Raw genomic sequence first — 72089 nt, forward strand, 5'->3', positions numbered from 1 at the left:
GGGCTGACTCTGTCTGATGCAAGGAGTATGCAGTCAGTACATGGGGAGGTGTAGGTTGTGTGAGTTGCTTGGCATCAATTTTGCTATGTGTATAAGTAGGAGAAATTTATTAGGCAGTGAATGTGCTATGCCAAAGCAAGGGCATACTGAGCATGCCTACATCTGTCTACAGGCACAACAGCTGATGGTTCCTCCTCTGAGCCCTCTTCTGAATGTGGCTTTGGTGACCTAGGCATTGGTAGGGAGAAGTGTGTCCTTTCACCTAACTGATCCTACTGCAGCTGTTTCAGCAAGATTCTGTAGTATAGCACATACTGTGAAGACTTGTGCACATGTCTCTGGATTATACTGAAAGGCTCCACCAGATGTATCTAAGCACTGGAACCATGTCTTAAACAGCCCAAACACATGCTCTATGATGCTAATGGTTTGAATGTGTGGCTCATTATGGCATTCTTCCATGGGTGTGTGTGCACTTTTGATGGGTGTCATGATCCATGGTTCCAGTGCATAGCCAGCATCCCCAGTAAATGGCTCTGTGGGATGTCCCCCCTAAAAACATCTGATACAGCTATGATATATGCCAGATATGGGACTCATGATAATTGCAAGGGTTTCCAGCACACATATTCAAGATTATTCCCTGGGCATTGCACATGACCTGGCAGTTGATGGATTGGTATCCCTTGTGGTTAATGTAGATTCTGCCCTGCTCATCAGGTGGTGCCTTGATGTGTACATGAGTGCAATCTATGGCAGCCATTAATTTGGGTAGTGTGGTACAGGGTAGAACTCTTCCGTATTGTTAGCCTTATCCTCAGAACTATGGGAAAAACATATGTACTCACTGGCATGTAGGAGCATAGCATCCAGGAGATGGTGGAGGATCCTGGATGCTGATGCCTGTGACGCACCCATACTGTCCCCAGTCAGTCTTTGAAAAGTACCTGTAGGTAATATTCTAAGGGATATACATACCTTATTTTTCACTGGAATAGGTTCCCTCAATTTGTTCTGGCTCTGAGTTTAGGGTGGCAGAGCTCACAGAGTTCTTGTAAGGTATCCCTGTCCAGCCTGTAGTGCTCTACACAGAGCTCACAGAGTTCTTGTAAGGTGTCCCTATCCAGCCTGTAGTGCTCTACAATCTCCATGTCATGTAGCATCTGATAAGTTACCCTTGGTCTGAACACTCTTCAGCACCAGCAGCATTGACTTCTAGTGCATGCAGACATAGAATAGCTGCAACAACCCCTAGAATTCTGCTAGATAAAATTTGCTTGTCTGTACTCCAGTGGTATAGAAGTATTTAGGTAAATAAGAATGGAGATTACATGGATACTTTATAGCATGTAGAATAGCTGCACTTTGTTTGATTGGTTAATGAAAATGGAATTCACCTGCTTATAGTGTAATTATCATCTATTACACATACCTGCTACTCGCTCATCATTGTGCTAGGTGCACCTCCACACAACCCCATGCAACACCACACAGTTTTTCATAAATAAAGCAAGCATGGCAAAATTTTAATTATTTTCCTCCATTCCTGTGATATCGCACAAACATTCAGCATAAAATGGAAAGCTTGCCCACCCTGTATTCAAACCCAGGACATTCTGCACTTTAGCCCTACACATACGCACAGTGCCAAAAGATTACTGGTAAGATCGGCAGAGCAAAAGTTACTATTGAGTCATTCCTCCATTGCGCAGTGGTGCGGTACTCACACCATTGCACAAATGGGGACATTAAAAAAATGTAAGAAAATTATTTGAAACGGACAGAGAATGTACATTTTACAATGAAATTCCATGGATAACATATGACCAGTGATTTGTAGATAGCTTAGAGGCATCTTCACCATCCACAAACTGACCTGTACAACTTTAAAAGTGTAACCTGACACACACACCCGATGTCATCACTAACTGTTGACATCCTTTGAAAACATAAACACCGTGGAAGTGCCTAAACAGAGTGAACATCCCTACAGGGTTACTATTTTTTGGGATTCAGCAATACCAATGAGTTTTTACCTAATTTGCATATTGACCATTCTGACAACCTGGAATCTACATGGTTAATAGCTGTGTCTATGGAGAAACTGCATGTGAACACAATGTTGTAAACGCAAGGGAGCCTATTCCTTTGCCCATACGTCTGCTACATACTACATTTGCTTACAGTACAGTATAATATTCTAGTTCAGGGTGTTCAAACATTGTAGCAGTTTGCATTACGTACAATTACATTTTCTTTTGGGGACGGGAGAGCAAAGGTGCATTTATGACATGGCCCTTGCAAATGTATTTTTTATTTTGTAAATGTGATATTCTAGCATCCACATTGTGTAATTAGGTCATAATATTGGTAGGGTTACATGTTGAGGTCAGTTCTGTACAAAATTGAAGACCTTCTACTAGCTTTTGCTTCCGTTTAGACTCCTTTCCGTGGCTGTATTTGGAAAGTTTCTGAATACATGGCCGACATGAACACAGAGTCTACACAGTTACTTTAATGGTTGTTGAATCACTCAACCATGTTGATTTGCTTCATTAGCATAAAATTCAGCTACTTATGCTGTAATTTGCATGCCACAAATGTTTCCGTATTTGTGCATGAGTGTGCACTGCTGTGGGCAGTTTACTGAATCTAAAACTTGTTACGCCAATGAGTGCATCATGCCACAAAGTGCACATGGTAAAAATGATCTTGTAGGCTTTCATGAATCCCCTCCCATGTCTTCAAAACAGTTCAACATTTATACATGAAATTATACATTAAACATGCATTTATTATTTATTTATTTATTGCATTTGTTTACGGGAAAGTCCACTGGGCCAGAAATGAACCCATTTTCAGTGGAGGCCCGGGAAGAAAAGCTCCACATGTAATTACATAGAAATGAACATATAATACAGAATAGATCAGGTAGAGGCAGTACATTAGATAAGTAAACAACAGCATCCAATAATATGGTAAGAACTACATACAGTAGTATGATAATAATATTATATAACTTGGTAATATCAGTAAAGAATTGTTAAAATCATGGTAGAAGCATATAAATAGATGGTTTAGATGGTAGGTAAGACTGTGGAAAAAACAGGCGGTAGAAGGCTTAGAGTATGGATGGCACTGAATAAGTGTCAGCAGAAGGAGTTGATGTGATAGAGAGAAGGGAAAAAAGCCTAGGTGTAGAGATAGGATGAGTAGGATTTAGGGACAGGGTCAGGTAATGGGATTGTGATCAGGGGTGGAGGTGGACAGACAGACAGATAGATATGGATCTATTCTGTTTGATCAAATGACAGAAGATCAACCCCCTTCCAATGCTGATGCCAAAACATTGACAGACAGAAAATCAACACAGAATGTTCATGTTCCAAGGATTAACCCTTGAAAAGGCTAAACCAAATACAGGTGTTTTTTTCCAGTGAGTAAGCCCCCTTTCACCCCCCATATCGGGGCTATTCCTCCACGCCCCTTGTCATTTATATGTGTTAACTCCAAGATCACACAATCCCTGGGAAAAGGGAATATTCTCCTACCCAGGGATTGTCAATCTCACTCACACTTTGATCATCTGTTTCTGCCAAACAAATGGTGTCAACCAAATAGATGTCGATCTGTCCATTCAACAAACGATAAGCATGCCATATATATATATATAGATAGATAGATAGACAGATAGACAGATAGTGAGACATATAGCTAGATATATCATTTGTGAGATAAATGGCAAAGCATGAACATTCAAATGGACAAATAACTGCTGCTAGTACTTATCAATCTGTAACTTTTCATAGTACCACAACAAATTCCTCAGAATGATATACCATGACCCTTAAATAAGACACGTACTCAACTGTGTGTTCCACCTATACTCAACTGTGTGTTCTACCTATAAAGACACATACACAGCTTTATGTTCTTGTAATGCATTTTCTTTTATACAGGTCAAAACTGGGTACGGGGTGTAGGTACAATGACAAGAAATCTGTATTCAGGAGAAATAAATAGGATTTTTACTTTTGATATAATGACAACTTAGTAATGAAGTAATATAGGCCACTGATGGAGTTAGCACAGTGAGAAATGTTTACCAGAAAACCCACAGTAAAAAATAAATACATGCATACAAATAAATATTTCAAGGACAGGCATTAATGCCCATCTAGTCTGCATTATACCAAACAAATTGTTCCCATAATAAGTGCCCAGGCTGTTATTAAAATATTTAAACTAGTACTTGCTTTAATGTAATTTGGTAGTATGTTCCATGCATCAGCTGTTCTCTCAAAAAAGCAATTAGTACACTTTTCATTACTGTACAATCTTCTGCATAAGTAGTGTGAGGTAGTTGTCCCTAAATGCCCTGATACAGCTGAATAAGATCTCCTCTTAATTATCTATATGAAACACTGTACAACTTCAGATATTTTAGTCTTTGATAATAACTTACATTTTTTATCATCTATATATGGCCTTGGTGTATTTCCACTGTACTCTTTGCAGTTTATCCATGCTTGTTTTCTTATAAGGTTTCCATATTGTTATTCCATCCAGTTTGAGTCTAATGTAACTAACAAACATTGACTTAGTCATTTTTGATTTCCTAGACTTTAAAAATCTTTGTTTGCAACCTTTAGTTTTATAACTATTATTAACCAATTGGTTGATATGATTAGAAAAACTCAAAGCTGGAACTACCCAAATACCCATGCCCCTAAATGATTCTATAGTCTCAATCACTGTGGGCTGTATTATAGCAATAACCCACGCCTGGGTGTGGGTAATGCAGGATTTATCCACGGTTGGCATAGTTTGGTCCCGAGGGTGAAGCCCGAGGGACCAAACAAAGACAACCGTGGGTAAATCCCGCATTACCCACACCCAGAAGTGGGTTATTGCTATTATACTATGACATTATTTAAGAAAATAAATAATTACTTTTCTTAAATAATGGCATTGTATAATGCCTCTTTGCTGCCCTTCTGCTGTCTGGTATCCGCAGCAGTTCTGATGTACTGCGCATGCCTACGCAGTACATCAGAGCTGTGGCTAAAAGCAACTGGGAAAGCAAGATCTCCATTGCTTTTTACTGTTTTGCTATGTTAAATGGGTTTAACATAGCGAGACAGCTTTAAAATAAGCAACGGAGATGTCCGTTGCTTATTTTAAAGCTGTCTCGCTATGTTAAACCCATTTAACATAGCAAGACAGGTTTAAAAAAAAGCAATGGAGAAAGCAAGATCTCCGTTGCTTTTTACGCACTGTGTCGCTATGTTAAAGGAGTTTAACATAGCGAGACAGCTTTAACAAAAGCAACGGAGATCTCCGTTGCTTTTTTTAAACCTGTGTCGCTATGTTAAACTCTTTTAACATAGCGAGACAGTGTTTTAAAAGAGACTTATACTAATGGAAAAGGTCCGGGTGACCGGACCTTTTTCCATTAGTATAAGTCGATTTACAACGTGCACGCTGGCCAATCAGCATGCACGTTTTGGAATATTAATGGGGGGTCATGGTATAATAAATATTTACCTTTCAGTTTATGTTTCCCAAATCCCATAAGCATATTATTTTCCTGTGCCCAAATGGTCAATTTAGTCAAGTTCTTTTTCAGACATGCCCTACATGTAACACGTGTAATCAGATTACCCAATTTCAGGTCATCTGCATACAGACTGTAGAATAACTCAGATGAAAAGGATAAATCTGAAATTGCAATCCAAACAAGTATGGACCAAGGACAGAGTGCTGTGGGACACCCTGGTTGTACCCTCAAATTTCACCAGTCCAATTGGTGTATGATGCTTGGCAAGGCCTTATTTTTAAGCCATGCATCTATCTTATAAGCAGTACATCAATGTCTAGTTGTTCTAATTTATTGACCAGTGTTTTATATATGACTCTGTCAAATTCTGAAGTTAAATCTGTATAAATTAGAACACAACACAATTTTTCATTCACAGCTGTTATTACATTGTTATAGAACATCCTGTCACAAGTGGTAATAGATCTATTTTCAACATATGCATGCTGATATATGGTTTCAAGTTCCAACCTTTCCAATTCTGGCAATAACTTATCCAATATTAAATTCTCAATCATTTTTCCACAACATGAAAGTAAGTGCAATGGTCTATATGACTGAGTTTATCATACTTTCCCTTAAAGACAGGTTTAACAATGCATGTCTCCAATCTTAAGGAATCTCCCCATATTTATGTTATGTATTAAATTATAGATATAATGGTACTGTAAGTTCTTGCCAAAGTGTTATCCCTTCATTATTACTTATTCCGTCTCCTCCCTATGCTTTGTTTGGATGCAGTTTACATAGCTCTTTTTCAATACAGTCTAATCTGATTTCAGCATCGGAGGTTACCTGGAAGTCACTAGGACAATTTATCACCGCATTTCTGGAGCCAAATTGCTTTGCATAAAATTTTGTGAACACATCTATAATCTGTTGTGTCTGAGAATTAATTAGAATTTGCACACAGTTTATCAGTTTGTATATCTTTACTCCTTCCACATCTTATGTATCTAAAATGTTTTCCTATTATACTCAATATCTTTATATAAATTTTGCTCAAATTTCTCTTGATATTGTATCACACTGTTTAATTTGTCTCTCCAGCTTGTTTACTTCAGTTTTCAAAGTTGTAGCTCGACATCTTTTCCTTTTCCTAATAATTTTTGTCTCTCACCTTAATCAAGAATCTTGTTGTTATAGAAATATACCAACCTAATGTTGTGTGCCTAGACCCTAGACATATTTTGATTTATTTATTTATTTTTTTGCATACAAACTATTTTTCTTTCAAAATTGTCCACATTTCTTCTGCAGTTTTAAAAATGTAATGCAATGCGTCAGACTGGCTGTAAAGGCACATGAAAAACAAAGGGTCATGTCTTTGCAAGACTATGTCTCTGTCACACTGTGACTTCCTCACATATCTTTGATTTTATAACAACAGGGCATTTAGCTACAAGTCATACCTAATATTGCAACTCATACCTTACTGTTTCCAGTGCAGCAACCTCTGAATTTTACTCTACAACTATAGCTGTGTGTAAGCATGACATTATAGCCATGGAATATTACAACTGAAAAAAATGTATACATTTTTTTCATGTTGAAATATATGTGTCTTCTTCTGAAAAAATAAAAACTTAATATTAAATATTTTAGGAATTATGTTTACCCGGCCTTGTTTGCATCAGTTAAAAAAGTACTTAGGTTGAAATCTAGCACAGGGCATGTTTGCAATAACAAAAGCCCTATGAAAAGCTACATTTACTAGCTGCATATAAAACCTGGTTACAACTAATGCATGTGAACGTTTAAGTACAAGCTCTAATCCTCAGCTGTTGGGCCATCCTCAGCTGTTTTGCCAGACCAACAGGAATCCATTACAGTGCGAGTCGGACCGCCAAAGCATGGTGCAAGTAGCCGGACTTGAAGGTAATAACTCTCATTCTTCCTTCACAGTCTGGCTAAATAACGGATTTCAATTTTCCAATGGAAACAGTGCTGTTGTTCATAGTAACTTAGGTGATTTGAACAACGACACTAACACTGACTTTATCACCAACAAGCTTAAATTATTTGATGCTTGCCTTGTAAAGTTAAAAAAGTTACAGCTTGAAATTTCCTACTTTCATGAGTGCCTCACTCAGAAGGTGGTACCTAAAGGCTTGAGGTGAGCCTCATACCCTACTGGGTTGGAGGCTGGGTCTGCATTCCATACTGACTTGGTTAACTTGTTTGACCGACAGGGGTTCGAACTTATTGAAACTATAATTAAACATTATGGTTTATGGGTTGAAGACTTACTATGTTATGTAACAGAACTTGACAAAATTATAAAAACTCACTGTGAATTCAGGAGATACAAATACGACTATAAACGAGTCTTCACTAGTATCGACCATTACATGTCTAAATTGAAAACAAATAAGGTTAAAAAACTGGAAAGAGACTGTCAGGCTTACAATTCTGGATTGGCCTACCCTATTCCTCCATCAGCACAGGTTTGGAATAAAAGGCCTGTCCATTCTAATTTATTAAATATATTTAATGACTGTCAGAATGAGAATATAATTCAAAATGGGGATGATATACTTGAAGGGGATATTTTACATGACAATACGGTCAATCTTAAGCACAGGCCATCAGTTCCCTAAATGAATGCAGACAAACTGAGGGGGATCCCATGGAGGGAGAGGTTACGTAGTGCCCAATTTGGCAACAATTCAATTCAACAACACCAGAATTTTCAGGAAGGCCCCTATATGGGGGCCAGGCCAAAACAGAAGACCTTCCAGCAACCGCAATACAAGAGCAACCGGAGGTACAACAAATACAAGAACTAATTTTTCAACCACGATCTACATATCCATCTCACACTAGTCCTGACAGTTGTAGTGACAAGCCTATTTTGACTCTATTTCCCCAGAGCCCTTTTGATGTTGACAACACAAGTCTATCCCATGATGAAGACTGCCTTGACTTATTACAACCAGTGATCATTACTAATAGAGCAGGGGACTTCAAGCTCTAAAATTTCAGTACTATTCAGTTTAGTACTGATATGGTCGACCTTTTGGCAAAGGGTTTGACATTTGTGCCATCTAAACCATGGAACATAGTTGACACAATAGTGGACATTAAGACCTATACTGGGAAATTAAATTTCAATTTGATAATGTGTAATGTCTTCAGCTCTAGTTATGAGGACAAATTGTATATTCCTAGTACTTATAATCCCCCTTTGCACCCAGTTTTAGAATTATTTGAAAAATGTTATGAACTGGATGTTAGACATATTGATATGCTTAGACCTGTGAAAAAACCCACTACAAATATTAATAAGGACGAGCGTGATTGTTTACAATTTTTTAGATCTCATTATTTACAATTTTGTAAACCAGACAAAGGGGGTGGGTTGGTGGTCTTCAGTATTTCTGACTACCAGTACCGTATGAACAGATTGCTCAACACTGAAGCATACATTAATAGTTCACGGTCTGAAGTAAACAAAGCTTATAGCACTATAAAGGGATGTATAGAAGACCTTTTCATTGAAGGGTGTATTGACCAGAAGACTTACAATTATATGACTGTCTTCCCTAGATATCCATGCATTTTTGGTATTCCTAAAATCCATAAGTGCATTGAGAACCCCCCGTTGAGAACTTTAGTGGACAGTAGAGGGTCACCAACCTACTCCTGTGCTAAAGTTGTAGATGCTATCCTACAAAAATACTTAGTAAATGAGTCTCAAATATGTAAAGATTTGTGGTCATTTTTGGACAGGATGGGAATGTTAGACTTCAATGTGAATTACAATTTTCTCACTATAGATGTGAAAGACTTGTATACGTGTATACCTCATGAAATAGCACAGGAATGGGTGGTCCTCATGTTGAAAAAACACAAAGCATCTAGTAGAGAAATCAATCTGTTTTCGGTACTAATAGACTTAGTACTAACTATTTCTTTATGTTTCAAAAAGACTTCTTCTTACAAAACGTCGGGGTTGCAATGGGGTCTCCCTGTGGGGGTAGTATAGCCAATCTAGTCATGGCTTATTGGGAAGGAGAGTACATTTTCAAGGGTAATAGGTTTGCTGACACCTTCGTTTTCTACACTAGATTTTTGGACAATATTTTTATATTGTTCAGTGGTGTCGAGGGTTACAGCAAACTGGTTATGGATTACCTTAACAGTACTACTGACTTCTTGCAATTCACGTCAACATTTAACAAAGATACTATTGCATATTTGGACATTTGTCTGGACAAGAACTATGCCTTGAATAGCTTTACAGCAAAGATCTTCAGGAAAAACACATACTCTAATACGTTTTTGCACTACACTAGTAATCACCCTTTCCATCAAAAGAAATCTGTTATAAAGGGTTAATTGGTGAGAGCTTCCAGAATGGTTACCCTGGATGAAGAATTTGCAGATGAGTGTAGTGTAATAAAGAGTATGTTCCTCCACAGGGGGCTATCCTGAACCCCTTCTTGACAAGCTTATACAAGAAGTAAAGGATAAGAGATGTGATAAAGTTTATGTCCCACTACTAGGTATAAAACCTAATGTAGTACACATTGATACATGAACTATACCTGAAGAAATTAAGGATAGGACTACTGTTATTACTCAACATGAGGATGTTAGCATCCCTACGTAGTTTATTACTACATTCAGCACACATAGTAATGTATGTCTAACTATCCTAAAGAAAAACTGGGAACTATTTAAAATGTACCAAATGTCTAACAAAAAGTGGGTGATGGCCCAAAAGTGACCTATAGGAGGGGTAAAAACACTTTTAGAACAGTCTGATAACACTGTGGTTAGGAATCCTGGTATGCACAAATGTTTAAACTGTAATTTTTGTAAATTTGTGGAAGAAACAAACTTTTTTCAAATAAATGGCCTATTGTACAAGCTTAAGGGTAAATACAACTGTAATTCCACCTTTGTTACATATTTGGCAGGGTGTTCATTCTGTGCAGCCTTCTACATTGGGAAAACAGAGAGAAGACTACATGACAGAATTTACAAACACCAATATGCCATAAAGAAATGTAAACCAGAAAATGCCCTAGCAAAACACATTGCCTGTTACAAAGACCATTCTTTTAAATTTTTAGTAATTGACCAAGTAAAAATAGACAGCAGGGGAGGTCCAAGACCCCTCAAATTAGAGAAATTAGAATTAGCATGGCAGGTCAGGCTAAATGCTTACAGTGTTCCGGGACTTAATGACTCCTGCTCTATTAGTAGTGTCTTGAAACTAAATAGCCTCAAGAGATAAACAAAGAACAATATGTCTTGTTTACAATAGTAGGTATACATTTTATGTATATATTTTAACTTTTATAGGTGTATACACTTTTATTAAATAGTGTTAGCTACTTGTTATTAATATTTGTTATACTATTTTTCTATCTTATTATTCACTTTTTGCTGTTTTAAAATGTGGGTGTCTTAGGTTAACTTTGTAATGTGTGCTTTTGCTTACTACTTTTATTCACTCAACATGTTACAAAGAGTTAATGTTTTTAAATGGATGATTTAATTGGTGATTATCAATTAATGCAGGTGTATATATAAGTAATTGTTTTAATGACTGGATTTGTTTCTGAAGAAATCAGCTACTGAGGCTGATGAAAAGCGCTTAAAACACTTGGATTAAACCTTTGTTCAGACCTTTTTTCGACGGTCATTTGCTCTAGTTCCTGGTTTTATCTGTTTTAGTTATTTTTCCAGTTTGTTGTGCATATAAAAGAGTCGATATGTCAGTTCTTTGAAGGCAATTCACAATAAAATATCCAGGAACTTCTAATATGATGCTTTAATACAAAGCACACACAGTCACCCAGTGGAATGTACTCCTTCTGTGATATTAAATTAACTTTGACACTGAAGGAATCACATAAATATAATTGTTGTACTGCTCTTTGACAGATACTTCCCCAAACTGTAGGAATCCTGTAACTGCTATTTGCTTTCATGCATCACCTGCCACCAAAAAGCAATAATTGCATTGTCTATACCCCTGATGTCTAAACAAAAATAAATAAATAGCAACCACAGTAATGTCTCTCCATTTGGTCCCATGGAGCATTCTACCCACAAGTTCCTTGCCATAAAAATTTAATAAAAAAAAAAAAAAAAAAAAAGAAAGGTATTGTTCTGTGAACAGTGTTTATTGTTATCACTGCACACAAAGCTGGTTTTCTGCTAGCAAATCTGAAAGAAAATCAAATTGTAGCAATAAACATCAGGTTTGAGCTTTCAGATGCTCAGTTCTGCTGCCACCACCCATGAGAACGCATCAATGATCAATGAAATGTGATCAGCCACAGCCAAACATTTGCTTTCTCACACAGACTGCCTCCCATAACTCCCTTCCCTCTCCAATATGTGGAATGCTACCTCTCACACAGTGGAACAATGAACAAAATGTGAAAAAACAGGAACATTTAAAACCGCTAAGAAAACTCACTTGACTGGCAAAGAACAACGATTTGTTTGAAGTGCTTTTCATCACTCTTAATTGAGAGATTTCTTCAGATAAAAAAAACAACAATTAATTCCACAATTTAAATAGTCTGCTAATAAAATCATGTGATTCAAAAAAAAAAACATAGGACTAGTAAACCCACACAGGTCAAATGACCAAAACCTTCTCATAAATATCCAAAACCTAAAGTCTTTCCACACATTTCATAAAAAAACCTTCTTTCCTTAGCCTCAAGTGCCACATTCCAATAAATTCTACTTTATAATTTCATAAAAATTTTTGTCTACAACTCTATAAAACAATAAAAAGAAAGATAAACATAACAGATGTAAAAAACTAAGTATTGTTGCAAGCAACGGTACAAATGTAACCATACAGTACATACACCTTGTATTAAACTGATGTTTAAAACTATTGAAAAATAATAATAATAAATTACTTATAATACATAACACTCTTAACACTCCAAACTTTTCAGTTTCAATACACATAGTATAGAAAAAACTTCATTTGGACCAGGGAACTGGCAATCATTTGTTCGCAATTGCCACCTAAGCTCCAATCTTTCTATAAGAAGTGATTGGGGGCCTCCTCTCTCATATGAGGTAATGCAATCAATAGCTCTAAATTTAAAACTATGATCAGGGTAAATTCCAATGTGACAGGCTAAAGCACTTTCTTTTTTTAATCTACTGATGTAATAAATGTGCTCATAAATTTGTTATCTTAACCTACGCTTGGTCTTCCCTATATAAAAGGCCGGGCACTGTTGGCACTGTGCCACATATACTACTGCCTTACTCTGACAATTTAGCTTATATTGAGTCAAGCATTTTTGCCCTCTTAGTGTAAAACATTGAACAATGTCCATATACTTGCAATAATTACACAAATTACATTTAGACATACTCTTTTGCATACTAGAGCCAGTGGGTTTCTTTTGTAATAAGCTTTTTAAATTCTGCTCTCATTGGAAAACTATTCTCGATGGTTCCAGAAATTTTTGTCTTAACAGTGTATCATTCACAATCAATGTCCAGCTCTTATTAATGATGGAATAAATGACTGGTGCATTGATACTACATCTAGTGATTTCTGCACATGTACTGTACACCTTCGTCTGAACCACATTGATACGTTCCAGTTCATTATCAGCAACAGACATGTCCTTAATGTGCAAAATTGGTTTAAAAATTCTAATAAATCTTTTATTTTGGACTTCTCTGATTAAATCATTTATCAGTGTTTCTGGGTAACATCTTTTCTTGAACATCTCTCTGAAGTTGTTACATTGTATCAAAGATTCCTCATCTTTGGTTATTGGAAATTATAAAGTAGAATTTATTGAAATGTGGCACTTGAGGCTAAGGAAAGAAGATTTTTTTATGAAACGTGTGGAAAGACAAGATTTTAGGTTTTGGATATTTATGAGAAAGTTGTGGTCATGTGACCTGTGTAGGTTTACTAGTCATATGTTTTTTTTTGAATCATATGATTTTATTAACAGACTATATAAATTGTGGAATTGATTGTTGTTTTTTATCTGAAGAAGTCTCTCAATTAAGAGTGACGAAAAGCACTTCAAATAAATCATTGTTCTTTGCCAGTTGAGTGAGTTTTTTTCCTATGTTTGTTTGTTCATTTACATTTAAAACTTTATCTAGGAAGTTCACAGTATGATTAATCACAATTTTATCATACTAACTAAAAAATGTTTTTTTGTGGCAATATAATTCAGTATCATTTGCCATGGCTATCTTTGCTGTGTCCCTAATTGTATGGTAAATCAGTCAAGTTTACAAAGTCCTCAATAATGCCAGAGATTAGGGTTTCATATTTATTTATTATTATTCAGAAAATGTAAGATGATATCATAGTTGTTGATCTAGTAAAAATTAATTGAATTAGCATAATATTTAAAATATATAAGATTTTGGCTCTCTTTCAACCATCAGTTTTGCTTATGTCTGGTATTCCAGAGTAGAGATTGGAGTGAACCATACCTGTCAACAGCCTTTGACTTTGCCACTTTTTTTTTGTTTTGGCCTTGTCCCTAATTTGATACTCTGAATGGTACTGCAGAACACACATTTCTAGATTATTTTGGGATACTGTGTCAGCTACATACGTAGTTTAAAGATAGCTTTGTACTTATCTGATGCACATGTTAGAGGTATGCATAGTATTCACAGCTTGATCCCTGCATCTTATTCAGCTTTCATGTTTCTTGCCTATTATCTAAAGCATTCCTCATCTTTCCACTCATACTATATTGCTGCAGATGTCAAGTTAGACATTACCATGTCAAGGCAATTACAGCAGCATCTATGAGCATAAACCACCTCAGCTCAGTGTTGTTACACAGCATTACAGCAAGAGTCTCTACCAGTAAAATGGTATTAGTCATATAAAAGACTAGCAAAAGCAAAGGCAGGGGCAGTCCATTTGGCATGCTCTTTTATTGGCTCTTAAGTTAAATAGGTTACTAATCCGCCTATTGTCCTTAGAGGGCAGTGTAATACTCAGTAGGCAGCGGTGATTGCATGTTTTTTTCACTAGTTTTCACACTGCAGTTAACTGCCATTTAAATGCCTCACTGGAGTTCATCCAGAAATAAAACTTTGAAGCTGGGAGTGAGGAAAACACAAAGTAGCAGTGGAGTTTTAAACCAACCTTGGTATGATCTTTTACTTATTTCACTGAATATTTCTTTTGGTTCTTCTGTGGCTCTGCGATATATTCTAAAAGGGTCTGCTGACAGGCATTTCCCGAATAGCTCATTTACTTTTAGAATAAAGTCTTTTACAATATGGTATTTTCAAGTTATGTCTGGGAAAAGCTCTAGGGGTGGTTGGTATTGCTAACAACCTGAGTGGTAGCTAAGTTTTTTAGTACTTTGTATACCTTATAGTTGTTAATATGTATGTGTAGTGTTTTCTATTTTCTCTCTGTCCATTTGATTGGAATCTCAGGCCTTTATCAGGAGTTATGTATGCATTTATTTTTCTGCGCTAGTCAAGCCTACTAGCAGATGACAAACTAAGCAAAGTTTAGAAAATACTACAAATTTGATGGCAATTTGTATAAATATATGGATTCCTCTAAGATGATTGACAATTTCATTTGTGACAGTTGTTTTGGGGGTGGATTAGTATAATGGTCGAAGTGTTTGCCTCACATTCATAGAGTACATAGTTTGATTCTCCCCTTTGGAAAGAAAATTGACTAGAATTAAAATAGCAGTCAAGGGCAGCTGATCTAGTACTTCCCTATTTTCAGATAAATCACTGAGAATTACAAAATCGATAACGCCAGACTTTAGAGTTTTCAACTTTGCTATTTCTCAGAAAATGGATGCTGGTCCAAAATCCATTGCTCTACTAATTTTTTTTAGTGAATTAGAATAATATTTAAAAAAAAGTGTCTACTATTTTGTTCCTTGACTATTTTTGGATATGTCCAGAATTCCTGACCACAGTGGTTGAGAAATAAGCAAGGTACCGTATCTCTCAAATGGTACTAGTTGTACAGAACATCTTTGATTTCAACTTACATTTTTTGCCCTGTATGCACATCAGGGAGGAGGCTGCCTTTCTCTTAAGCCCAGTACCCATACCAAATCAGAGAACATTTGCTTGTTTTGATTTCTGCAGAACAGAATTGTGAACTGTTTAAATTTTCAGCAGTAAATATGCCATGGTCTGAGTCTGCAAGCTTATGCAATCGCACTTATGTGTACAATTTTGGCTGACCCTGGTGTTCTCAGCTCTTGCTGAGATTGAGAGTAAAATTAGAAAAACAGCTTCACACAAGATTACAACCACCAGCAAACTTAGATGGACTGCTGGTGATTTGTGGTCATATCTGACAACTGAAATTTAATTTGCTTGCAAAAAAGTACTTTACTTTAAACTCCCTAGGTAGTGGGGCACTTACCAGAGCACTGAGTCTCACCGATGTTTTCCTCAGTATAGCACTGCCCCAGTCTGAAGGAATTGCCACATAATTGTTTTAAAAGAAATGCTATACATTTTTACAACTATCTTACAGCTAGGATACAGTATTTATATGTTCATTGACTCATACAGTCATGCTGTTTAAACATTCTCCTGGATTCAGCAAGCCCTGCATGGTGTGCAGTACTAGTGCAGGAGCTCCAGCAGGCAATATGTCTTCCATGCGATGCAGGAATAAGCTGTAGGGATGTGCATGAGTGCTCCTGCACTAGTCTTGCACGGACTCAGCCCCTGTATGCAAATTAGCCCATTTGCAGGTGAAATCCATGCAAATGAGGTGAATTTGTGATCCAGGAAGCTGGAAGCTAGCCATGCAGGACTAGTGTAATCTGCAGAAATGTACTCGGCCAGTAACTGAGAACATTTCTGCAAACTACAAAACTGAGCCATGACAGCTGTAAATATAGGGTGACTATTAAGTAGAAAGCATGTCAATGGCCAAATATATGGCCATTGGCATGTAAAACAGTTGCAAAAATAAAAAAAATCAACTTTTAATTTTTTTAGCTGATCTCGGCTGTTTAAGTGCAGGGTAGCGGTGCGCAAACGGGATTGAGCGAAAAATTAAAAAAAAGCCTAAAATAAGCTTTCTAACCAAAATCACTATTTTGCCATTGCACTCAATGACAGGCAGAAGACAACATGGCCAGTGAATAGTGGTACTAATGGGGGAGGCTCAGTGTGGGACCTGTAACTATGCATCAGCAGGCAATCCTATGCAAAAGAGGGGAATGATACTGAATCCCAGATTTCACATGCATGCTAGTCAGCACCCAAAAGTGTAAGAACAGGAATAGCTTGGTGCAAGCCTAAAAGTTAGCTGACATCATAGGGGAGTGTGTCAGGCATACTGTAAGCAGATTGGAGCCCTGTTGCTCGGGTTTGCCCTTAGTTTACCAGAGCTAACAAGGGGGTGAGTCTGAGGCTGCCTAGCACTATTTACATTGCCTAAGCAGGTGTGCGCACCACGTATTAAAGGAAAAAAAAAGTAAATCAGGAAATAGCAGCTCTGTGCACATTTGAGCACTGTGTTTGCATGGCGTGCCCCCAGGCTTAAACACGAAGGCAATGGGAAGAGAAAACAGCATTAGGAAGGTAATCAAGGAGAACTAACAGGCAGGTGAAATGTATCAGAATCAGCCAATTACACAGGTAGCAGACCAGTCCAGCTCAGAGCACTACTATATACTATGCCAACACCTTTCCCTCTGGTTTTTTCCACATACTCTACACCACCAGTGTATACAAGCAGGGAATTTTTAACAAACAAAAGTAACAAAATGATAGATAGCTATCATACAACAACATGTGGAAGAGACTGAGGGTGGTGAGGATGAGAATGCTGTCGACCAACCCACAGTGAGGAGACAGAGAAGAGTGTACAGACTCAAGGTATCGTACAAGGGGGCTACATAAGCTGGAGATAGTGGAGCACTATACGGTGGACAGGGACCTCCTACAGCAAATTGTTGATCTGTGTCGGCCACGCCTCACACACAGAACTAACAGAGCGGAACCCATCCCAGTGGATACCAAGGTATGTGTAGGCCTAAGAATACTAGCTACAGGTACCTTCCAAAGGCCAACTGGGGATATCATGGGGATCTCACAGGCATCAGCATCCAGGGTACTCCACCAGTTCTTGGATGCCATGTCAGCACATGCTGGCGAGCACGTATATTTTCGCAAAACCTATGAGGCATTGGCCAGCAATATGCATCTCTTTGCCCAAATAGCAGAATACCATGAGGTAGTGGGTGCTATAGACTGCACACACATATGCATCAAAGCACCACCTGGGGAGTAGGGTAGGGTCTACATCAACCTCAAGGGCTTTCCCTCCATCAACTGCCAGGTCATGTGCGATGCCCAGGGCATTATAATGAATGTGTGTGCTGGCTGCCCTGGAAGCTATCACAAATCCCACATCTGGCATCTGACACAGCTGTACCAGAGATCTGAGAGTGGGGACATCCCGTATGGTCACCTAGTGGGGGATGATGGTTACGCACTGGAGCCAGGTCTGATGACACCCATTAGAAATGCACAAACACCTGAGCAGGATCTCCATAATGAGGCACATGCACAGACCAGATTTGTAATAGAGTATGTGTTTGGGATGCTCAAGTCATGGTTCTGGTGCCTAGACACATCTGGTGGAGCCTTGCAGTACTCCCCAGCTACATGTACTCAAATTGTCATCATATGTACCATGTTACACAGTATGATCCTGTTGAAACAGCTACAGCAGGAACAGCATGGTGAAGGGCCACATAGCCCCCCACCATTGCCAACGCCTACACAGGCACAAAGTGACTCAGAGGAGGAACAACCTCAGCCTGCGCCAGTACCCAGTAGGCAGAAGGAGGTGTTCCCAGTATACCCTTGCCTTGGCAAAGAGGCAATGCATAGCATATACACTGACACAGGAGGGTCCCAGGGAATGACACCTCTCTCTGACTTGCACATACAATAAAATGGATGCCAAACATGATACTACCTGTGCTCAACCATGTATAGGGAGTGTACTATGTGCATCTGGCATAGGCAGCCCTCCCGCACCATCCTCAATACTGGCACACCCACAAGCTAAGTCACTCTCCTCACCAACTGCTGAATGGAGTAGAATGTGTTGTTACCTGTATCTATGATATGGATGCGAGAATGCAAGAGAATCGGGTGTCTGAATGGGATGCCAGCAGATAGTAGACACCAATAGTGGCAGCATGAGATCTGTAATGAATATTGGTGTCACCATAGTAGCCAGTACTACACATGGTGACAACACCCACTGCAGGAAATGTACTGGGCCACATGTGTGTCTATATGACACACACATGCCAGTCAGGGAGGTTCACATACCCAACAACAGTCTCAGCCAGCAGGACAGGTGTAGACAAACACAAACAAAGGCTGTTCTAAGGCCTCTGAATGATGCCTATGTGTAACCTCTCCTCGGCCTACACAAACAGACTACATCAGGTCAGGCAGTGGGATGTTAGTTCTGAAGGGAAGGAAGTCAGAAACTAATATGTAAGTCAATCAAACCTAAGACCTGTAGTACACTGACATGCCTCTAGTCAGCAATATAGGTTAGAAAACAAAATTATATGGAGTACCTGACATACCAGTACAGTCATAGCAAATGTGTACAAGTATCAGGTGTGCCCCCCAATCCTATGTAGAAATGTAGAAACAGTCAGGTGTGCACCCCAATCCTGTGTAGACATGTAGAAACAGTCAGGTGTGCCCCTTATTCCTATGCAGAAATGTAGAAACAGTCAGGTGTGCCCCACCCAATCCTATGTAGAACTGTAGTAACAGTCAGATGTGCCCCCCAGTCTGAGTAGCAATGTAGTAACAGTCAGGTTTGCCCCCCCCAAAATCCTATGTAGACATGTAATAACAGTCAGGAGTACCCCCCCCAAATCCTATGCAGAAATGTAGTAACAGTCAGGTGTGCCCCCCAATCCGATGTAGACATGTCGTAACATATATGTGTAGGTATAATGCCAGTGGAGCACAGATGACCAGATGTGGCCAAGGTAGCAGGATAGATTGCAGCATTTGTACAATATGCAGGTATGTGTGTGTTAGGCTGGTATGTGTTTCATATTTTGTGAGAGTGGTCAATATGTATGCATGTGAAGTTTGACCTGGTGGCCATTGCCCATTACTGCCGATGACAGGGCCAAGTCCTCACAACTGCAGTGCCAAAGACAATTCCCCCCAGTACAACACATGCTAGCAGTAAGCCATTGTACATGTATGGTGGTAATATGTGTCAACATCTGAAAGATGGACATGGCATGACAGTTGGGCTAGATATACAAGCAGTACATAGGGAAAAGTACCCCAGACAAAAAGTATATAATGTGTAACTGTGTAATGGACATACCCTTGGAATTGTACATACAGGTATGCATCACATTATCTGGGCTTGTAGTAGGGAATACCAATGTCATCTGGCCGAACACTTGCAGATCACAAAGGTGATAGGACTGATGTATTGGGAAACAGCTGATGTTCCTGCACAAGCCAGCATAACTGGAATGCCCCATGCATGTCTGTGAGTCAGATGCAAGTAGTGTCCATAGCACACATGAATCCAGCTCACCAAAACACAACCCACAGGTACCTCTCTGGTCGTATCCCTACTTGTGGGAATGGGTACAATATGATCCCCACCTGTGTATGGCAACAGTAAAAGAATGCAGCATGCAATGCAGGTGTCCAGTGCAGGTGTGGCCCTAGCTGTAAGCAGCACCCTACCAGCATCCACACTATCTGATCAATACTGATAGAAAGTATTGGCATGAACACCTAGCACACCTAACCTGTCATCACAGGGGAATATACTGTATGGCAGTCTGGGACTGTAGGACTGATAGAATGGAATGGCCTGCTACAGCTGGCCAGCTTCACCACCAAATGACCAACAGGCCTCTGCCAAAGGCCTGTGTCTCACCCATTCTGCCAATGTATGTTATGTCACGGACACCCAAATATCAACATAACACACTTCACATAAGCCACATGCAAGCCCATGTGGACAAACCACAGTAACATGTCCACCATGTCACACTGCATGAACTGTGGACCAACACCAAAACACAGCTGTGATGAGGTGACAACTTTAGGGAAAGTACCAGAGAATATATGCATAATGTATGGAAGAGGATAGAATAATAGAGGGGGGGTTGGGAGCATGGGCAGCATGGAATGTGCAAGGTCCGACACACAGCCCTGTGCACATACTACCCCTGGCTGCAAACACAAAAATGGTTGGCTACAAACCTGCCTGTACACCACAATAGGGGTAATGTCCTGACATATGACCCCTGCCTCTGGGTAACCTGTGTGAATCTATACAGCTGTGAGGTATTGCCACAGTAAGATAAGGCCATACTGTCATGGTGATGGATGTACAAGTATGGGATCCTCTGCCAGCACTGTACCAAGGTGCTGGACTGGATACACAGACCCAGCAGCAAGTGTCTCCAGCCCTCCAGAATGACATAACTTTCCATGAATATGTAGGTGTTTGCCCACAATACTGGACACAGCTGCATACACCCTGTGTTCCCCAGGACATCACTGTGAGCAAGAATGTCCACCTGACTGTACTTAGGACATAAAACATCAAAGTGTATAACAGTACACATCTGAATATCTCTGCTAATGCCAGTACCATGTAGCAGAAGCAGCACAGACACAGTCACCTACAGTACACACTATCCCTTGCACATGTTGACCCCATATTGCCAACTGATCTACAGATATCCTGCAGAAACAGTTTGTTACCTGTAGGTGTAGAACACAAAGGTCTGCACTGAAGTGCAAACTACCTGGAATGGATCCAGACATTCAATACAGAAGGGCATACTGGGCATGCTCACACACTTAAACAAATGAAGCCCATGTCTGCCAACAACAGTGGACCATATATATCTGACAGTTGCAGATGTTATTGCATATACTCCTCAGTATGCACCAGTCATGCCTTGCACACACATTGCATAGGAATACAGACATATATTCAAGGACAACACACTATAATATGCCAAAAGTAGACATACAAAGATGTGTGGAAGAGAGTGACAGTGACAAAGACCCTTTCATCATGAGGTCTGTCCCACCCAGCACACAGCCAAATGGCTACAGCCACATGATGTGTAAATGTCACTCACTGTAGAAATTAGCCACTGGTATCTGTCAGCATTACAGACTCTGTGGTGCAAGTGCTAGCTGTGCAACATGACTGTACAAGGCAGTAGTCATCTAGCAGTTGTATACATGTACCTGCGGAATATAAACCTGCATGTGCCTTCGTGTGGTGTGTCAACCTCTAGGTGAATGTGTTATGGCCCATGCACACACACTGCCCTCCCCATAGCCCTACTGTGACAAGCCTGCTGATGTTATCCACTTTGAAATACCCCTTTGGGAAAGAAGTAGCCCACTAATCTATCCGGCGTGTCCTATGAATGTGTAATGCTGTAGTGTGATTAACTAAGTAGGAGTTCTAATCCCAGACATGGCAACTGTGTGTGTGTGTGTGTGTGTGTGTGTGTGTGTGTGTGTGTGTGTGTGTGTGTGTGTGTGTGTGTGTGTGTGTGTCTTTGTCTGTGTTGGGAGCAATGCTTTTTAGGCTAGTCACACTTACTACAATTCAAATGCCCTACATTGGCAAGCCTGCTGATGTCATTCACTGTGAAATACACCTTTGTGAAAGTAGTAACCTGGTAATATCTGTGGCGCATCCTATAACTGTGTAATGCTGTAATGTAATGAACTAGTTAGTTAGGAGTTCTAATCCCAAAGATAGCAACTGTGTGTCTGTGTAGAAAGCAATGCTTTTTAGGCTAGTCAGACTCACTACAATTCAAATGCCTTACTTTGGCAAGGCTGCTGATGTAATTCACTGTGAAATACACCTTTGGGAAAGGTGCAACCCAGTAATCAATGTGGTGCATCCTATAATTGTGTGATGAAGGAGTTCAATAGGAGTTCAAATCCCAGACATGCCAAGTGTGTCTGTGTAGGAAGTATTTTTTTTTAGGCTTGTCACACTCACTTCAATTCAAATGCCCTACTTTGGCAAGGCTTCTGATGTCATTCACTGTGAAATACACCTTTGGGAAATAAGTAGCCCAGTAATCTCTGCGGCATATTCTATAACTGCATAATGCTGTTGTGTGATAAACTACTTAGGTAGGAGTTCTAATCCCAGATATGGCAACTGTGTGTTTGTCTTTGTCTGTGTAGGGGGCAGTGTTTTTAGGCTAGTCACACTCGCTACAATTCAAATGCCCTACTTTGGCAAGGCTACTGATGTTATTCACTGTGAAATACACCTTTGGGAAAGAAGTAGCCCAGTAATCTCTGTGGCATGTCCTATAACTGCATAATGCTGTTGTGTGATAAACTACTTAGTTAGGAGTTCTAATCCCAGACATGGCAACTGTGTGTGTCTTTGTCTGTATAGGGGGCAATGCTTTTTAGGCTAGTCACACTCACTACAATTCAAATGCCCTACTTTGACAAGCCAGATGCTGTCATTCACTGTGAAATACACCTTTGGGAAAAAAGTAGCCCAGTAATCTCCATGGTGCATCCTATAACAGTGTAATGCTGTAGGTGTTATAGTACTTTGTTAGGGGTTCTATTCCCACACATGGCAGGTGTGGATGTTTGTGTGTGTGTTTCTTTGTCTGTGTAAGGAGCAATGTTTTTTAGGCTTGTCACACTCACTAAAATTCAAATGCCCTACTTTGGCAATCTGCTGATGTCATTCACTGTGAAATACACCTTTGGGAAAAGAGCAGCCCAATAATTTCCATGGTGCATCCTGTAACTGCTAATGCTGTAGTGTGATAAGTTAGTTAGGTTCTAATCCCTGACATAGCAACTGTGTGTGTGTCTCTGTCTGTGTAGGATGCAATGCTTTATAGCCTAGTCACACTCACTACAATTTAAATGCCCTACTTTGGCAAGCCTGCTGATGTCATTCACTGTGAAATACACCTTTGGGAAAGGAGTAGCCCAATAATCTCTGTGGCGTGGCCTATAACAGCATAATGCTATAGTGTGATTTAGTACTTTAGTAGGGGCTCTATTCCCACACATGGCAAGTGTGGATGTTTGTCTGTGTAGGGAAAAATGCTTTTTAGTTTAGTCACACTCACTACAATTCAAATGCCCTACTTTGGCAACCCTGTTGATGTTATTCACTGTGAAATAGATCTTTGGGAAAGGAATAGCCCAGTAATCTCTGTGGTGCATCGTATAACAGTGTAACGCTGAGGTATGATGTAGTACTTTGGTAGGGGTTCTATTACCACACATGGCAAGTGTGGACATTTGTGTGTGTGTTTCTTTGTCTGTGTAGGATGCAATGTTTTTGAGGCCATGCACAGCCACTACAACCTCCAATGACCTTCTTTGGAAAGCCTGCTGATGTCATACCCAATGAAATATACCTTTGGGGAAAGAGAACTCTTGAAATCTCCGTGGCACGTCCTATAACTGCATAATGCTGTAATGTAAAAAACTAGTTAGGTAGAAGTACTAATTCCCAACATGGCAAGTGTGTGTGTCTGTGTTTGTCATTTGTATCCTGTGTGGAGGTGGCTGAAAGTGTGCAACAACTGGACTCATTGAGGAGTGTGTTCTGCAAATTTCTTATATGGTGGCCCTATTATATGTCACAATGTCCACCTTACAAATAGCCAAGAGGCTGGGGTGGCAATCTATACCCCTAAATGTGACATCAAGGCCTGGCAAACAAAGTTAGCAACCCTTGTATTACACACAGAACACTCTCAACTCATATCTCATATGCAAACACACTTGCCTAAGCACCAACTGCTATGTTGGTAGTACCCTGCATATTGCCCACAGATAGTAACCATGGTGTGATTGCAGTGGACTATAGAGGGCATAGCACCCTGTCCATAAGTACAATAGGCATGTACATGCAGACCGTCTGCCCTCACTATGTTCTCCACTGGATGCCTGCAACATGTGTGGTGCTATCAAATGTGACCCACAAAGGACATACCATGCCTTAAACACATGCTCTGTATGGGCAGATGCCACTGATACCATTGAATATCTGTATCATGCTATCAGTGTAGGTGCAGGGGCAATATGCTGTCCATTACCAGTTCCCAGCATATGAAGCCAGGACAGGCACATCTGATGATAACAATGTATACACATCCCAGACAGCATCCATGTCATGGACTAAAGAACACATACATGACAAGCATTGCACAGCAATGGCCACACACAATAGTTACCCAGGCGACTGGATGGTGAATACAATACCCACCTGTATGGGCCAATCCAGACACTACACCCCTGATCCACACTGCAGACCATTGTCATGTGGCCTGATGTCAAGGTATACCCTTCACCTAACCTTGTATAGCCTTCTGCCACAGTCAACTGCTACACACCAGTGAAGCAATGCACGCATGCATGTTAGTACTGGCACCCTGTGTCTGTGTGTGTGGTGTATGATTCTTTTGACCAAATTTACACTCACTACAACCCCCATTGGCATACTGAAGCATGCTGTCTGATGTCAGACACCTTCACATACCCTTTGCCTATATAACCTCTGGATAACCCCTGTGGTGCATGTGATACCTGCACAGTACTGTATTGTGGCAAACTAACTAGTTAGGAAGTGTATTCCTGACCCTGCCAAGTGTGTCAATGTGTGTGAGTCCCTGTGAGAGTGTGGCTGTTCATGTGGACAGGCACATGTACTACACCTACCATATCGCTACCATATCACTGTTGCAGATGTCATTCACCATCACATATACATTTGGACAGCTCCTCAACATGTAAGCAATGTGGCGCATGCAATAACTGAATAGACATGTGATAGCAATACATAGACAGTCAGGGATTTGAAACCCTCTACTGGTTGGTGTGTGACACAAACATGCTTAGATTTTACTCTCCCACCCCCTCCCTGACTTACTTTGTCTCTGTCTGTCTCTCTCACTCCCTCTCTGGTGGATTTGGAGAACTACACTTGCTTTGCTTAGGCAGCAGCATGTGTTTTGTAAGTGATGCTCATGATCAGCTGATGGCATCTGCACAAATTGCAGCTCTCCTCTAGCCGATTGCATGTGGAACACCTGTGGTAACATTCCTATAGCCAATTGCATGGAAACACACTCCAGTATTTAGGAACATCATGTTGGTTTTGGGCCTTTTCATTCATGGTGAGCAGGACCTAGCTCTGGTATTTGGCAAACAGCATTACAGATGGATTTGGGATTTACCTCTAACAACATACACTGTGGCCAACACACAGGAGGGGGGTGTGTCTGACATGACTACAGAATGTAAGTGTTGCTATTCTGCATTTGGAGTAATGTTGGTTTAACAGGGTGTGTGTGGATATAGTTGGTCTACATGTTTTAATATCTGTCATGACAGTGCTATGTTTTTGAGGAAACCCCCACCTGTAGGGTCATCTGCAGACTGGGCAGTGTGTGGTGCCTTTTGTTTCTTGTGTTACTCACAGAGCACCTATCTGAGAACTGCAGAAGCATAGTGTGAGGATTGCAGTCAGTACGTGGTGACAGCCATGAGAGTTACTGACTTCATATCCCTCATAGGACATATGTCACAACAAACCCTGTTACAACAGTAAATGTATGAGGTTATCACAGCAAGATGTCAATATTGGCCCTGTGTTTGTGCCTCCAGTCACAACTATGTCAACCTTTGTACATATGTCATGCAGTAAGAAGTGCATATGTTCTGTATACCATTATTTATTGACATCATATCTGATAACAAGCCAGTGAGATATCAGACTGCTACACATGTTATGTATAGTAGGGGTTATATTTGAGGACATAACCTTGACATTCTGCGGTTGTGTTAACAATACTGAGGTCTGTGTACTTATGGTGATTGTCGACAGTGTGTGTACTGAGAATATGTAGCTTGGCCTGCATACAGACTGTGGTAGATGTCATTGTTCTTGGTCCTGTTCTATCTGATGTTACATGCTGCTCCAGTGTATGGTACCTTATTGGCTTACATGTTTGTAGGGCTAAACACACACATATCCCATACCACAGAAAGGCATGACAATGCAACACCCTACTATGCCTGTGGCATGTACATTAAATGCATATCCCTGTAGTACCACTGTTGGGATATACAATGGGTTGTATCGCAGACGTGGGCAATGTATGATGGTGGGTATGTCAGAGTGTCATCATGGGTTTCAGGGAGTACAATATCCACTGGGGGATGTGGGTGCTGTGTACACTGTCATTACACCAAGATACACCCGATATGGTTACCACTGTCACCATCAACCATACAGGCAACAGATACCACAATCCAGCCCAGTTATGCATTTGCTGTGTGCAGCCTACCTGTAACACATTGGACACATGGTCACGTTAGTTAGCAGCGATAGGCCCAGGTCTCTTGGATGTGTGTCTGCCTGCTATATGTCTGTTTATGTGTATATGAAGGTATGTCACACTATGTATTGTCCATATTTTTTATTTATTTTTATTTATTTTACATTTGTTGATTGGGCTAGTCTAGCTGGTTACATGTCCCTTTTCAGTAGAGGCCCAGGGAGATAAGCTCTAAGCAAAGTAAAATTACAGAAATAATAGTTAAAAAATACAATACTTCAGATAAAATTACAATACTTAAAAAATACAATACTTAAACAATTTCTAAATTGCTATACACAGGAGAATTAACAATATTTGGAAAGAAAAAAATAAAAATTATGTTTAAGAATAGTAGTATAGAGTCAATGCATAGTTTAAGATACACACAAGTACAGGTAAACTCAAGGGTTTAATGTTATCATTTATAGGACAAAAAGGAGAAAAAGAAGGTTGTAGAGGAAATAAAAAGTACTGGCTAGTATACAGGTGGTTCTATAGAATCTTGTTGCAGAAAGGCCATAGCACAGAAGGAAGGGGTATAGTAAGAAGAGAAAAATAGGATGAATAAGTAAGGTTCAGTCTGTTTTAGAACAGGGACAAAGCCAGAGGAATTTCTGATGTTCTTTGAGGTGTTTCTTGAAAAGAGACGTAGATGAGAGAGATGTGAGTGTCATAGGAAGCTTGATCCAGATTTTGCCCACAACGTTAGTAAAAAGTGAGTCCTCAGCTTTATTATTAGATTTAATGTTTAAAATTAGTAACTTATTTGCAGAGCGAAGTGTTGCAAGATTTTTATATGGGGAGATTAGGTTAGTGAGGATTGGGGTATTATTTGGGTGATGAAGAATTTTTTGTATGATCACCAGTTGATTATACAGTAGATGGTTTTGTAGTTCTGACCATCCGAGTTGTTTAAAGTTGTGACAGTGGTGGGTTCTAAAAGGGTTGCCTGTTGCAAATCTGGCTATGTTGTTATAGCTAGATTCAAGTTTGTTTAGATTGTGTTTTGATAGATTGATGTATATAGCAGAAGCATAGAATAGGGTAGAAATGAGGTGAGTCTGGGCAATAGAGATTCTAGCTAGTGGTGTGAGGTAGGGTTTGATTCTATACAGGGAGCTTAGTTTTTTTTAACAGTTTGGATGGTATTATTGATATGGTCATCATAGCTGAGTTTATTATCTATGGTAATGCCCAGGAGACATGTGGTAGCTTCAGGGGAAATAGTAGTTCCATTGTTAGAGGTAATTGTAAAGTGGATTTCTGGTGACTTTTGGGTGGGAGTGAAAAGCAGCAATTTTGTTTTTTGGGATTTAGGAGGAGGCAATGGTGGGTAAACCACTTTTCAACAGTGTTAAATACTGTTTGACTCATGGTCTGAAGAGAGGTTGATGACTTAGCAGTACAGATTAAAGTAGAGTCATCAGCGTATTGTATGCAGGTGGCTTTAGGAAAAACAGTGTTGAGATCATTAATAAAAATGGAGAATAGAAGAGGGCCTAGGATAGAGCCTTGAGGGACTCCAATGTTTACGGGTACAGGTGTGGAGAGATTATTGTCCCAGACTACTGCTTGTTGTCTATTTTCTAGATAGGATGTAAACCAACGTATTGCTAGTGTATTGCTAGTGGGTCAAGAGATTGGGCTTTCAGTACACTGATCAGTAAGTCGTGGTTTACCATATCAAAGGCTTTTGATAAGTCAATGAATAGTGCCGAAGATAGGGAGTTATGATTTCGATTCCTGTTTATACAGTCAGTAAAAGTTAGCAGGGTGGTAGTTGTGCTATGAAAGGGCCTAAAGCCATGCTGGCAGTTGGCTAGTAAATTATTATGGAGCAGATGTCGAAGTAGTTGGTGGTGAATACATTTTTCCATTATTTTGGCCAGTGGGGAGAGTAATGCAATTGGTCAGAAATTAGAGATGTCAGTGGATTTGCCTCCTTTATGTAAGGGAGTAATGTGGGAGACTTTCCATATGGATTGGGATGTTACCTTCTATGATTGTTCGGTTTATAAGGATGGATATGGGGTATGCAATGACTCTGGCTGCTATTTGGAGGTATTCAGCTGGCAGGTGGTCAGCAGAAGGGGTAAAAGGTTTGAGTTTTTGAAAGAATTTGCAGATAAAGGATGTTGGTACGGGTTGTATATGGAAGGAGGGCACTGAGCTGTTTGTATTTTGGAAAGTACTGGGGGAAATGGGAGGTAGTGTCTTTGCAAGAGTTTGAATTGTTTCCATGAAGTAATTGTTGAAGGCATCAGCTATTTGCAACAGATTATTGTGGGGAATTGAAGATGGGGCTGGAGTGTTGGTATGTCCTGGATGGAGAAGTTTATTAATGCCTGACCAGAACTTTTGAGGGTTTTTTGGGTGAGATTGTTGAAGGTGAAAATAAAAGTTTTTTTTGACTAGGAAAATGTCTTTTTTGGTAGCATTTCTTAGCTGTTTAAAGAATAGGTGGTCTGCAGAGCTCTTAGTGGCTCTCCATTTGGCCCATATTTTGTTCCTTAGGAATATTTTTTCCCTGGTTTGTTTTGTGAGCCATGGGGCTGCGTTGGTCCTAACTCGAGAAGAGCGAGGGGGGGGGGCATGGAGATCTAGAATTTGTAGGAATTTAGTACTAAAGTAGGAAACAGCTTCATCTAGTTTGAGTTGTTTCAGTAGTGACCAGTTGCAGGCCTTTAGTTCACTTTGAAAGCTCTCTGCTTGAAAGTGTTTCTTTGAGCAATAGGATATAAAAGTGTTATTTTTAGGACTATGAGCTTTTTGCTTTGTTGTATAGGTTAGAACATGGTCGCTAATGTCATCTGGAAGCGTTCCTGTTGTATAGGTTTCAGAATGACTATTTATAAGGATCCAGTCAAGGATGGTTTCTTTATTATTAGGTTTGTGGATTCTTGTGGGGATGTTTATTATTTGAGAGAAGCCATAAAGATTAATATGGGTGTTAGGATTGGGGGAGCTACAAGTAGTTCAGTCGACGTTAAAATCACCAAGTACAATTGTTTCTTGAGGTAGAAGGGTGGAAAAGCTACTAAGAATGTTTTCCAGAGTGTTAATATTGTTTCCTGGAGGAATGTAGGTACAAATGATATAAATAGATTTAGATTTATTAAGCTGGAGTTTGATGGTAAGGGTTTTTGCATTGTTATTAGAGGGTGGTAACACATTATAGGATGAGACTAGAAGTTCAGATTTATACAAGATAGCTACACCCCCACCCTTCTTGGAAGTGCAGTCACATCTAAGGATGTTATATCCAGGTGGGATTATTTATAGGTCATGAGTAGAGGGTTTCAACCAAGTTTCTGTAAGGCATAGGATATCAAATGCATGCACTTGTAAAAGAGCGTGCAATTGACGAGTTTGTTGTCAATGCTACGGATATTAAGTTGAGCTATTCTGAGAGAGTTATCTAATTGTAAAGAGGTAGAAACACCATAAGATGTTTGTTTTTGTGGGTTATTGTAGATATGTGGAATTGGGCCAGGATTAGGATGGATATCTCCATCTAATAGAAGCTAAGTGGGATGTTTTAGTAAAGTCTTTATGCTTTTAAAGTCCTTGGGTAAGCTTGTCTTACTATAGAAGTAAGTGACATGGGAAGATCTAGGAAATCTGGCGAGTAGGTAAACTGAAGTAGAGGTTATGTTGCTATGAAAGAGAGAGCGTGGGTGTGTGATTGATAGAGTTTGTTGGTGGGGAGGTACATTATTAATTAGAGAGAAATGTTTGTAGAAGGTTAGAACATAGGATAATGCTAGGAAAATTAATGAAGAAGTAATAAGAAGATATTTTTTCAGGTTAGAGTTCTGTAAGAAGATCATTTTAGATAATGGGATTGTGAGGTTATGTAAAATGTTAGATCAAGTAAAAATATGAGATAAGGTATGGTAGAAAAGATAAGGGGTGGCTAAAGGGGGAGGTAGCAGAAAAGAGAGATGTAGAGTAGGGAATAATTGTCTTCTTGAAGTAGTGAGGAGAAGATTAAGGAGAGAGTTGGCAATGGGAGGGGTAAATAATTGGTAGTGTGAGATGATAGGCTAAGTAGAAAAGTGGGTGTGGCTAAAGATGTGTAAGTGTAACAGCACTGGGGGTGGGTGGGTGGGAATTGGGGGTAGGGTAGGGGAGCAGAGTGAGCCCATAGTGTGAACGGAGTGGGTCAGATCAAGTAGTGGAGGATTCAGCAGAGACAATCAGTGAGCACCAGAACCCCAGAGAGAGACATTGGAGCAGGTAAGTAGCTGCTAGCAGAGCAGGTAATGTGTAGGAGAGAGGATAGTAAGGAGGGGAAACTAGAAAGAATCAAGTCTATAGTTGGTAGAGGATGAGAAAAGTACGGACTAGGAACAGAGAAGGAGTAGTAGGGGGATAAGTCAGGCAACAGGGCAAGGGATGAGAGATAGACGAAAAGGAATGCAGTGAGCTGAGACTAGGAAAATAAGGGGAGTGAGTAAGGGCACGAAAGCTAGAGTACACTGCCGCCTAGTGAGCAGAAAAGAAATTACAGCAGGTAACCAGGAAAAGAATATGTAGGTGGGGAAGGATAAGGTAAGTAGCGAGGGAAAAATCTATCAGGAGATTTTAGTCAGGGAGAGGAGTCTGGCTGCTGGTTTTCCTGACTCAGAGGCTAAATTACTTTACAAGCTGAATTACAAGACAAATAAAACGGATTAGCCTACAATATGGGTCAATAGTGAAACATACTTAGTAAGTCTGGTACAGACAGGTGAAAGGACAGGGGCAGCAGAAAAAAGGATGGTCCAATTTGACAAGGCTTGAGGTGTATCAGGGGTCCTTAAAAGCCAGACAGGTCCCTTAATGCAAGGTAGTGGATATATTGCTAGGAAGGTGAAAAAGGTAAGAAGAAAGGGTATTAAAATGTAATAAAGCATCAAAAAGAACCTTTAGTATACAGATAAGATAAGGTAGGTCAACAGTTCTACAAGTATATATAAAATACTAATTATACATTCATATCAGAATTGCTCTAAGAACTAGGCTAGGTTTGAACATTCAGTCTAGCATCAATACAAACAATCTTAAACATGTCAGAATATGCAGGTAAAAGGCTAAATGTGATGTTTAAAGTAGCCCAAAAAGTGAATTGGGGAAAAACTGAGATTAAAAAACAAGTAGCATTCAGATACCTAAAACTGTGCACAGAAACAATAGTATTCTGGTATAAATAGCAGTGTGGTATAGCAAAGTAGAAAAATACTAATTTGTAGTACCCATTAAAAAAGACAATTCCCAACAAGAGGTTGTATTACAAAAGTAAAATAAGCCAGGCAAGTTCACAAAGTAATGAAACAGGTAACAGCTACTTGGTATAATGGTATTAACTCCCACGGAGCATCGGCATTAATCCACCAAAAACACAATATTGGGTAGATAAGGAAGTAGTCCTTTTTCAACTATTGCACCGAGATAAGAAACTGTTCATAGGTTCATAGGTTCATAGGTTCATACTAGGCTATCTGCCCTAGGGCATTTATAAGTCTATCCAGAGTGTGTTTGGCTTTCGCAACCCCTTGGAATGAGGATACTGTGCCCATTTAGGATTTAGTTTACTGCGCCTCTGTCTAGCAGTGACACAGAGATGACCCCCGGGGTAAACCTACGATCTCCCATCCACTTGTCAAGATTTCTCTTGAAGAGAGTCAGTGAGGGGCTCTGCCTAACATGGACTGGGATTCTGTTCCAGAGTGAGGGGAGCCTCTAGGTTATGAATCTGTCCCTCCAGCATGTCCTATTTATTTCTGTGTTGAGGTTCAAATCACTCATTCTCGTGGCCTTGGTGGATATGGATTTTCTGAGGTGGAGCATGTCCATTAATTTCGGATTGGACATGGCCTTGTATGTCAGGCATAGATCACCTCTCAGTAGGTGGTATGCGACTGAATAGAGCTAGAGTTTCTTTAGCCGGGCAGCATATGGCATATGTTTGAGACCCTTGATCCTCTTGGTGAGGTACATTTGGGGTCTTTCTAACTGCTGCAGGTGTCGGGTAAGGTACATCCCAAATGGGGTATTGTACTCAATTATGGGCCTGTTAAGGGAGGAGTAAAGGGGCACAATGACCTCTCTTGATCTAGATGTGAATCCTTTCATGATAAGGTGGACAATGTAGAAGGTCTTTCTAACCATGTTGGCAATGCGAGTGTCAAATGAGAGGTTACTGTCAACTTGGGTCCCTAGGTCCCTGATTACTTCTTCCGTACTTAATGGATTACCACCTATGTGGTAATTTGTGGGTACTTTGTTCTTCCCAAAGTGCATGACTATACATTTTTTGGCATTTAGTTTAAAGCCATGGTTCTGGCACCAGTTATCCATTTCTATGAGACCTTTTTGAAGGATGCTTGTGTCCGCTGGAGAATCAATTATGGCGCCCAGTTTGCAGTCATCTGCGAACTTGGTCAGCCACAATCCTCCTATGTTAGCTTGTATCTCAGAAAAATAAATGCCGAACAAGAGAGGTCCCAGGACCAAGCCCTCTGGGACGCCACTTGTGACTGGTTTAGAGTCTGACATGTCTCCAGCAATTCTGACCTTGTGGGTTCTGTCCTTGAGCCAGTTTGCAACCCATCTTATGACATAGGAGTTTACATTTAAGCTGATGAGCTTGTCTATGATGCCCGAGTGGGGTTTTGTGTCGAAGGCTTTTGCAAGGTCAAGGTAGGCTGTGTGAACTGCCTTACCCTCATCAATGGCCTTAGTGACTGTTTCAAAGAAGTCGACCAGGTTCAAGAGGCAGGATCTGCCCTTAACAAAGCCGAATTGGGTTGGATCCAAAGTCTGTAGGTCCCCAATGTCTTTGTTTATGAGTTCCATAATGATTCTCTCCATAGCTTTGCAGACCAGGCTCATCAAGCTTATGGGGTGCTAATTTCCAGGGTCCATATAGGCACCTCCTTTGTGGAGTGGGACCACTGTTGCTGTGCACCATTCTTAGGGTACATATCCTGTAGTAAGGCTAAGATTAAACAGCAGCCTTATGTGCGGGTTTAGTTCTTCTTGGAGTTCATGTATCATGCAACCCGGGACACCATCTGGTCCCATTGCTACTGTGTTTTTAGCTTTGGAGAGGGCGGCTCTCACCTGGGCATCAGAGATATCAGGGAGGCAACACTCTGCTGGGATAGATATTTGTCCTTTTGGTGGGGAGGGGGGGAGAAATTTGCACTGAACCTGTCTGCCAGTATGTTGGCAATATCTGTGGGTTCAGTGTATTTTTTGTCATTTTGGACTAATTCTGAGCATATCTGGGAGTTTCCACCCAGGTGTCTGATATAACTAAAGAAGGCCTTGTGATTGTCTTTAGTGTCTTGTGCAATTTTTCTCTTAAAGTTGGCCTTGGATGATTTTATGAGTGATCGTAGTTTTTTGCTAGTACTGATCAGAGATGCCTTCCCTTTTAGGGATTTTGCTCTATCATGTAGTAGCTTCCTCCTTCTGTTGTATAGTTTATTAATGGCTGGGGTCCACCAGAAAGGACGCCTGCCTTTGGGGGAATAGGTCTTGGTTTTATTTGGGATTGCATGATCCATGCATTCTTGAATGTGTCCATAGAATGCGTTTATATAGGATTCAGCGGAGTGGGCTGTGGTTTCCACTGGCCTGGGGCCTTGAAGGATACCACTTCAGTCTTAAGAAGTCTGAGGTCAGCTTTTGAGAATTTCTTCACTGTGGTCTTTTGTGCTGGGGGTGGGGGCGGAATGTGGATTTCCATTGAGATTAATTTATGGTCTGATCTCACCAATGAGGGGTATACTTCTGGTGTGGAGCATTGTGTCCCCATGTTTGTGATGATCAGGTCTAATATGTTATCCCCACTTTTGGGAGTGGTGACTAGTTGTTCCATAGCATTTGAGTTAATGAATTCTAGGAACCTTTGGCTATGGTGTTTGGGCTTGAGTAATGCGCCCAGTCTATGTTTGGGTAGTTGAAGTCTCCTAATATGATGGTGTTTGGAGAGACATTCATATTCTCCAGTGTCTTTAGGAAGGCTGAGTGGGGTTCCTGAGTTTGGGAGGGTGGTCTGTAGCATGTTACAAACTGTAGAGCAGTTTTGCCTATGGTTAGTTGCACATGGATGGTCTCTGATGCTTCGTGCATTGCCACTAACCTGGAGGTGTGAGTATCTTTGATGAATATGGATACTCCCTCTCCTTTTGTGGTTCGGTCTAAGTTTTGGGGCCGAAAAGTATGATATGATGTATAACCTGGTAGTGCTGGGGTGCTCTCGGGAGCCTTGAACCAGGTTTCTGTCACTGCACAGACATCGATGTTTTCCATACTGAGGAGGGCTACGAGAGCATGCATCTTGAGGTTTAGACTTCTGGCGTTGAGCAGCATTACCCTTAGTTTTTTTCCACTTGTGTTATCTAGGGAGGTGGGTTTGTCTTTTGAGCCTTGCCTAAAAATGGCACTATGGGGGTGGCAAGAGCCTTTGCCAATATCCAGAAGCCCAGGGGTGACAGGTGCAAGCTGTCCCTTATGAAGCAGTGTGGCTTGTCGAGCATGTCATCCCAAGCAGACAGACATTAGATCCCCCTAGAATGACACCAGTAATTAAGCCAATTGTTAAAACTGATCATTTTGTCTTCGTACTGTGGCATCATTCTTGGTGAGGGTAAGATGCTGCTCAAGGTCAGGGTCATACCTGCCTGGGCTACATAATCAGAGAACTCCTCTATGTCTCTTTTCATGTAGTCCAGGGAGGTATGTCTCAGATCGTTCACACCAGCATGGACAATGACTGAGTCATATTTGTACTTGCTTTGGAGTGACCTGAGTGCTTGTGTTATGTGGCGGATTCTAGCGCCCGACAGGCAGCTTACTGTAACCCTCTCCTTGTTCAGCCTGCTGAGCAGGACGTCAGTGTATCTGACTATAGCGTCACCTATTACAAGTGTATCAGGCATGTTGTTTAGCCTTAAGGGCTGTGACTGTTTGGCACACTGACTTTGTGAATTATGTGTTGGATGTGTTATGTTTTGAGGTAGTGGTTGCTTGGATGCCTGCTTTGGAGGCCTCTGTTGTTTAGGCAGATTTTTATTTAGAGCCTCTGTCTATGTTTTTGTGTGTTTATGTGTTTGGTTTGCAGTTGTGGTAGGTATATGTGAGACTGGGTTTGTGGTGTGTGTGGTTACCTTCACCTCCTGACTGGCTTTGCCAGCACTGAGCCAAGAGAGCTCAGCCTCCAGTTTGGCTATATAGTTGCATCTCTCAAATATATTTGTATCTGTTGGGAGGAGGAGAGGGTTGTCTGTGTACATAAGGCAGTTGTAACATTGCCTCAAGATTCCCAGATTCACCAGCTGAACTGGAGAGGATGCCAGAAAGTGACCCTTCGACATGCTAGAATAGTGTAAAGGATTGCTGTGTAACTGAGTCAGAAAGGACTTATAAGGGAATGGGTACTCAAGGGGATTTTAGGTGGATGTAGTGCTTTCTTTTTTGTTAAAAAGTGCTTTACTCATGTAAAATGCTTTTAGGAGCAAGTGCTGGGCTTTTTAGATAGAGAATATAATGTTTAGATGGAGAGTTAGAGCAGCTCTAAGGGAAAAACTGAAGAGCAGACTTTGCGGAGCCAGGAATAATTTACACTTGATTAACCGGCGCTGCCCGATGCTGCGCTATGCGCAACTTCCCACAAATTTGCGCAAAGGCGTGCAAAAGCGTGCTAAAGTGGGCTTTATAGCAGGGGGTTAGAAAAAGCTAGGAAATGCCCAAAATGGCCAAAAAGCTACAAGTTACAGTGCTGGAACCACTCCTTAAGGGACAGATAGGCTGCTCAGAGCTCCCCACTCCAACTGGTGAACAAAGAAGCTTCCTCCTATCCAAACAAGGATATCGGCAACACAGGAACTAAGACATAGCCCAGAGATCAGCAAAATCTGAAGACTGGACTATTCTAGTTCAGTAAAGGTGGAAAATAAGGATATATATTTTTTTTTTTGTTTCACAGAGAAACAGAAAATAGATGCAGTGGCAACAGTAAATGCTTTAAATTGGCTAGCGCACTTGAGTGTGTAGCCTACCAGTTAAATTAAGCAAAAACAAACTTTCAAAGTGCAAAAAGTACAGAAAACAAACAGTAATGCAATAAATCAACTTTGCAGAGCTTATTTAGTTATAGAAACTCACTTTTAGGTGAAATAAAGCAGTCGGAGATAAAAAGCCAAAAAATACTTATGAATCAATGGAAAGTCACTCTTCCAATCGCTGCTGCTTGTAGAACTCTGCAGGACACCACAAGGAGCTGTGCTGAGTTGAATACAAGTGCAAAAGCACGCTAAAGCGAGCTTTATAGCAGGGGGTTAGAAAGAGCTAGGAAATGGCCCAAAACGGCCAATAAGCTACAAGTTACTGGGCTGGAACCACTCCTTAAGGGACAGATAGGCTGCTCAGAGCTCTCCACTCCAACTGGTGAACAAAGAAGCTTCTTCCTATCCAAACAAGGATATGGACAACACAGGAACTATGACACAGCCCAGAGATTAGCAAAATCTGAAGACTGGACTATTCTAGTTCAGTAAAGGTGGGAAATAAGGATATTTTTTTTTTTTTTTTTTTTTTTTACATTGAAACAGAAAATAGATGCAGTGGCAATAGTAAATGCTTTAAATTGGCTAGCACACTTGAGTGTGTAGCCTGCCAGTTAAATTAAGCAAAAACAAACTTTCAAAGTGCAAAAAGTACAGAAAACAAACAGTAATGCAATAAATCAACTTTGCAGAGCTTATTTAACTATAGAAACTCGCTTTTAGGTGAAATAAAGCAGTCGGAGATAAAAAGCCAAAAAATACTTATGAATCAATGGAAAGTCACTCTTCCACTCGCTGCTGCTTGTAGAATTCTGCAGGACACCACAAGGAGCTGTGCTGAGTCGAATATAAGTGCAAAAGCGCGCTAAACCAGTCTTTATAGCAGGGGGTTAGAAAGAGCTAAGAAATGGCCAAAAACGGCCAATAAGCTACAAGTTACTGGGCTGGAACCACTCTTTAAGGGACAGATAGGCTGCGCAGAGCTCCCCACTCCCACTGGTGAACAAAGAAGCTTCCTCCTATCCAAACAAGGATATGGACAACACAGGAACTATGACACAGCCCAGAGATCAGCAAAATCTGAAGACTGGACTATTCTAGTTCAGTAAAGGCGGGAAATAAGGATATATTTTTTGTTTTTTTTGTTTTTTTTTTTTCACAGAGAAACAGAAAATAGATGCAGTGGCAACAGTAAATGCTTTAAATTGGCTAGCGCACTTGAGTGTGTAGCCTACCAGTTAAATTAAGCAAAAACAAACTTTCAAAGTGCAAAAAGTACAGAAAACAAACAGTAATGCAGTAAATCAACTTTGCAGAGCTTATTTAGTTATAGAAACTCACTTTTAGGTGAAATAAAGCAGTCAGAGATAAAAAGCCAAAAAATACTTATGAATCAATGGAAAGTCACTCTTCCAATCGCTGCTGCTTGTAGAACTCTGCAGGACACCACGAGGAGCTGTGCTGAGTTGGGCTGCTAATAATTGTACCATACTTTACCACATTTAGCGGACCTTATCTAGTGTAAAAAAAAAAAACAGGGACATAAATTCTGCAAACAGTGCAGACAGAGATGAGGTAATATCAAGAAGCAGTAGGGATGCTAAAGAGTAAAATTAAATCAGTTTAAAAGAAATGAGACATAATAAACAACTAAAAGAATGTGCCAGTTAATAACGCTAATCACAACATACTAATGTCACCAGAGAGATTGCAATAGAGATATATTAGCAAGTTAGTAATGTAAGGTACTCTTTTCTTTGCTACACAGGTGGCGCAAAAAAATACAATTAGCTCAGCAAGACAAATAGTTATGATGGCTCAGAAGCAGTACAGGGTAAAAAACACAAATAATCACTATCATTGAGAATAAATGATACTTACAGTTGTTAGCGTACCTCTAGGTTTAAGGACACGCAGCAGCCAGGGAAAAGTGTAGATAGTAAAGGAAGGCGCCACAAAGGCTTTCCCCTTTATATGCCCTCAGGGCAGGAAATGAGGTGAGAAGTGGGAGGAGGCAGCAAAACAGAGGGGGCAGGTAGATAAGGGAGGGACTAAGTGACCCTCCTAAGTAGGATTATTAAGGTCCAGGTAAAAGTGAAGATAGTAAGAGATAGCAGAGCAAGTAGTGGAGGATTCAGCAGAGACAATCAGTGAGCACCAGAACCGCAGAGAGAGACAGTGGAGCAGGTAAATAGCTGCTAGGAGAGCAGGTAAGGTGTAGGAGAGAGGATAGTAAGGAGGGCAAACTAGAAAGAATTAAGTGTATAGTTGGTAGAGGATGAGAAAAGTACGGACTAGGAACAGAGAAGGAGTAGTAGGGGGAGAAGTCAGGCAACAGGGCAAGGGATGAGAGATAGAAGAAAAGGAATGCAGTGAGCTGAGACTAGGAAAATAAGGGGAGTGAGTAAGGGCACGAAGGCTAGAGTACACTGCTACCTAGTGGGCAGAAAAGAAATTACAGCAGGTAACCAGGAAAAGAATAAGTAGGTGGGGAAGGATAAGGTAAGTAGCGAGGGAAAAATCTATCAGGAGATTTTAGTCAGGGAGAGGAGTCTGGCTGCTGGTTTTCCTGACTCAGAGGCTAAATTACTTTACAAGTTGAATTACAAGACAAATAAAATGGATTAGCCTACAATATGGGTCAATAGTGAAACATACTTAGTAAGTCCGGTACAGACAGGTGAAAGCACATGGGCAGCAGAAAAAAAGATGGTCCAATTTGGCAAGGCTTGAGGTGGATCAGGGGTCCTTAGAAGCCAGGCAGGTCCCTTAATGCAAGGTAGTGGATAGATTGCTAGGAAAGTGAAAAAGGTAAGAAGAAAGGGTATTAAAATGTAATAAAGCATCAAAAAGAACCTTTAGTATACAGATAAGATAAGGTAGGTCAACAGTTCTTCAAGTATATATAAAATACTAATTATACATTCGTAACAGAATTGCTCTAAGAACTACGCTAGGTTTGAACATTCATTCTAGCATCAATACAAACAATCTAAAACATGTCAGAGTATGCAGGTAAAAGGCTAAAATGTGATGTTTAAAGTAGCCCGAAAAGTGAATTGGGGAAAAACTGAGATTAAAAAACAAGTAGCGTTCAGATACCTAAAACTGTGCACAGAAACAATAGTATTCCGGTATAAATATCAGTGTGGTATAGCAAAGTAGAAAAATACTAATTTGTAGTAGCCATTAAAGAAAGACAATTCCCAACAAGAGGTTGTATTACAAAAGTAAAATAAGCCAGGCAAGTTCACAAAGTAATGAAACAGGTAACAGCTACTTGGTATAATGGTATTAACTCCCACGGAGCATTGGCATTAATCCACCAAAAACACAATATTGGGTAGATAAGGAAGTAGTCCTTTTTCAGCTATTGCACCGAGATAAGAAACTGTTGGGCTGCTAATAATTGTACCATACTTTACCACATTTAGCTGACCTTATCTAGTGTTAAAAAAAAAACAGGGACATAAATTCTGCAAACAGTGCAGACGGAGATGAGGTAATATCAAGAAGCAGAAGGAATGCTAATGAATAATACAGTACTGTAACACATTAGGCGGTCTTGACCTAATATCAACAAGAAATACAGGGATATGTTCCGCAAACACTGTATACTAGTTATGAGCTTAACAGGAGCAGAGCAGAATGCAATTGCGTACCCTTCCCCCGACAAATGTAGAACATATGAATAAGCATGCAACTATAAAACACCCTACCCTAGCCCTTGGTTAATTTAATAAATGTGGTTAGGCAGTCAACTATAGGCATCTGGTTACAGCAGAGATGCTCGTTTTACAAACTGCGCAGCACAGACCACATGGGAGGAACCACAAGCCAAGTAGCTGCTAGCGTTGAATACAATTCAAGTTAAAGGACACAAAAAAGAAATATATTTGCTAAACTAAACAGATTAGAAAAATGAGATATTTCAAAAACGCTAAGAAAGAAAACAATTAGTAAGCCACATTAAAAATGCTTAACACTAGCTGCTAGCGGTTCTACAGATGGGCTAGTCAAGATGCAGAATATGCTACCATCACTTAATTAAATCAGTTAAAAGAAATGAGACATAATAAACAACTAAAAGAATGTGCCAGTTAATAACGCTAACCACAACATACTAATGGCATCATAAAGATCGCAACAGAGATATATTAGCAAGTTAGTAATGTAAGGTACTCTTTTCTTTGCTACACAGGTGGCGCAAAAAAAACACAATTAGCTCAGCAAGAAAAATAGTTATGATGGCTCAGAAGCAGTACAGGGTAAAAAACACAAATAATCACTATCACTGAGAATAAATGATACTTACAGTTGTTAGCGTACCTCTAGGTTCAAGGACACGCAGCAGACAGGGAAAAGTGTAGATAGTAAAGGAAGGCGCCACAAAGGCTTTCCCTTTATACTTGTTTTCCCACCTTACTGAACTAGAATAGTCCAGTCTTCAGAGTTTGCTGATCTCTGGGCTTTGGCTTGGTTCCTGTGCTATTCCATATCCTTATTTGGATAAAGGGAAGCTTCTTTGTTCACCAGTGGGAGTAGGGAGCACTGAGCAGCCTATTTGTCCCTAGAGCAGAGGTTCCAGCCAGAAACTTGCAGTCTATTGGCCATTTTGGGTAAATTCCTAGCTCTTTTCAACCCCCTGCTATAAAGCCCGCTTTAGCGCGCTTTTGCGTGATTTAGTGCGGAGTTGCCCATTGAGCACCATCGGGCAGCGCCGGTTAAACAAGGTTAAACTATTTCTGGCTCCGTAAAGTCTGCTCTTCAATTTTTTCCTTAGAACTTCTCTACTTGCAATCTAAACAGTCTATTCTCTATCTCAAAAGCTCAGCACTTGCTCCTAAAGCATTTTTATATAGGTAAAGTACTTGTATACTAAACAAAGTACTACATTAGCCTAGAATCCCCTTGAGTACCCATTTCCCTATAGGTCCCTTCTGACTCAGTTACACAGCAAACTTTTTCACTTTTTCTAGCATGTCGAAGGGTCAGTTGCTAGCGTCTTCTCCTGTTCAGCTGGTGAATCTGGCATCTTGAGGCAATGTTACAATTGCCTCATGTACACAGACAACCCACTCCTTCTCCCACAAAACACAAATACATGTGAGAGATGCAACTATACAGCCAAACTGGAGGCTGAGCTTTCTCAACTCAGGACTGGCAAGACCAGACAGGAGGAGAAGGAAACCATGCACACCACAAACCCAGTTTCACATAGAACTATCACAACTGCAAAACAAACACATAAACACACAAAGACATACTCGGAGGCACTGATCAAAAATCTACCAAAACTACAGATGCCTCCAAAGCAGACACCCAAGCAACTGCCACCTCAAGACATAAGACATGCAACACATAGTTCTCAAAGTCAGTGTGCTAAACAGTCCCAGCCCTTAAGGCCAAACACAATGCCAGACACACTTGTTATAGGTGACTCCATAGTCAGACACACTGACATCCCACTCACCAGACTGAACAAGGAAAAGATCACAGTAAGCTGCCTGTCAGGCGCTAGAATCCGTCACATAACACAAGCACTCAGGTCACTCCACAGCAAGTACAAGTATGACTCAGTCATTGTCCATGCCGGTGTGAACGACCTGAGACGTACCTCCCTGGACTACATGAAAAGAGACATAGAGGAGCTCTCAGATTATGTAGCCCAGGCCGGTATGACCCTGACCCTGAGCAGTATCCTACCCTCACCAAGAATGATGCCACAATACAGAGACAAAATGATCAGCTTTAATAATTGGCTTAATTACTGGTGTCATTCTAAGGGGATCCAATGTCTGTCTGCCTGGGATGACATGCTTGACAAGCCACGCTGCTTCGCAAGAGATGGCTTGCACCTGTCACCCCTGGGCTTCCAGATATTGGCAAAGGCTCTTGCCACCCCCATAGTGCCTTTTTTTAGGCAAGGCTCAAATGATAAACTTACCACCCTAGAAAACAAAAATGGAGAAAAACTAAGGGTAATACTGCTCAATGCCAGAAGTCTAAACCTCAAGATGCACGCCCTCGAAGCCCTCCTCAATATGGAGAACATCGATGTCTGTGCTGTGACTGAAACCTGGTTCAAGGCTCCTGAGAGCACCCCAGCACTATCAGGTTATACCTCATATCATGCGTTCCGCCCCCAAAATCCGGACCGAACCACAAAAGGAGGGGGAGTATCCATATTCATAAAGGATACACACACCTCCAGGTTAGTGGCAACACACGAAGCATCAGAGACCATCCAGGTGCAATTAACCATAGGTAAAACTGCCCTACAGTTTGTAACATGCTACAGACCACCTTCTCAAACTCAGGAAACCCACACAGCCTTCCTGAAGACACTGGAGAGTATGAATGTCTCTCCAAACACCATCATATTGGGTGACTTCAACTACCCAAACATAGACTGGGAACATTACTCAAGCCCCAACACCCTAGCCCAAAGGTTCCTTGAGTTCATAAACTCAAATGCTATGGAACAACTAGTCACCATTCCCACAAGAGGAGGAAATATACTAGACCTGATCATCACAAACATGGGGACAAAATGCTCCACACCGAAGTATATCCCTCATTGGTGAGATCAGACCATAAATTAATCTCACTGGAGATCCACATCCCGCCCCCACCCCAGCAAAAAAGACCACAGTGAAGAGCTTCTCAAAAGCAAACTTCCCACTTCTTAAGACTGGAGTGGTATCCTTCAAGGCCCCCCCGAGCCAGTGGAAACCACAACCCACGCTGCTGAAACCCTTACAAATGCCTTCTATGAGCACCTCCAGGAATGTATGGATCAAGCAATCCCTAATAAAATCAAGACCCTTTCCACCAAAGGCAGGCGCCCGGTCTAGTGGACCCCAGCCATAAACAAACTCTACAACAAGAGGAGAAAGCTACTACATGACAGAGCAAAATCCCTAAAAGGGAAGGCATCTCTGATCAATACTAGCAAAAACTACGATCACTCATAAAATCATCCAAGGCCAACTTTGAGAGAAAAATCGCTAATGACACAAAAGACAATCATAAAGCCTTCTTTAGCTATGTTAGAAACCTGGGTGGAAACTCCCAGATATGCTCAGAATTAGTCCAAAATGATAAGAAAATCACTGAACCCACAGACATTGCCAACATACTGGCAGACAGGTTCAGTGCAAATTTCTCCCTCCCCCCCAAAAGGAGAAATATCTATCCCACCAGAGTCTAGCCTCCCAAACATCTCAGATGCCCAGGTGAGAGCTGCTCTCTCTAAAGCAAAAAACACAGCATCAATGGGACCAGACGGTGTCCCCGGCTGTGTGCTACACGAACTCAATGAGGAACTAAACCCACACATAAGGCTGCTGTTTAATCTTAGCCTTACTACAGGATACGTACCCAAAGAATGGCGTACGGCAACTGTGGTCCCACTCCACAAAGGCGGTGCTTCTATGGACCCTGGAAATTACCACCCCATAAGCTTGACGAGCCTTGGCTGCAAAGCTATGGAGAGGATCATAATGGAACTCATAAATAAAGACATTGGGGACCTACAGACACTGGATCCTACCCAATTTGGCTTTGTCAAGGGCAGATCCTGCCTCTTGAACTTGGTCGACTTTTTTGAAACAGTCACTAAGGCCATTGATGAGGGTAAGGCAGTTCACACAGCCTACCTTGACCTAGCAAAAGCGTTCGACACAATACCCCACTCGGGCATCATAGAAAAGCTCACCAGCTTAGATGTAAACCCATATGTCACAAGATGGGTTGCAAACTGGCTCAAGGACAGAACACACAGGGTTAGAGTTACTGGTGCCATGTCAGACTCTAAGCCGGTCACGAGCGGTGTCCCACAGGGCTCAGTCCTGGGCCCCTCTTGTTCGGCATTTATTTTTCTGAAGTGCAGGCAAACATAGGGGGATTATGGCTGACAAAATTTGCAGATGACTGCAAACTGGGCACCATAATTGACACTCCATCAGACACAGACATCCTCCAGAGAGGTCTCATAGAAATGGATAACTGGTGCCAGAGCCATGGCCTTAAGATAAATGCCAAAAAATGTATAGTCATACCCTTTGGGAAAAACAAGTTAACCCCTAATTACCACATAGGTGGTAATCCATTAAACACGGAAGAAGTTATCAGGGACCTGGGGACCCAAGTTGACAGTAACCTCTCTTTTGACACTCACATTGCCAAAGTGGTTAGGAAGACCTTCTACATTGCCCACCTGATCATGAAGGGATTCACATCCAGATCAGGAGAGGTCATTGTACCCCTGTCCTCTTCACTTATCAGACCAATGATTGAGTACAATGCCCCATTCGGAATGTACCTTACCCGACACCTGCAGCAGTTGGAAAAACCCCAAAAGTTCCTCACCAAAAGGATAAAGGGGCTCAAACATATGTCATACGATGCCCGACTGAAGAAACTCCAGCTCTATTCAGTCGCATACCGTCTGCTCAGAGGTGATCTGTGCCTGACATACAAGGCCATGTCCAACACAGAATTAATGGACATGCTCCACCTCAAAAAATCCAAATCCACCAGAGCCACGAGAGCAAGAGACTTAAACCTCAACACGGATATAAATAGGACGTGCTAGAGGGACAGATTCATCACCCAGAGACTCCCTACACTATGGAACAGAATCCCAGTCCATGTGAGGCAGAGCCCCTCACTGACTCTGTTCAAGAGAAATCTTGACGAGTGGATGGGAGATCGTAGGTTTACCCCGGGAATCATCTCTGTATCACTGCTGGACAGAGGCACAGCAAACTAATGGGTATAGTATTCTCATCCTAAGGGGGGGTGAAAGCCACACACACTCTGGCTAGGCTTATAAATGCCCTAGGGCAGATAGCCTAGTATGAACCTATGAACCTATGAACCTATATGCCCTCAGGGCAGGAAATGAGGTGAGAAGTGGGAGAGGGCAGCAAAACAGATGGGGCAGGTAGATAAGGGAGGAACTAAGTGACCCTCCTAAGTAGGAATATTAAGGTCCAGGTAAAAGTGAAGGTAGTAAGAGATAGCAGAGGAAGTAATGGTGGATTCAGCAGAGACAATCAGTGAGCACCAGAACCCCAGAGAGAGACAGTAGAGCAGGTAAGTAGCTACTAGCAGAGCAGGTAATGTGTAGGAGAGAGGATAGCAAGGAGGGGAAACTAGAAAGAATTAAGTCTATAGTTGGTAGAGGATGAGAAAAGTATGGACTAGGAACAGAGAAGGAGTAGTAGGGGGAGAAGTCAGGCAACAGGGCAAGGGATGAGAGATAGACGAAAAGGAATGCAGTGAGCTGAGACTAGGAAAATAAGGGGAGTGAGTAAGGGCACGAAGGCTAGAGTACGCTGCCGCCTAGTGAGCAGAAAAGAAATTACAGCAGGTAACCAGGAAAAGAATAAGTAGGTGGGGAAGGAAAAGGTAAGTAGCGAGGGAGAAATCTATCAGGAGATTTTAGTCAGGGAGAGGAGTCTGGCTGCTGGGTTTCCTGACTCAGAGGCTAAATTACTTTACAAGTTGAATTACAAGACAAATAAAATGGATTAGCCTACAATATGGGTCAATAGTGAAACATACTTAGTAAGTCCGGTACAGACAGGTGAAAGCACAGGGGTAGCAGAAAAAACGGATGGTACAATTTGGCAAGGCTTGAGGTGGATCAGGAGTCCTTAGAAGCCAGGCAGGTTCCTTAATGCAAGGTAGTGGATAGATTGTTAGTAAGTTTGGTACCGACAGGAGAAAGCACAGGGGCAGCAGAAAAAAAGGATGGTCCAATATGGCAAGGTTTGAGGTGGATAAGGGGTCCTTAGAAGCCAGGTAGGTCCCTTAATGCAAGGTAGTGGATAGATTGTTAGTAAGTCTGGTACAGACAGGTGAAAGCACAGGGGCAGCAGAAAAACAGATGGTCCAATTTGTCAAGGCTTGAGGTGGATCAGGGGTCCTTAGAAGCCAGACAGGTCCCTTAATGCAAAGTAGTGGATAGATTGTTAGTAAGTCTGGTACAGACAGGTGAAAGCACAGGGGCAGCAGAAAAAAAAGATGGTCCAATTTGGCAAGGCTTGAGGTGGATCAGGGGTCCTTAGAAGCCAGGCAGGTCCCTTAATGCAAGGTAGTGGATAGATTGTTAGTAAGCCCGGTAGAGACAGGTGAAAGCACAGGGGCAGCAGAAAAAAGGATGGTCCAATTTGTCAAGGCTTGAGGTGGATCAGGGGTCCTTAGAAGCCAGGCAGGTCCCTTAATGCAAGGTAGTGGAGAGATTGAGTTGTTAGCGTACCTCTAGGTTCAAGGACATGCAGCAGCCAGGAAAAAGTGTATATAGTGTAGATATACACCCATTACATCCCTCATTAGCATACTGTACATGCCTGGAGATGTTCTGCATGTAACATGTTACCTGGAACACACTTCACCCTAAATGCTGTGTGGTGTGTGCACTGAAAGCCACACACTTCAGTAGCACTACATATCTATGTAGGGGTCTAGTCCCAATGTTGCCAAGTAAGAGTGTGTATTGTGAATGGGTCTACATCATTTTGCAGATTATACACATCCCAGTGGGTCACCTGTCATGTGGCACAGGCAATAACTGTTATACAAACCTGTGACGTGTTAAATTGTGCCCCAGATATGTCACAATCATGGTGTCACCACAGTGCCATACCCCATTGTGGAATATGACTGCAGACCATCCTCGTGCTGACACATGTACACCTACAACATTATGGAGACCACAATCAACCAGTGTTACTAACAGCTATAATGCATCATTGCTGGATTGCTACACTACCTGGCATGTATGCATTAAACCCTACTCCTGACAACATGTTACACTGCAGTACTTTGGTGCATTGTAGTATAATCACCATGAGCATCAGAACAATATTAGCCTGTCCCTGCATCAATGTTATGGGTGACAGGGATGTGGCACAAGTATCATCATATGCACAGGGTGTGTTGTTGGTTTGCCAGAGGCTGAAGGCGGGCCCTACATTTGACACCATGTGTGTGGATGAGGGGTGTAATGAAGTGAACTGGGCATGGTGATGTGGTGTGTGTAGGTATCGGATTGCCCTAGGTGTGTTCATATAGTGTGCATGTATGCATGCACAAAGTTCTGCCATGTGGCTGCCCTACACAGGTGTTTATGCACAGCTGCAGACCATACCTGTGAGGTTGTGCAGTTCACTGCTTCCAGCCATGGAAACATGGACTGTGCCTGCCAGGGGTTCCATGTACATGTCTAGGTACAGACCTCGATGTGCTACTCTCCCCTTATGATGACAGATGTCTACTTAAACCAGGTCCCTCCTGGGACTGGCCAGGACCAAGTGCTCGTGGCCTGCTGTGGTGTGGACAGCACCCCCACACAGTACTGGGGCTCAAACTACCACTACAGGAGCACCTTGGTGTCCTAGCACGTCCAAGTTGACTGCCAGCTGTTGTCATTGCTGGCTTTCATCCACGCAGTAATCGCCACACTCCCACCACATGTTCAAGCATGGACAAACCACGATCAATTAGAGCCATTATCTCACCAAACTGTCTATCCATGAGCTCAGTATAAGCACGGATGGCACCAGACAGTTCACGCAAGTTGTCGCTTGCAGATGTGACAGCAGCCCTCTGCAGCCTCAGATCCTCTCTGGTGTAATGCTCCATAAGTGCCTGCACCACCATGACAGCCTGAAACATGCACCTAGTGGTACCAGTTGTGGCGCGTCTGCCAGGGCCATGATAACCAGCGGCCCTAACATGAGCACACTGAGACATCTGCCTATGTGGTGCCCTGCCAGACATCTGGCTATGCCTGCTGTGACCAGACACAGTAGGCATGGTTACCACACTCTCCTGTGCACTGCCACCAAATGCCAGCTGCCCCTCCACTATGGCCACTGGTGATGGGGTATGTATAAGCACTGAAACTGTGTGTGAGGTTGGGGTGGCTAAAAAGGGGGATGCTGTATGATGGCATTGTTTCGGACCTTGACAATCTCACCTGTGCCTCAACAGTACTATCATCACCTTCGGTGTCTGTATGGACACCAACATCAGATTGCATGCAGGAGGGACCCTGACCCACCTCACCACCTGTGGGTGAAAACAAGAAATGCACTTTAAGATCTATACAGCATTGCATAACAGTACACACATACACACACACACACACACACACACACACACACACACACACACACACACACACACACACACACACACACACTCAAACACACCACCTTAATACCTAACTGTCCGTGACTTTACAGACAGTCCCACATTTATTCCCATGTGTTCTCCATCCTGCATCACACTTGGTAACATACACTCATTAATACCACTCATTAATGTATCATTCATCTAAATGCCTAGACAAGTGATCACAACACAAGACCTGTTACTTCATTACCTCCCTGACCTGAGTGGAGTAGTTTTACATGACCTCACTGCTGTCATACCTTGTTCACCCTGTGTATGTCCGAACATCATGAACATGGCCCCTATATGTGAGGGGCTACTATGTTCACTTCATAATATCACGCACTGGAGTGTCATGTGTAAGTATTGCTCAGTACATGCCAGATATGCTGCTCAATCAACCTATCATGTGACAACTGTAATATATGGACACATTCCCTGGTGTTGTCTAGTAATTCCTCAATGCATCTGTAGTGCTGCATACGTGGGTTGTCAGTCACCTCTCTGCTGAATGTGATATTAAGAGTATACCCGGTGTCTATCTTTCCTCCCAATGCATGTTCCATGCTACAGACCTTATTATACTATCAGCTGTCCTGTGATTACATACATGACAAGTATTCCTGGTATGACGTGTCAGTCCATGTCCATCTACTGCATGATCAAAAAGGGAAGTACTGCTCTATGAACAACCCCACAATCACACATGTGCATACATGGACTCCCACACAAACACACACACATGCACACATGCATCCTACATGCATCACCCTCCCTCCACTTCTCCAGAGTGACCCTACAGACAAAATAACCACCCACCGAGACACACACACACACACACACACACACACGCACACACACACACACACACACACACACACACATACAGATGAGGTTGCACAATGATAGTACACACAGTCCTCCTATTACCCATCTGTCAACATGCAAAACAGCTGGTACACAATAGCATGCAGTGCAGCTATAGTCAATCCATGCTAGCAACAGTATACATGTGTGTGATGCATCTGTTGTGTTAGTAGGTGATGCCCCTTCCCCTGGATATCACTGCACCCATGTAACAGTATTGCTGTGCACCTGCTTTGCACCCTGCCATGTACTGTGCACCAAACCTCACAGGTGTACAATCCATTGCTGAATGTGTAGTACTGTGTCAGTTATGTCAACTCTAATGCTCACAGCCCCTATGTTTTTCAGCAACACATACCTGGGATTATATGTGGACAGATGTCATTTGAGAATGCCTGATGTCTGATTTACAGATCTCAACATCATGTATGACCAATCCAATACTATTACAATGTCGACCATCAGAGCATACCCTGGCTATGGGGAGTGTAAACACACTTATTGATATGATGACCCTTCCTTGATCTGCGATGGGACCACATCACTGCATATATTAACAGTACATGAGCCTGATATGTGACATATGTCCTGTACATTCACATGCAGTGTCTACAGAATGTGTTAGGTGTGTGGATGGTGACTGCAATGCATACACTCCATGTGTGCATATGTGTGCACACCCTTATCATGACAGTTTGTTGGACCTATTGTTATGTGTACTACAGCAGTCACTACTCCTAGCAGGGGTATACTAACATGGGCCATCTGCATTTGCCAGTGTATGTTCAGTCTACCCTACACATGTCCCCCAAATCTGCATGATTGCAAGGTCTACACATGTGCACATCCCTTGGTGTTCACACACTGCCATCACTATTGCTGTGGGGGTAGGGTTATGTCTGCCACATTTCCTGAACCTAACTGTGTGCAGCTACAGCCATTCTTAGCATCCTTAGTATCCCTGCTGCATTGCACTGGTGTGTCATGCTGACACCCCTTCCCCACCTTCTGCCTTTTTGCAGATGCTTGATAAGTAAGGTCTACACATGTGTGTCAGTTTGCAGTGTCCCATACACTGCACACCACATATTACAGCCTAGTTCCAGCTGATAATGTGGACCACAGTGATACGTTATGCCATAGTGTAACTCTGTAACAGTTGCCATTATACTACTGGTATATACACTGTTGTTGCACTGTATACGGGTGATGTTTCACACATGTCCCTACTGTAGGCCATGTCTCCCACCATTATGTTACTCCCTGTGGACACATTCCACAATGACAGGATCTTAGTCATCTTGCAGGTGTCTGACATACCCTTCCAATACCCATCATGGTCACCACTCTGATGCCATGCATTTAATAGCAACAATACATGCACATGTACAGCATGCATTCTGGGTAGTTGTGTTAGATGTGTGCATGGAAACACCATAGCCATAACATGCCTGGTGTATTGGCAAGCAACAACATAAACCATACTCACCGGCTACAGGCTGCTTCCTTGGTGGTTTACTGGAGGGACCTACATAAGAGGATGAGAGATGCGAAGTCAGTGGCCACACCTGTGGCATTGCTACAGGGTAGGTGCTGCTTTACAGTAAATCAACAGTACATGTCCACAATACTACCACGTATGCACATCTGTTTATCACTACTATGCAGCAACAAACTATATCTATGACATGTCAGATATGCATGTTCTACCTGTACAGATGCGGATGCATATGCAGCAGTGGTCTACTGATCTGCCCTGTGGCCTTACCCGGACACTCCTCAGCCGGTGTGTGGGTAGCACCCACCTCCACAATGGTGTCCAGCAGTTGTTGGCTATGAGGACGGGCAGGTGCCATGAGGCTGGCAAGGATCTCCTCAACACGTGTCGGGGGTGGATGGCATGGCCCCCCCTATTGCGAGGTGATTCTACTGGAGTGCAGCAGCACAACGATGGGCACTGTGAAGCAGGTCAGAACAATGATGCCGGACCTGCTCATAATTGTGATTGTACAGTCCATCATCATTGACCCTGTGGACTAGGTCATTCCACAGGGTGGACCGCACCTGCTGCTCATGGGTATCCCAGCCAAACAGGACAGGGTAGTGCTGGATTAGGTGGTTTATCACTATGTCATTCTCAGCAGCTGAGTAAGCCATGAGATGTCAATGTGACTTCTTGCCTGAAAAACATAAAGATGGAAACAGGTCTGAGCAAATCATACAGTAAGGTTACCACAGTTCATAATACACATCTCTGTCACCCTCCCACCATATCTGCAACAACAAACTGTACACACAACTCAATAGGTATGGCTACAGCTTACCTACTAGTGGGACAGATATTGTATTGTACCACACTTTGCGCTATCTGTTTGTAGCCATGTTCCCTGTGTGGACACTATAATTGGTGGCCTGTTACAGACTATTCACCTGTATGCCATTGTCAGGGCCACTATGGTTCCATATATGCCTGTGTTAAGCTTGCTATGTGATTGCTGCACATCTGACATTCTGTGTTATTGGGGATATCTATGCATGCATTTGGACATGTCCTGGGATTGTGTAGACTATTACTACCCACATATGTTTAATAACAGTGACACAATAGCATGTTTAGAGAATATTTGCCAGCAGAACCACCTCTCCAAACTCATCTGCCCATGTTACCAGGCCACATCACATGTGGGACCCACCCTGGGGCCTCCTCATGTACTGGTCCAGCACTACCTTCAGGTGGAACCAACTCAGGGGATGTTGTCCCCCCACCCTGGTTGCACACACAGACATGATGTTGTCCCCCAAGATCAGGTCCAGGGTCTGTTCCATAGGGGGCTCCACAGACACATGTGGGATGTGCTAAATCACCTTCTGGCACCGAGTACACATTCACAGGGTCCACATGCTTTTCCTACTCAGCCTTCAGGCCAGGCACCTTCGGGACGTGGACTGCTGTTGTGAGTAGCACTGAGTGAGAGGCTTGTTTCCATTGTGTCCATATTGGGGTCTATGGGGCTTCCATATCACAGAGCACACACACACCATCCAGGGTGTTTAACCACCGCATGTGTCATATACCACCCCTGTAGGCTGTCCTCTATATCTATCAACTTGGAACACCTCCACAACTATACCTGCCATACTTCCCCATATTCCTATTCTATACTTCACAGACAGGGGCAATGTGGTCCCAACATGGGGTTCACATGTCACATACCCGCCCATGTTGCACACACTGACAGCTGTATATATCTGTGTGTATTGCTGTGTGTGCCATTCCCTTGCACATAGCATGCAGCACTGTGGTGGTAATATAGGGGACATGTATTTACATACATATATATGTGTGTGTGTGTGTGTGTGTGTGTGTGTGTGTGTGTGTGTGTGTGTATATGTAGACATGTGCATATAGGTATATATCTATATATGTCTAGATATATATGATGTATATATATGTGTCTACATATGGGTATCTGTATACTTGTGGACATACATGTATTTTTACATATACACACACATATATATATATATATATATATATATATATATATATATATATACACATATGCATACCTATATATGGGGTACATTCAGCCATCAGGTCCACAATCTCACAATAACTTCCTGTACAGCTGCACTATTCTGCCTCGCTACAACACAGACAGGTGCCACATATAGACACAGCCTAACATTAGGGGGGTATATATAGGGCCAGATTGCAGGTTACCCTATTACACACCTATGGCATTCCAGCATGCTACAATACCGGTTAACTTGAGAATCCTGCAAGTGGTGGGCTGTGGAACCCACGTATCAGTCATTATGGCATTACTTCCACCAGCAGCTATTGGCCACAGTAATATATATGCTTCCCATTACACAACAGACACTATGATGGCTTACATCTTATCAGTCAGTGCTGCTCTGCACAGTTCACTGGTATGGCCCACTACCCACAGGGACATAATCTATTGTCCTTAACAGTTGTTCAGCTGAACATCATTACAACAACACCTGATGGCACATATAAATCATTCCACATCATCTATCCTATTATTATGGACCAGTTACTACAGTCAATTGCATGCATATATACTTCACATACCTGTTGTGGGAATGATGTCTCTTCTGGATGGTTTGCTGAATGGATTTTTTTTTTGTTGTTTTTATTTTTGCCTTTCACTCTCTCTCTCTCTCTCTCTCTCTCTCTCTCTATCTATCTCAGTCTCTCTCCAGTAAATGGATTGAGCTGCCTTGACTAGATTGCAGTATGGCTTTTGTAGGTGATGCACATGATCATGTGATGGTCTCTGCACCATTCAGTGTCCTCCACTTGCTATCTGCATACAGCATTCTGTGTAGTACTTCCAATTACCACTGTCATGGCAACCCACTACTATAAATCCCTACATCATGTGGGCATGGTCCCTTTACCTTTCCTATATAGATGACATCCTTCCTGTGTGTGGGCAGCAGTGTTACAGACAACAGGTAGCAATACCTCTTACAAGAGAACTTGAACACTCAGGCCAGCTACATATTTGTATGAGACTCCAGAACTACAGGCACAGTGTGAGTAGTGTTGTTGTATGCTTTGTATTGCACCAGTGTTACAGGGTTTGTGTGTACATACTAGTTTAACATGGAATGCAGTTTGTCCGCATAGCTCTCAGCTGTGGGCCTATCCACTTTATGGCAAGAGGTGTGCCTATTATGTTTTGTCTGTCCACCACACAGGTCTTGTGTCAGATATATCACTGGCAGTATATGTGTTGAGTGCTATCAGTACCCAGCTACATCCATTTCTGTTTCAAACTTCATATTCCTGAATAAGGGCATGTTGCAGACTATCCTGTAACATCAGTGACTTGCTTAGTGTATGACAACAATATTTCACATATGGGCCTGTGTTCCAGCCTCTGTCTTCCACCTACATACCAGGCTTTGTCGATATGGCATGCTGTCAGGGTTTGTTATGTAGTGGGCTGTAAGTATGTTATACTGCCATTCCTGCCATCAGTCCACTGCTGTTGTGGCCTCCACACATATTGTGGGGCTGGGTCCATATATGTGTGGGCTTCATCTACACAATACATGTGTGCCCTTATGCATTCCAGAGGCCAGTGTATGTAGCAGTGGTATATGGCCCTGTATGCCAGTCTATGGGGGGGATGCAACATAACTAACCTAGGCTGTTACAACATGTGTGGGTATCAGGGGTAAGCTGCCTTAAGGTATCAGGATGTACATTACCATACAATTCACCTTGGGTAAATGCAGGCCTACTGCTTCCTGCTATACAGACTGTTCTGTTTATCAGTGTGATTGTGATGGTGTTAGTTATGCCTTGTTATGTAACAGATACATCCCATTGTGTCAACTGAGGTTTTTTTATCCCCTAGGGATTGTTTACTGAGTGTAGATAGAAGCTGCTGGACTATACACCTGCATTACTTACTGTTGATTGATTGTTATCCTGTGGCCCAGTCTGTCTATACTATTGTACTACTTGAAGGCCTTGGCCTGGACAGCAACATATGTAAACCTTTACAGAATACTGTATTAATATAACTGTTGCACAGTTGCATAAGTCTGTTTATATGTATGTCAGAGTCGAAACAGCTATATGACATGGCATATATAAATGTAATAGTACACAAATAAAGCTTTCCCATATATGCAAGCCTGTGTGTGGTGTTATATCCTTTGACCCCTCTGTGGGTATATGTTGCAGGCAACAATTGTCATTTGTATGGGTGTCTCATACAGTGTCCAGTTGGTAAGGTAGCAACTGTAGGCATAGTAGCTGTTCCGTATTTTGTGCACCTTCTACATATGTATCTTCCTATGCCTATCTCTGTGCGTGTAGTTACATATACATATATATATATATATATATATATATATATATATATATATATATATATATATATATATATATATATATATATATATATATATGTTTATATCTATATATATATATATATATATATATATATATATATATATATATTTATTTATTTATTTGTATTTGCATATATGTGTCTGTGTATATGTATCTTAGGAATGCTGATTGCTTCCACATTGTACATTCCCTATGGTAGCCAGACTGTAATGCATATGTTACTGATACCAGCCTGATATCATAGAGGTGGGATGGAGTACTATTAACATCTTGTGCCCATGTTGTGTCAGGTTCTGGTTATGGGATTTGCAACAGTTGGTACTGTATTGCAGAACAGACATGTTTGGCTGTGGGTGGGATATCTATACGTAAAGTGGGAAAAAAGCAAGATTTTTTTTTTTTTTTTTTTTTCTGCCTTAACCAGTCTGTATCCAACGGCCCATGTTCTGCTCAGCAACAAAATAAACTGCCTCTGCTAGGCTGGAACACAAAACCCTACACATCATAGGCAAAGTGATTTACCACTAAGCCATGTCAGATATATATAACCCTGATATATTCAAAACATATCAACCAGCCCAGTCATTCAACAGCACAGAGAATGTATTCCGACATGCAAATGTATTTGTGTGAGTAAATATAGTAATATCTAAACAGATACAACATATCAAAAGATGTAGATATTTACATATATATATATATATATATATATATATATATATATATATATATATATAAAATATATATATATATGTATGTATATATATATATATATATATATATATATATATATATATATATATATCCATAGCAATATATATATATATATATATATATATATATATATATATATATATATATATATATCCATAGCAATATATATATATATATATATATATATATATATATATATATATATATATATATATATATAGAGTACTATATAGAGTACCATTAATGGGGTTGGGACGCCCCAAAATAATATACGTCATGTACGAAAAGGCATACCCCCCCCCAAAGCCAAACACATCAGTCCTGCAATACACTAAAGTGTTACAGATCACATAAGCAGGACCTGAAATGACATGTGCATAACATGTAAACAGTACTACAACCCACCTGTATGATGTCAGGCTAGTATTAGTGACATAGCATGCAGTACAGTGTGGCTCCCATAGGAAATGTAAAATATGGCAGCTATCATCATCCCCAGGGTACATATACACAGACACACATATATGCAGATACAGATATACAGATATTTATAGCTATATCTATATATATATATATATATATATATATATATATGCACACATGGGACTACACAGACACACACAGAGATATGTACAGTAAGATACTAGAAGGTGCACACACTATGGAACAGCCACTATGCCTACAGTTAACACCTTAACAACTGGACACTCTATGGGCCACCCATACAAATGACAATCATTGCCTGCAACATATGCCCACAGAGAGGTCATAGGATAAAACACCACACACAGGTTTGCGGACATGTATAACCTTTATATGTGTACAATTACAGTTGTATATGCCATGTACTATAGCTGTCCAGACACTGACATCCATATAAAAAGAGTAATGCACCTGTGAAACAGTTATACTAATACGGTTGCTGTCCAGGCCAAGCCCTAAAAAGTGTACAATAGTAAAAATAGACTGGACCACAGGATACCAAACTATCAACAATAAGTAACACAGGTGTATAATCCAGCAGCCTCTATCTACACTCTGTACAAAATCACCAGGTGGTAAAGATGTCAGCTGACCAAATGGGATTTCACTGTTTCATAACAAGGCATAACTGACACCATCACAAGCAAACTGACAAACAGAACAGTCTGTATGGCAGGAGGCAGTAGGTCTGCATTAACCCAATGTATTTAAGTAGTGTAAATACAGGTGCAGTTTATTGGTACTGTACATCCAGATACCTTAAGGCAGCACACCCCTGATACCCCCACATTTTGTAACAGCCTAATGTATTTATGGTGCACCCCCCCAGACTCATTAATACAGGTCCAAATACCCCTGTTACATACACTTGCCTCTGGATTGCATAAGGGCACACATGTATTGTGTAGGTGAAACACACACACATATATGGCCTCAGCCCCACTGTATGTGTGGGGGGATACAACAGCAGTGGATCGATGGCAGCAATGGCAGTGTGATATGCTCACAGCCCACTACAGAACAACCCCTGACAGCATGTCATATAGGTGGAGGACAGAGGCTGGAACACAGGCCCATATGTGGACAACTGTTGCCATATACTAAGCAAGTTGCTGGTGTTACAGGATAGTCTGCAACATACCCTTAGTCAGGGAATTGAGGTTAGAAACATAAATGGATGTAGCCATGTACTGATAGCACTCAACACACACACTGCCAGTGAAATATCTGACACAGCACCTGTGTGGTGGACAGACAAAACATGATATGCACACCTCTAGCCACCAAGATGATAGGCACACAGTTGAGAGCTGTGCAGACAGACTGCATTTTAAGGTAAACTAGTATGGATACACACACCCTGTGACACCACTACTATATAAAGCATAACACAACTCTACTCACACTCTGTCTGCAGTTTTGGAACCTCCTACAAAAATGTATCTGGCCTGAGTGTGCTGGTTCTCCTGTAAGAGGTATTGCTACCTGCTGACTATGACACTGATACCCACACACAGGAAGGCTGTCCATCTCACAGGAAAGGTATAGGGACCATGCCCACATGATGTGGGGATTTATAGTTGGTGGTTGCCATGAGAGTGGTGACTGGAAGTACTACACAGCAAGCTGCATGCAGTTAGCAAGTGGAAGACACCGATTGATGCAGAGGCCATCACCTGATCATGTGCATCCCCTACTAAAGCCAGGTTGCAATCTATTCAAAGCAGCTCAATCCATTTACTGGTGGGAGAGAGAGAGAAAGAGAGAGAGAGAGAGAGAGAGAAAGGAAACACAAAATAAACAAACAAACAACACAGCTCTTAAGCTGACTTCACAGCAGTTTAGCCAGCTGTTATTCAAGAAGACATCATTCCCACAACAGGTATGTGAGATAAATATACATGTAATAGAATGTAGTACCTGGTCCATCATAATGGGATAGATGATGTGGAATGATTTATATGTGCCATCAGGTGTTGTTGTGATGATGTTCAACTGAACAACTGCTATGGACAATAGTGTCTATTCCTGTGTGTAGTGGGCCATAGCCATTAACTGTGCATGCCAGAACTGACAGACAAAATGTAAGCCATCATAGTGTGTGTTGTGTAATGTGAAATATGTCTATTATGTGGCCAATAGCTGGTGGTGGAAGTAATGCCATTATGATTAACATGTGGGAGCCACGGCACACCACTGGTAGGATACCTAGGAGAATCTGTAGTATAGCATGCCTGAATGCCATAGGTTACCTGCAATCGGCCCCTACATATGCTCCCCTAATGTCAGGCCATGTCTATATGTGGCACATGTCTGTGTTGTAACAAGGCAGAACAGTGCAGCTGTGCAGGAAGGTGTTGTGAGATTGTGGAGCTGATGTCTGAATGTACCCCACATATAGGTATGCATATGTGTACATATGTCACACATATAATATTTAAAGATATATATGTATACCTGCATGTATGTCCAGAAATATACATATACCACATGTAGAGACATATATATATATATATATGTAGTCACATATATTTACACACATATAGATAAATACTGATATGCAAATGTCAACATCTGTACAAACACACACACAAACAGATATGTATGGTAAGTCATGTCCCCTATATCACTACCACAGTGATGTGTGCTATGTGTGAGGTAGCAGCACACATAGCAATACAAACAGATATCTACAGCTGGCAGTGTGTGCACCATGGACGGGTATGTCACATGCAAGTAGGGCAGATACACACATGGAGGTGGTCAGGATTGGTAGATATTGAGGACAGTCTACAGTGGTGGTATGTGACACATGTGGTGGGTAAACACTGTGGATGGTGTGTGTGGTCTGTGATGTGGACACCCCATGGTCCCCTATATGGCCACAATGGGAACAGAGCTCCCTCCATCTCCCACTCACAACAGCAGTCCATGTCCTGAAGGTGCCAGGTCTGGTGGCTGAGCATAGGGAGCATGTTGGCCATGTGAATGTGTACTGGATACTTCAGATGGATGTAGGACATCCCTCATGTGTCTGTGGATCCTGGTATGGAACAGACCCAGATCTGAGCTCAGGAGACAGAGCATGTTGGTGTGTTGCCGAGGGGGGTGGGCCAACATCCCCTGGGTGGTTCCACCTGATGGTATGGCTGTAACAGTACACGAGGAGGCCCCAGGTTGGCAGACACATGTGATGTGGTCAGGTATCCTGGTCAGATGGATGTGGAATGGTGGATCAGCTGGCCAATGGAACATATACATGTTAATGTGTCACTGTCATAGTACATATGTAGGTAGTAATAGTCTACACAATCCTGGTACATGTCCAACAGCATGCATAGAACCCTCCTATAACACAGACTGTCAGATGTGCAGCAATCTCAGAGCAGCCATACCATTGGCATATATGTAACCATAGTGCCCTGATAATGGCGTGCAAGTGAATAGTCTGTAACAGGTCCACAATGTTAGTGTCCAGACAGGGGACATGGCTACAATCACATAGAAGAATGTGTGGTACACTACACAATCTGTCCAAATGTTAGTTAAGCTGTAGCCATACCCATTGAGTTGTGTGTATAGTCTGTTAAAGCTGATGTGGGGGGGGGGGGTGACAGAGATGTGTATTATGGACCATGGAAACCTTGCCATATGAGTCACTCAGGCCTGTTCCCATCCTCATGTTTTTCAGGCACGATGGAACACAGCTGCCTACCAACTTATTCCACAGAGGAGAATGAAGTGATAATCAACCACCTGGTACTGCAGTACCAGATCCTGTATGACAGGACAACAGTGGAACAGCAGGAGTGGATCTCCCTATGGAATGATCTCATCCACAGGGTCACTGATGTTGGCCTGCATAACCACAGTTATGAGCAGGTCCGGCATCATTGCACCAACCTGCTTCGGAATTCCCTTCAGTGTGCTACTGCCGTCCGGGGGGATCACCTTGCCATGGGGTGGGTCATGTAATCCATCCCCACAACACATGTGGAGGAGCTCCTGGCCAGCCTCGTGGCACCTGCCCGTCCTGAACAACATCTACCACTGGACCCCTTTGTGGAGATGGGTGTCATTCACATAACAGCTAAGGATCATGCAGGTAAGGACACATTTCACATCATCAGACCACTGTTGTGTAAATATCCACAGTGGTAAATGCAGATCATGCATATTTGATATGTTATGCAAATAATATGTTGCTGTATTGTAGTGATAATCAGATGTCCAGATGTGGTAGTAGTGTGTGTATTTAAAGTAGATCTATGGTAGTACTGCACCCATCCTGTAGCAGTACCACAGGTGTGGGCACTGACAGTGCATCTCTCACCCACTTATGTAGGTCCAGCCGGGGTAACAGCAAGGCAGCAGACTGAAGCTGGTGAGTATGTGTTATGTAGATGCATGCCAACACACCGGACTTGTAATGGTGATGTAATATTCCATGCACACATCTAACACACCTACCCTGAAAGCATGCTGTACATGTGCATGTATTCTTGCTGTGAAATGCATGTTCTCACAGGGGCGGATATGATGGGATATTGAAAGGGTATGTCACACACCTGCATGACAACTAACATCCTGTCATTGCGGAATGTGTCCACATGGGGTAACATACTGTTGGTAGATATGGCCTACAGAGTGATATGTTCTGGACAACACCCATATACAGTGCAACACCATTGTACATACTTGTAAGGCAATGCCAAGTGCTGCTGAGATACACTATGGCATACAGCATTACACTAGTCCAGATTATCATCTGGGTCTAAGCTGCAACATGTGGTGTGCAGTGTATGGGACACATATGTGTAGGGCTTACCTGTCATACATCTGCATAAATGCTGAGGGGGATTCTCAGCACGAAACACCAATGCACTGCAGCAGGGATCCTAAGGATGGTAGGAATGGCTCTATCTGCATATAGTGAGGTCCAAGACCTGTGGCAGCTGTAACCCTACCAAGACTGCAATAGTGATGCCATTGTGTGAAAACCATGGGATGGGCACATGAGTGGACCTTGCAAACATGCAGAATAGGGGGACATGTGTAGGGTAGGCTGAACATACACTGGCAATTGCGGAAGGCCAATGCTGCTATACTCCCACCATGAGCAGTGGCTGCTATAATACACACAAGAGGTGTGATAAACCATCACGATAAGGGTGTGCACACACATCCCCACATGGTGTGTATGCATCGCAGTCAGCAGCTGCACACCTACCACAATCTGTAGAAACTGCATGTGAATGTACAGGACATATGTTACATACTGGGTGTGTGTACAGCTATGATCTGCAGTGCTGTGGTCCCATGCCAGATCACAGATAGGTGTGTTAAAGCGATGTCGGTGTGTACCCCCCCATAGCCATGGTATACTGTGATGGTTGTCAATGTAAGCATTTCTACAGTGGCCATACATGTTCTCTTGCTGTTGACAGCTGTAAATCAGGCATCTGGGATTCACCAATGACAACAGTGAACATATCATTCCAGGTATGTGTTGCTGAAACACATAGGAGCTGTGAGAGGTAGAGCTGGCATAAGTGACACAGTACTACACATTGCACAATGGGTTGGACACCTGTGAGTTGTTGGGCACAGTACATGGCAGGGTGCAGAACAGGTGCACTGCAATAATGTGTACATACAGAGGTATCCAGGGGAAGGGGCATCACCTAGTCACAGCACATGCATCATACACATGTATCTATGTATTATCACATTTATTCTCAAATGTATAACTGTGGGTATTGTGTGTACTGTATTCCTGTAAGTATATTTCTGCTACCTGGACTGCCATGGCCTTTACATTTGTCTAACACACATATGCAACTACCTGTACATCCAAAAACTTTGAATTTGCTTTGGCTGCTACTGTTGTGCTCCACTTTCCATCAAACAAACATGGTTCTTGGAGGTCTGCACTGCCGGCCACAACGTTTGCAGGATGGGAAAAGGAGGGCAGTAGTTTCAAACAGTGTAAACCAGTAAATGTGATGATTAGAATTGGTGGGAAAGCATCATTCTCCACTGGTCTAGATCCTTGGCAGACATGGAAGGCATTGTGGAAAGGTGTCATGTTTAGGCCATACAGATGAGGTGTCCAGGAGTCAAAGATTTTTACTGGACTCCTAGTTAAGAGCCACGGTGCCAGGCTTTTGCAGGGGGACAATATAAGTTGGAAGCTTGGGATAGTTTAGCTCGGGCTGTAACCAGTGCCACCAGTATCCACTGCACTGATGAACAATGTAGGCATCACTGCAATGTTATATGGAGGGGGAAGAAGGATGCCCTTGACCATTGGATTGGGGGATTTAGGACTGCAGCCATCCCATGCCTGTGTAAGTATCCACACCACCACCTCTCGCACCGAACACTAACAAAAAGTAAAAATCCGTCGCTGTACCATAAAGGGCTGTCCTCCAAGATGTAGACCAGAATCTGTCACCAGGTCAAGAATACATATAATGTTCGAAACACTTGATAGATCCAAATAAACTGTGTTTATTAATCCAACAACGATAAAAACCACATAAACCACGAAAATAACATATAACAGTGATATAAAACGGTGATTAAGCGCGCTTTCGTCTTCACTGGTTAGACTTCATCAGAATCACATAATCACTTAAAATTGAGTGCTTTAAATACCAAAACATAACAAAACACCATTGGTTAATTAGTTAATTGTTACTCCAGGCCATTTTGAACCAATTGGTACCTTTTAAACTTTTTTTTTAAAAAAACTTTTTTTAAAAACTTTCCACTTCATGAATAACCTATCTTGCATAACAATATTTCACTTGATATGAACTCCAAAGAACATGTACATACATAAATATGTAAATAATAATAATAATGTATATGTATTTATATTGTTATTTAAAAAATCTAATACTTACTAATAAATATATAAATAAATATATAAATATGATTGTATAAATATAATAGAGAGAAGATAAAAATGGTATTAAAAATGTATACAATATAATGTTAAAAATGTTAAAAATATATATCTATACTAGTGGAAATATACCCAATTATAGGCTAGAGGGTTTGGGTAAGAACAACATGTATTGAGTATTGGATGTTAGATGTTGCTTGATGAATAATAACTTCATTTGGGGTTGTTTGCTAAAAGTTTCAGGGCTGGTTTAATGGAGAGGTGGTCGTTCATCCCCATAGGACCGCAGGCGTTCAATTTCAGCTGCCAAATTAACTCTCTATATTCCAACAGGGATTCCCAATCTCCTCCCCTATCACCCTTTTTGACCTCCTCCAGTACCCAAAACTTAAAATTAGCTTTTTCACACGTGGTAGTGTGTCTAAATAGGGCGTTGTTATCATTCCTCCTACTAATGTCCCTCATGTGTTCATATATACGTTTTCTTAACTGACGTTCCGTCTTACCAACATAATATGCTCCACAGGCAAGACAGTAAGCAAGGTAAACAACGCCCTTACTGTAACAGGTAAAATACCCATTACACCTAATTTTTCTCCCAATACCTTTCACGAATATTTCCTTGTCTCCAGAAATGAAAGAGCACTGCCCACACCTACCACATCTGTGTGTTCCTGTCTTACATATCACCCCATTCCCTTTCAAGGGGGTTTTCTTTTCAAATAAGTCCTTAAAATTTAGATTTTTTCTGTAAGTGAATTTTAAGGGTTGCTGGAAAATCAATGAATTGCTACACATCCTTGAAAAGATTTTCCAAACCTCATGTATACCCCTTTGTATCCACTCACATCCCTTATGATACGTAAATATTAATCTCGGAATTTCATCTTTATCCATACCATTGTTTTTGGTTTTCCTAGTATTTGCCACGTCTAAGTTGCCATTTAGGAGGGGTGGGTAATGAGTATTACGTTTTTTCGTCACCTCCCTTTTCACATTTCTTACTAATTCAATGGGATATCCTCTTTCTTTAAATAAACCCTGTATTATATCCATTTCCTCCCTACATCCATTGTTGTCACTAGTCATCCTGGAGGCCCTGATCATTTGGCCCTTAATAATGTTCCTTCTTAGGTATAAAGGATGATCACTTTGAAAATGTACATAGGAATTGGAAAAACAACTTTTCCTAAAGACCTTCGATTTGTATTGCTTATCTTCTCTGTTCTTAATGATTGTAATATCAAGGTAATTGGCATAATCAATGTTATACTGGTATGTAAATTCTAAAAAATTAGTGGTAGTATGTAAATATTGGATAAGTTCCACAATCTGTGCAATATTACCATCCCATACAATAAATATATCATCCAAAAATCGAAAGTATTGTTTGATATATTTCCAAAATTGGGATTTAAATACAAATTCAAGTTCCCAATAAAGCATAATAATATTTGCGTATATTGGGGCGCAGGCTGACCCCATAGCCACCCCCCGAATCTGATGGTAAATATCTCCCTGAAAATAAATAAAATTATTTTTTAGAACTACCTCAATATATTCTAATACTAATCTAAAATCAGTGTTACTTAAAAATTTAAACTCAGTCAACATATGCTCAAACCATCTTAGACCAATGTTATGGGGTATTACCGAGAAAAGATCTTTAACATCAATAATAATGAAACCATAACTGTCATCATAAGGAATATTGTTAAATTTTTCCAAGAAATCCCATGAATCTATTAATATATGGGGGTAGTCATGGTAAAAAGGTTTCAACTTGTTATACACAAATATTGCTAAAGTCTGTGTCTTCGAGCACTGGGACATCACTATGGGCCTAAGTGGAGGATTAAATACATCTTTATGTATCTTAGGGATCCCAAAAACCTCCGGAATTACCGGTTTGGGAACCCTAAGAAAATTGTATAAATCAAGGTCTATAGACCCTTGAATCAAGTTGTCTTCCAGGTAAAAATCTATTTTCTTATACCAAATATTCATCTCATTCCTGGATGCATGTTGGTATCTATTACCCTGATTCAAAATCTCAACCATCCTCCTTGTGTAGTCCCAGTGGTCCATCAAAACTACCCCACCCCCCTTGTCAGGTTTCATAATTCTTACCCTCTCATTACTCTGTAACATTTTCAAAACCTTGACTTCTTCATCTGTTAAATTCTCATATTCCTTTGATGCATCATATAATGAATAACCTTCCCTAACCATGTTTAAAGTGCAAGTCTCAAAGTTAAAAAATATCATGTTGTAGGGGTGGGTTAATAATGCTTCTTCTTCTAAGCCCTTTCCTTACATCTATTCCTTCATTTTGAAATATGGTCTTCAAATTTAGTTTCCTGGTAAATAATTTGATATCCAATAAAATATTTTCAATCCTAGGTTTGTGCACTGGTATAAAAGAAAACCCTTTGGTAAAAAGGTTAAAAAATTCCACTGTGACTTCTAAATCAGTAAAGTTGTAGATATAAAAATTATCACGTGTAAAAATTTTACATGTACTTGTGTTCAAATGTTCAAGTGTGCAATTGTTCTCAAATTCTAAAGAATCAACATTATCATCCAATTTCGTACCATTGGCTTCAGAATAAACTTCCTCACTACTGTTGTCCTTATAAATAGGTCTATTAACATCAGCATGGGTGTCCTTATAAAATTGGATACCTTGTTCTATAAAGTCAATTTCCCCTGTTATCTGTACCTGTTCCCCCCTTGCCTCCTGTAGGAATTGTCCCCTATTGCCTCCGCATATGTAAAGGAACGGTTCTGGTTCTGATTCCTTAGCCTTTCTGATCTTCGGGGGCCCTCCCCCTCTTCCTCCTCTAAAGGGTCAAACAAATTCATTTCACCACTGTCACCCATGTCATTTACACCATTATTGGGACCTCCGTTCCCATACCATTTGTTGCTTTCCAAGGTGGGGTTCCTTTGTTGAGTGGGTGGGTTCCCCCTGTTGTCCTTTCCATCATATCCACCTCTCAAATTCTGGTACCTAAAGGGCCTCCTATTATATTTGTTCGGATCAACATAGGCCCTATCCTCTTGGTAGTCACGTATATCACGATCAATTTTACCTAATTTCCTTTTGTAGTTACTAGCCACGTTACAATCAACATCATGAAGTACCTTATAATATGCATTTTTATGTTCTTTGATAGAAAAAAGCAAGTCTTTGGTTATGTCTTGTTGTATTTGATCAATTCTTTTTTTACTATCCAATAAAATATCTGCATTACTACGTATCATAGCTTTTAAAATTAAAATTCCACAATCATTAAGAATATCTGAAATGGTTTTAAACAAATCACCATTCCCTCGTACATTGTTGGGATATTTATTCAGCCTAAGACCCTTAGGCACAATGTTACGCTCTACACATTGCGTAAGGTACCAATTGTCAAGACATAAATTCCTATATTTATTCAATTCCAGTTCTAAAAGCTTACATTTGTCCTTATAGGAACTATAGTCCTTCCGTGTATTGTCTGTTTCATCGAACGCCTTAGAAAAGGATCGGTCAAGCCATTCTGTAAAATCCACGTTGTTGTAAATATCCAACCCACGTTGCCTTGCCCGCATATCAGTTCCATTAGTGTGACCTCCATTAGAACCAGGTAAAATAATCCGTGCACCATGGTCGTTGTTTGAGCCATGTCCATTACCCTCCTCAGCACCTCCAGACCTCGCTGCCGACCTTGATGTCACTTCCGGACTCCGTTGTGCACAAGGAATAGATTCACTGGAACCCGGTGACTGAACGGAACCTATTGCTCCTTCCGAATGAGCTCGTATAAGCCGTACAAGTTGACTTAAAAGTGAATTGTCGTTCTCCATGGGGATCCCTCGTACCGTCAACGGTTATAACAGTTAACCACACCCCCACCTCTCGCACCGAACACTAACAAAAAGTAAAAATCCGTCGCTGTACCATAAAGGGCTGTCCTCCAAGATGTAGACCAGAATCTGTCACCAGGTCAAGAATACATATAATGTTCGAAACACTTGATAGATCCAAATAAACTGTGTTTATTAATCCAACAACGATAAAAACCACATAAACCACGAAAATAACATATAACAGTGATATAAAACGGTGATTAAGTGCACTTTCGTCTTCACTGGTTAGACTTCATCAGAATCACATAATCACTTAAAATTGAGTGCTTTAAATACCAAAACATAACAAAACACCATTGGTTAATTAGTTAATTGTTACTCCAGGCCATTTTGAACCAATTGGTACCTTTTAAACTTTTTTTTAAAAAAACTTTTTTTAAAAACTTTCCACTTCATGAATAACCTATCTTGCATAACAATATTTCACTTGATATGAACTCCAAAGAACATGTACATACATAAATATGTAAATAATAATAATAATGTATATGTATTTATATTGTTATTTAAAAAATCTAATACTTACTAATAAATATATAAATAAATATATAAATATGATTGTATAATGTGTGTAAGTATCAACTACAGAGAGAACTTGTAAGACTTAAAAGCTGAATATAGGCAAGAGTGGTATTCATAATGGTATTCTAATCTATTCTGCTTTTTCCACAGCTGCCAGGGACTGTGAGGTCGATGTATGAACCCATGGGGCTAAGTTAGCGAGGATGAGCGGAGCTTGTGGTATGTATGCATCAGAATAGTAGCAGTAAATGTTAAATAGAGCTTTTTTGGTATTTTATAGAGTTGTGTCAAATTGAGCATGCACATCTCTACTCTAAAAACAAGTACACATGCATTAGTCTCTAGCACAAACAAAGAGGCCAGTATTACAATATCAGACTGAGCATGCATATCTCAACTGCAAAAGCAAGTATGCATGCATTAGTCAGTAGCACAAACCAAGAGTAGAATATCAGACATTAGTTGGAGGTTTTGGGTTCAAAGACAACACTTCCCAACTATGCAATACTGTTAATTCGTCAATTATGTGCAATTTAAAGGTGTAAAATAAAAGCTCTATATCAGTGGCACACATACCCTGCTGTAAACTGTAATCAGTATAACTGGAACATGCATATTTGCAATATATGCACATATTCAACAGTACTTGCTGCAATCTACAGTACAGTGTGCAGTTAGACGTTGGTAGTCTTAAATATAAAAGTTAAGATAATTGAGTCAATTAATTGCATCAATGCATTGTATGTCACATACGAAGGTGCTAATTTTATCTCTTTTTTTTCTCTCACCCAACCATTGTCTTCTCTTTTTTTATTTTATTTTTATTTTATTTATTTAGTTTTATTACATGTCATAAAAATGTGTCCATGTCACCCATGTGGACATACCACTAAATAATCCACAGCACAGTGGGGTATGCCTGCCTCATAGGATCAGCCTGTTCCCCCTCCACCGGCTCCAGCACCATTGCCAAGCATGTCTGGGAGCCAACCTGGTAGCACAGCTTCTGCTGCCCTACACTACCTACCCCCTCAGGTATTCCTGCCCTGAAGGCTGGTCCAGTGATACCCCCTGGAAGCAGTGGAGGAGGTGGTGATTTTATTGTCACCATTGAATTGCCAGGGATGGTGCATAGAGTTATGCATCACGCTTTTGGTGCATGTCTACAATGACTGTAGAGGCTGCTCTCCCTCATTTTATGTAATAACAGGAGGAGGAGACACAGATGTCAGGCACTCCAGCCAGCAGCTGAGTGAGGTGACAGTGATGGAAGTCCAGTAGGTGAGAACTCGATTCTCACTGTCACCCAGCTTGATGAACATAATTTGGGATGTCCCAAACCTCATGGTGTCCTACAAACATTTGAGTCTATCTCTGTTCCTGTGTCTTCTCTTGTTTGTCTTGTCTGTCTGCAATTGCTTTCTCAAAAAAAAAACAACAAAAAAAAAACAAACATTGGCACCTGACCCACAAAAAAAAAAAAAACAAAATTAAAAAAAAAAATCATCCCATACATCGCTCACCATTGGGTCTATATTACCAACTCAGATGAACTGAAATGCGACTAGAGTTTCATTGACACATATATGTCAAACGCACAGGTAAATGAATGGCCACATCACCAATTCTTTCCGAGGGAAAAAAAAATGTTGGACATTGTTGTGAATTTGCCCTTTTCCCCACTGTAGTGCAATCTTGGAGTTAGTATATTTAGTTAAGAGGGGTGTGGGGGCACAGCCCCCCACATTGAGGGGGGGTCTGGGGGCAAAGCCCCCCACTTTATAATGTTTGCACTGGTGTGTCATGTGTAGTTGGCTTACCAATTTTTTTCCCTAGGAAAAAAATCGGTGATGTGGCTGTTTGCTTACCTGTGTGTTTGGCACATATGTGTCAATGAAATGCTATTCGTGTTTCAGTTTGTTCGAGTTGGTAATATAGACCCTCTCCATTTTGCACAAATGTCTTCTTAACACACTTGATTTGGTCCAGTTTGCTATACAACATGATTGTGTTGTGGAGTCCTCTCTTTCTGGAGGTCAAAGTCCAAATTCAGTTAATATTTGGCAAATATGTTCACTTTAAACTGTTAAAGAAATGGATCGCTATGGTTCTTTCCTACCTACCTACCTCCTGCAAATTCCTGACCCGCTTTCCATTTGTTCTTCCCCCTGCTTGCTCCCAATTTCACCACAGTTCTATCTTCCCCATTTATTTTCTTTAATACATTATTGGGAGATGGTGCACATTGTGCACCAACAAGCAGCAACAGTAATCCAAAAGTAGTTTAGTATTACATACAGCTGTATATGAACCCAGTACCCTCTAGCCCTCAAAAGTACTGTATCACTGCATTAACTGCATTAACACATGCTGCCGCAGAGTCAACTAAATATCAGGTATATTCCAGAGACTCAATACTAACTGTCAGACTTTGGTCTTCCCCCTACTTGCTCCCCATTTCACCACTTTTCTATCTACCCCATTTTAACACCTTTAATTTGGTAAAAAATAGAATCACACAAAACACATGTAAGTAGCAGAAAAAGCAATGGATCCCATCACTTTTTTGGGCTCCATGTTTGTGAGGAAGTGCGCATCACACACCAGTGTGCAGCGAAGGTGAGCAGTGGCAGAATGTAGCAACACATCTCATATAAATAATTCATATCATTGCAATCTCACGCTGTAATGAAAAGTATTTTAAAGTGTTAGCTACACCTGTATTTGAAACCAGTACCATCTGAGCCAAAAAAAGGAATGTATCAATGCATTAACACTTACTGCCACAGACTCAGTTCAGCAGCACGTCTATTGCATAGACTCAGTGCTGTCAGACATTAGCAATGCTGCTTATATTGTGCACTGTTTAGCCATGCATAAACATGTGTATCATGCATGTGTATGCACTTTGTAACTATCAAACAATCCTGCTGCTTGCTGTGCTATGGAAATGCTATGGAAATGTCTATATTAAGTTGTATTATTTTTGTTTAATGTCCATTTCCTGTGCATGACATGAAATTACACATGCAAACATTACAAATTGAGTACCCTGTCTAACAATATGTCAGATATTTACAATACATCCATCTGTTGCCACCCCCACAAGCACTGCAATCCTAATGTTTCAGTACTTTTTCCACACATATATCAACCACAGTAGCAAATGTAATATCAAATGTTGTGTGCTAAGCGATGCACTTCAGTCTGGTAATATGCAGAACAACAGCTATTGACCCATATGCCTAAAAACACTTATCTGCAAGGCTAGGGAAAGAATCAGTATGAACCATATACACATGGACATAGGTGACCTTCAACTCACTTGACCCTACCCATTTTATTTTTGTCAAGGGTACATCTTGCTTATTGAACCTTGTGGACTTCTTGGATACTGATCCCACAGACATGGATGAGGGCTAACAGGATATACCACGTATGTTAACTTGTCCAAGGCCTTTAACACTATCCCCCATTCATGTGTCATAGTGAAGATCTC

This window comes from Protopterus annectens, chromosome 4.part1 (genome assembly GCF_019279795.1).
Source record: "Protopterus annectens isolate FY-2018-M chromosome 4.part1, PAN1.0, whole genome shotgun sequence".
Classification (NCBI taxonomy): Eukaryota; Metazoa; Chordata; order Ceratodontiformes; family Protopteridae; genus Protopterus; species Protopterus annectens.